At 35.2% G+C, this 69274-nt stretch overlaps 4 protein-coding genes across 6 annotated transcripts in view; 3 read left to right on the top strand and 1 right to left on the bottom strand.

Annotated features, from left to right (window-relative positions):
- LOC116021160 (amino acid permease 3-like) overlaps positions 1–1047 on the top strand; it is a 5954-nt gene extending 4907 nt beyond the window's left edge. Inside the window, exon 7 of the mRNA XM_031261770.1 lies at positions 172–1047. Coding sequence (XP_031117630.1) covers positions 172–828 — 657 coding nt within the window. The 3' untranslated portion in view covers positions 829–1047. The remainder of the gene's footprint in view (positions 1–171) is intronic.
- A 7587-nt stretch (positions 1048–8634) lies between these two features.
- Positions 8635–27492, top strand: LOC116019014. Of its 2 annotated transcripts, none has more exons than XM_031259079.1 (10): positions 8635–9043; positions 9902–10415; positions 19021–19106; positions 20012–20172; positions 20265–20476; positions 21947–22032; positions 25171–26091; positions 26464–26685; positions 26766–26890; positions 27028–27492. In XM_031259079.1, the coding sequence occupies exons 2-10, from the start codon at positions 9909–9911 to the stop codon at positions 27081–27083; spliced, it is 2376 nt and encodes a 791-aa protein (XP_031114939.1). In that variant the 5' UTR covers positions 8635–9043; positions 9902–9908; the 3' UTR covers positions 27084–27492. The 2 variants fall into 2 exon arrangements, with proteins under 2 accessions (XP_031114939.1, XP_031114938.1); XM_031259078.1 differs by having other exon boundaries at positions 8636–9071.
- A 4516-nt stretch (positions 27493–32008) lies between these two features.
- Positions 32009–42055, top strand: LOC116019325 (TOM1-like protein 3). Of its 2 annotated transcripts, none has more exons than XM_031259483.1 (10): positions 32009–32155; positions 32576–32745; positions 33549–33627; positions 35118–35216; positions 35317–35430; positions 38246–38394; positions 38970–39051; positions 39576–39661; positions 39751–39942; positions 41097–42055. In XM_031259483.1, exons 2-10 carry the CDS (start codon positions 32636–32638, stop codon positions 41785–41787), a joined length of 1602 nt encoding a protein of 533 aa, XP_031115343.1. In that variant the 5' UTR covers positions 32009–32155; positions 32576–32635; the 3' UTR covers positions 41788–42055. The 2 variants fall into 2 exon arrangements, with proteins under 2 accessions (XP_031115343.1, XP_031115342.1); XM_031259482.1 differs by lacking the exon at positions 32009–32155 and adding an exon at positions 32165–32399.
- Positions 42056–64051: 21996 nt separating this feature from the next.
- Positions 64052–67272, bottom strand: LOC116018990 (magnesium dechelatase SGRL, chloroplastic). Its single transcript, XM_031259046.1, has 5 exons — positions 66971–67272; positions 65859–66035; positions 65576–65734; positions 64557–64703; positions 64052–64421 (listed from the first exon to the last, which is right to left on the bottom strand). Exons 1-5 carry the CDS (start codon positions 67133–67135, stop codon positions 64302–64304), a joined length of 768 nt encoding a protein of 255 aa, XP_031114906.1. The 5' UTR covers positions 67136–67272; the 3' UTR covers positions 64052–64301.
- Between the last annotated feature and the right edge of the window lie 2002 nt (positions 67273–69274).

Genomic DNA, 69274 nt, shown 5'->3' with positions numbered 1-69274 from the left:
AAAAAAAAAAAAAAAAAAAAAACAGTTGAATCACCCACCCTAGGCATCCTACACTCCAATCTAATTAGTGGGGATAAATCATATTAACCAGGCTAGACTTTTGCTCGTTAAGCACGAAGAGCATCTCATTTTTTGGTAACTTACTTTGTGTATTTCAAACCATAAATGCAGGACACTGTAAAATCTCCACCTGCAGAATCCAAGACAATGAAGAAGGCAACTCTAATCAGCGTAGTGGTGACAACCATATTCTACATGATGTGCGGCTGCTTCGGCTACGCCGCCTTCGGAGACCAGTCGCCGGGGAACCTCCTAACCGGCTTCGGCTTCTACAACCCATTCTGGCTCCTCGACATCGCCAACGCCGCCATCGTCATCCACCTCGTCGGCGCCTACCAAGTCTACTGCCAACCCCTCTTCGCCTTCGTCGAAAAAACCGCAACCCAATACTACCCTCACAACAAACTCATCACCACCGAAATCCAAATCCCCATCCCCGGTTCCAACAACCCTTACAAACTCAACCTTTTCCGCTTAATTTGGCGAACCGTTTTCGTGGTCCTAACCACCGTTATCTCTATGCTCCTCCCCTTCTTCAATGACATCGTTGGGATCCTCGGGGCCTTTGGGTTCTGGCCCTTGACGGTTTATTTCCCAGTTGAAATGTATATAGTTCAAAAGAAGATCCCTAAGTGGAGCACCAAATGGATCTGCCTCCAAACGCTCAGCGCGGCGTGCCTCGTCATATCCATTGCCGCTGCCGTGGGGTCTTTTGCTGGAGTTGTTTCTGACCTTCAAGTCTACAAGCCATTCAAGACCAGTTACTGAAGATTTCGGAGTTTAGGTTTAAAGATTGGTTGTGATGTTCATAGTGAATTTATATTAGTTGATGATATATATGTGCCTAGATCGAGCCTAAAGGTGGCAATGCAAAGATGCCTATAGATGTAATGTTGGGTTAATTGTTAGTTCATGGGAGATAAGTCGGATATATCAATGTCTATATGTAATTCCAAATTCAGATATATGAATCTATAACTTCCAATCCGTGATGAGTGTACTTGATAGCAACATGGCATTAATACAAAGAGATACACTATAAGACCAAAATTCTTCACTAAAATTTTTCACTAGTGAATGAATTTTAAAAAAAAAAAAAATTCATTGATTACCATGTGAATCCCATATATTTTTTTTAATAAAATAGAATATACTTATATTTCCACATGCATAATTGCTAAAAACTTTTGAGAGAAATTTTTTGTCCGGTAGCATTATCCAATCCAAAAGCACAAAAGAGAGACTTTTAATTAATTAACAACCTATTTCACACTCCTTAAAATGTAGAAATATATTTATACTAGTCCAAAGTTTGGACTCCAAACCTAGCCATATACTTTTCCAATGTTAAACAACGGGCTTATTCAAAATCTTCAACTCTCCGTAACATTATATACACACACACTTTGAGAATCAATTTGTAATTCATGTATTCTCTGTCAGAGTGTATGAATTGAATATATGGAATTTTTTCCCTCAATTAGAAAAATTCAAATCCACTTTGACCAAACCCAACTTGGTAATGTATTTAATTTACTCAAAATAATATTTCAAAATGGTCACTTACGCACTAATTTTACAATAATTCCCTCGCATGAATGAAAAATTAATTTTCAAAACAAATAGGTTTAGGATCAAGCGCTAATTACCACTATGTTGTCATATTTCAATGGCAAGATATTAGACTAGGCTATCTAACCTATGACTTGCTCTGATATCAATTGTCATTATCAAATGCTTACCACTTCGCCAAAAGGTATAGATAGTATCAAACGTGTTAGAAATATGTGTATAAATAGATTTTGATGATGTAAGTGTTAAAATAGGATCGGAATAGAATTTAAACACCCAAACTTCTTTTGCAAACTTACTATTTTCTAAATGTTGGATAGCGTTACAAAAATTTTCAAAGTAGTCACATATAGGGAGACTTCAACATAATATAGGACTATTGATGATGTAAGGGTGACTTCATCATAACAACACGAGTTCTGTATAACAGTATGCGTTACTCAACATCAAGACTTTGAAGGTGGAGTAATTTGTGATGAAAACATGATTAAAAGTTGAGTTGTAGCAACTTGCACCAAGACCAAGTAACACAAGTTTGTAGAAAGAAAGACCATAAGAGCAGTAAGAGTTACATATAGTAGAAGTTTAAGACACAACAAGAGTTAAGAAGTGATGTAGGAAGATTATGCCATCAACAGTAAGACTACTAAGTAATAGGACTTTCAAGGAACAATAAAACCTTACTAGTAGTAAAGCTTTGTGGTAGTTAAAGTCCCCAAGCGATAAAGGTTTTTGTGATAGAATGAAGCTTCCAATAGTAAATGTTGAAAAGAAGTACAAGTCTACGATAAGTAGAAAGAGTTGGATGCAACAAGATTTATTAATATGTAGAAACGTTTATAAACAAAGAATCTTATAAGTAATAGGAGATTCGATTCACAAACATTCTCCATTCTAACAGGATACACGATATCCTTATTGCTATATATGAATGTAGGCACAAGTATAAAGGATGATATTGACCAAAACAAGCAAGTTGCATTGGAAGTAACAAAAGTTAAATTTCTAGAACAAGTTGTACACAATATATAGTTGGACAATAATTGAAAATAGCAACTTAACTAACTATTTTAGGTCTCAAAATACTTATTTGTTGAAAGATTAGTTCAACAAAGCATTTTCAAACCATGGTCAACTAACTAGTAAGCATAGTAATCTCGCATTATGCTTAGAACTACTTACCTAAAAAAAATAAGATATGATCAATATTTAAAATCTGCAAGAAAATAAATTAGGACACAACAAATTTGTTAGCCGAGTTTGGAGTAATCACTCCTACGTCTAGGGGGCATCACAAGGAATAGCCTGCCCAATTCCTCATTCAATTATAACCAATTCTGAGAATCGTTCATAGTGAACACGAAGTGTTTCATACTGAAATCACAGTTAACACTAGCTAGATTGGGGCAAATAACTTCTAAGAAGAATAGGCCAATTGATCTCTCGATCAATTCGTATTGAGGCTCTCCCTCAACAATAGTGTCACTTAACTCCCGTTAAGCTTCCTTAAGACTTAACTACATCCCAAAATCTATTAACAGATTCACAACTTAATCTCTAATGATGATTAAAATCTTCAATCTTCGCTCTAAAATTTCAAGTCTTCAGTTTAATGCATTCTGAATATCTCTTAAAGTAGTAGTCAGAGTTTTGCAAAAACTTTTTTTCTCTATCAACACCCTTCTTAGTGTCCAACTTTGTCTTTTATATTAGACCTTCGGGATTTTTGTAACAGCTTTAACTTCCATAAACTGACTTCTGAACAAGTTGATATATAGTTAAGCTTCCTGAGCAGTTTCGTGTTATTGATCTTGATCTTTCATAATGTAATGCAGCTCCAAAAAGGCTTTACATAGACTAAACTTGTCGTTGAACAACTTCTTTGTTCCATACAACTTAACAACCCAGATGAGAGATTCATGAATTATTTTCTTAAAGTATATTTTATTAACAATAGTCTACACTTGCCAGAATCAGGTATATTATTTTATTGGCAAGTTGATGATTCTGATTCATTTCCCTCTAACAAAATTTAGCTATAAATATGAAGAATGCTCAAGAGAAAACAATGAGATACACAAGAGACTGTTTCAAACATTACTTTCAAGCATTCTATATATTTTTCATGTTTACATCCAATCATCATAAAGACTTAGAAAAACTTCAAGAAGATCTAGATTTTCAAGTCTCATCATTTAGTTGGAGGATATTCAACCCTTTGTGTTGCAGTTTTTTTATCTTTATAGTTCTTGTAAATAAATGATCGGAAGAGTAACAAGCTTTGAGAAGCTTAGTGAAAACTTGAGTAAACAATGTTAACTTTGTGATCAAAGCACTTGTTTGGCTTTCACTTGTAAATTAATAGGTGAACAAGTTTACTAGTGAATTACCTCCTAGATGTTAGGAGAAGGGTGGAGTAGAGCAGATTACTTCACTCTTGAACCACTATAAAATTTTGTGTATAAGAACTTCACTCTTGAACAGTTTTGGTATGGGTGTGTGTTCTCTTGTTGAATATTGTATCATGGGTTCATTTTTTTTAAAAAAAATTTGTTGGTTTGTGTTGTATGTGGTCATTACAACTCGGCTAGTGGTTTACCTATTTGCATTGTTGGGTGTTAATGTTGTGGTTTTTCAGGTAAAAAGTCCAAGGTTTTGCGATGTGATCCAGGTGCCTCGTACAGTTGTATCAGCGACGACGACTTTGTGTCGCCCCCCTTTGGCCTTCCTTGCCAGGTTGCAAGAATACCCGTTGTGGAATACCCCCGATGTGGTTGCATGAAGGATCTCGCAGTTGTTGAATTCAATGCACATAAATCTAGGAATTTATGTCGGGCATACTAGTATATCGTTGGTCCTCTCGCTTCTTTGTAGAGATTCATTCTCGCTTGTTGTTGACTACAATTGCTACTGTATGTGCTCATTTTTTGTTGGGTTGGTCTTTTGTGCACACGCTATATATTTCTTTTTGCCACTTTATAATTCTGTTGTTGCTACTCGTATGGGTTTAGTCCTTGGTTTTTGTGCAGTCCTTTATATACTTGGGTTTAAGTTCATATAATACTTACTATTTTGAACCACCTAGACTATGGTTTTGGATAATACCATCCTATTCTTTTCGTAATTCCATTACATGTGTTTTCCCAAGTCGTTCAAAGGTCTTGTTTAATGCCATGTGGTCTATAGTATTGTCCACTTTGTAACTTGGTTTGTTCTCAGAATTCTGATTATTCGGTGACCAATTATTATGGTGTTTCGGTCCAATACTGGGTGCATGCACCAATTAGATCGTTACGGTGCACACTAGTGTGTTACTGAACAGACCGTGTGCACATATGCACTCCTGGTGTGTGCAATGCGATTCATTCTCCCCCAGACGCAACCTGCATCACAGTTTGATGACTCCATTTCTAAATACCTTTTTGCCCCCTCTTTCATCTATTTTTGTAGTTAAGTGTTGATACTTGAGTGGGATTTATTACTTGGTTGTGTGTTTTTGTGGTTATAGGTGAAATTCTTCACAACGAGTGGTAAAGGAAGCATTTTGGAAAGCTTTGGATCAATTTTGGTAGCTTAGGATCCCACTCAAGGAGGGAGAGGAGCAGCGGAACGCACAATGGAACAAGAAACAAAGAAAAAGCTGGAAAATGAAGGGAAACGGCCAGTGACACGGCCGTGTCTCTACCCGTTTTGGTCCGCCCTAAAACTGTTCACCGAAATGGGTGCTGACATGGCCGTGTCCCTACCCGTTTCGGTCTGCACTATTATGTTTTAAGCGTTTTTCTGCTGCAATTTTGATAATTATGAACCCTAGCTAGTGTAGAACTTCTCTCTATTATTTTCCATAGCAAATATTAGCTTAGAATAGCTTAGATCTACATTAGAGAACACATTGCAAGCTTTATTTTGTGGATTTGGAAGGGATTCCACCAACTTTCTTCAACATTTAATAGTAAAGTTCTCATTTCCTCTTCTTCATCTCTTCTTTACATTTATTGTGCTTTTATGATTTCTTTGCTTGATATTGCTATGTTTACCTTATATATGAGTGAGTAGTCCTTTTTATGGGTTAGATTTGGTGTTTATTGCTCTTATTGATGCTATTTATGTGATTATTGCATAAAGGGGGTGAACACCCATTTAGGGTTCTTGAGTTTGAGTTGGATTTTGATTTTATTTTTCAATAGTTATTGCGCAATGATTGTTGTTTATGTTTGGAAAGTCTTCCATCACAATGGGAATTGGATGGGAGACTTGAGCCAACCCAATCTCAAACCCATTTTCTCTTCTATGGAAATAGGGGTAGATTTGGGGCTTAAATAGCTTTTGTTCTTCAAGAACTTATGTTGATACAACATGGAAATGGGGCAACCTTTGTTCTAATCATTGTGGGAACCTAGGGTTAATGTTCATCCCCCAATTCTAAGTTTGAATGCATCAATAGAGTAATACACCTAGTCTAACCCTTCCTTTCCAATAGAATTTAATCCTAGTTAAATCTTGTTTTCCCTTATATCCAAAACTCCAAAAATACTTTAGCTTTAATCTTGATCCAAAAAAATGATTTGCTTGGATCCTTATGGGTTCCAAGACCTTAGTGCCTAGAAGTTTAGGTAACCGCTTTATACGTGCCATAAATCCCAATCTCCGTGGTTCGACTTTACACCCATTTTCACACCCCGCTCACACTACATCACAGTTCGTGCACACTTGCGTATAGATGTGTGCTTGACTAGGTGATCCACATTGTAGTTACCATACGTTACTACTTTGGGTACAGTATGCACAATTTGTGTTAAATTTTAGGAACTCTGTGCACAGACACACATCAATAAGCACCTGTAAACAATAAATTCTCGATCCACTGTATAGATTAAAAGTTCAAAGTAGCATATGTAGTTTCGTTCTAATTAAATTAACAAGTAGTTCAATCAACTAACACATTTCAATCTATTTATTACGCTTTCTAATAACTTTTCAAAAGTTTTCCTTAACTTTTCTTAAAACTATGGCATTCTAGTCTTCTGATAGTTCTATTTTGTCTGGAAATTCTAGGCTTTTAGCTGTCATGGCTAGGCCATCACAGGTATGGCATGTCCTCCACTTCTTTTTATTCTTCATTGCTGCTTTTGCTTTAATTTGTTGCTCTTGAGTCCCTTCCCACTTCCTTTGTTCTTTGCAAACGGAATAAAAACTAACTCTGCAATGTTCCCATTGTTGAATAATTAGTGGACACACCTATGCATTAAAATACCCAAAAATTTCATTCCAGACCATAGATTAAAGTCAGTTTGCGTATTTGTGTCTATAACTCCAATAAACTACTGTTATTGCACATACTATAATACTACACTGCACACAATTACGTTGTATTGCACCCCATTTATTTTAAATTAATTCCCAATATTATGTGCATAAATATTATGGGAAACGATTGTTTATGAATATGTATCATTTAACGTGTTTACCATGAAAGATATGTACATGTTTGCCCTGTATGTGGCGTTGAATGACATCATGTCCCCAAAACATGCAGAATTAACCCGGCGTTTGCCCAAAACAGTGCAAATTCATCATTGGTAGTAGGTAACCTGTGTTTGGTTCTGTCGGGTGATACCATCACACAGTCGGGTAGTCTATCATCATGTTGGTATTCGCTTGTTAATCACCAGAGCATTATTAAAATAAGATTAAATGCACTCGACATCACCTGCTTCATGATCATGATATTGCCCACATTTAAAGTTAAAATAAAAACCCGTGCACACATGGTATGCCTGGGTCAGACACAAGGAAACTTGCAAACACATATGTGCGCATGCGTGCTATGGTGTGTGCATGCAAAATATTACGCTTTACCACTTCCCTGCAAAGCGTCGTAATGCCCAAAACAATTTTCCGGCACTTACACAATTCATTTTCATACACCACAGCTCCTAGTATGCACAACATCAAATTCACTCGTATTTTCCCCCAACATTATAATTCCAAACCAAATGCAATAAACACCCTGTTTACAATATCTCTCATATTTCGTTGAAGAAGAGTGAAGAGCAATTCAACATAATTACCTGATTTTTCGCCTCCATGTCACCTGGATTCGCATCCATCTCTTTGCGCCTCATCGTTGTGTGCGAACTCCGTCTCTGCAAGGGCTTTGCGTTGGCAAGGACATAGACAACTCCTACCATACTTAGACTTCCTTATTACTAGCGTAATATCCATATCAAATGTATTCCATAATTACATTGTTAATGAATTGCCAAGATGACCCTTTTTCCACTAAATCAGATTCTTTAATTAATTTCTTACCCTACATCTAATCCGTTCATTTGAACACATCCTATGGCTAGATTTTGTCCTCACTTTTTATTTTAAGGGTGTTCGCATGTGAATGCAACCATGTCTCTCCCCCTCCCCCCTCTCTCTCTCTCTATATATATATATACATTTGTATTCCTTGTTCTGAGTGATTAATATATTTATTCTTTTGTTATTTTATATTTTCCCTTATTTATATTTTAACTTCTATATAATTCTCAATTTCGATTATTCACTTTCGCTTTATTTCGCTATATTCCTAACAAAAACATACTCAGAATATTTCGTGGTCTAACAAAAAAATGAACACTAACTTAGATGGTGTGGTTGAGTCGAAGGGAATCATTCACTCTTAACCAAACGTCAAAGAGTTTGATCATTGGCCTTGAGTATGAAGCAACCTGACCCTTAGAAGTGTCTACAGTTCAGGGAGGAAATTAGTTAGTATGTCCGACGATAAAAACTCTGAGCTATAAAAAAGAAAATTAAATATACTAAAAATGAACATTTATTTGTGATGCAGAATATAATTTGCCTTTCTCACCTCATTTTCTTTTTATGGAAGAATAACCAATCTTCATAATAAAATAACTTGATCCAAATTAGGCAATCTTGAGTTGAATTTCATACATCTCTCAATTCCTGAAACTCATACGGCTATTGGACCTAGTGAACTAACCAATAAACTCAAACTCACCAAGTCATTGTTTAAGTCAACAAGATGCTGTGTTAGTGTTAGCCACCGCCCACCGACTACAACGCCGAGCACTTCAAACCTAGTAACTCACAAACATACGAAAAGATTCAGCATCAATTTCATCCCAACTCGATAAAACGTTAGCATTTAGGAAATACGGAGTATAAATTATGCTAGATTTTATCGAGGTCGGCTGAGATGTCGTAAATGTCCAATCCTCTGCTTAAACGGGGAGATTTTTCAGAGACCGCTTTCTCCACTCGACCCTGCCCTTCACGCTACACCCAAGCACCGCTACAGAGCTTTGGTTGTCACGAAAAGCAAAATAGGGCCGGCGAAGGGCGGGAGTTTACTCTGATTCTGGAATTCTCCCGCTGAATTTTGAGAATTCGCGTATGTCGTCGTCTCATACTAATGAGAAGTGAGTTGAATTTTAATTCAACTCCTTTTGAGCTTTCATCTAGTTCTGAATCAAGTGTTGCTATGGTCTTATCGCCATACTTTTCTGTCTGTTGGGAGAAAGATTGAAATTGGATTAAATTTGTTGTTTTCTTATTTTGTTGCTGGGTTATTTAATTTATGCAAATTTTAAAATTTTTAAAATACTTTTTCTCATTCTCGGTACGGCAAACTTTCTTCTCTTACTTCTTGTTCTATTTGTTAATTTTCTGTGTTTAATTGTTTATAACAATTATTGGTTTTGTATACTTGGCTGTTTTAGTAAGAAACTGATATGAAATACTTTGTTGGACTCAGCTCGGAGTTTGGTTATTGAGCTTAGTAAGGACTAGAAATGTAGTTAATTTGTGATATTTTTGTTATTTATTTGTGGAAATGTGGGCAATATTTTGTATTTTTACTCTTTATGGCAGTATTCTGCCACCAACCTTGATGCTCATTTTGAGCTACTGTTAGTTTCTATGAAGAGTTAAATGTTACAGTTATACTTTTCAACTTAAACATTTGTTACCTCTGGATTTTAGTAATAGTTGAAAAAGTGGACTGCAGTGGGTTACACTAGTCAAATGCTAGGTAGCTTGGTGCTCTTTTTTTGGGGGTACTTTGGAGGGAAAGGGGGATTTGAACTTCTCAACTTGGCCAACTAAGCCAATGGACCAATGCTTGGGAGGTTTTAGTAGTTTTGTAGTTTCCCTTGTGGCTGAGATTTCCCTCTGTGTTCTTGACGGATTCAGGGATAAAAGAGTGCTTTATGCTGTTTTGATTTAGGTCATGTTATTTATCTTTTGACAGAAATGCAATGATGGACGCTTGTGATCAAGTATCTAATGGTGTATCTTCGGTGGTGGATTGTCCCGAAAAGAAAAGGTCAAAGAAGAAAGGGGATATATCAAAAAATGTTGCAGAGGTTCTTGCTAAGTGGAAAGAACACAATGCCAACCTTAACTCTATGGCAGATGGGCAAACAACTTCAAGAAAAATAGCTGCAAAAGGATCAAAGAAGGGATGTATGAAGGGTAAAGGTGGTCCAGAGAATCACCGTGTTAACTATAGAGGTGTGAGGCAAAGGACATGGGGTAAATGGGTTGCTGAAATCCGAGAGCCAAATCGAGGAAGTCGAATTTGGTTGGGGACCTTTACCAACGCACTTGAAGCTGCTCTTGCTTATGATGAAGCTGCAATAGCAATGTATGGCACAAGGGCCCGGCTCAACTTGCCTAATTACAGCTTGTCTAGGCAGTCTTTGAAAAATTCTTCTTCATCATTGACTGAGTTGGACTCTCGCTCTGCTTCAAGCCCCAGTGAGGTTTGTAATGCTGTCAATACTCAACTTGCCATAATCTCCCTGGCTGTATGGACTGTATTTATCTAGTCTCTTTTCAAACTAAGTGCTAAATATGCTGTATGCTCTTGAGGTTTGTTATGTGTTTTATTATGCTGAAAACACATATATGAATTGCTCTTTGACAAACTGTATAGATTTCTAATTTACTCCCCACATGGAATCCCATAGCACATCCAGCAAATACTTGCACATGTAAAAATGATTTACAAAATTGCATTGCACTATAGTAGTATTCCTAGGCAAATTAATGTGAAAAACAAAAACCACAAGCTTAGTAGCTTCAATGTAAACCCTATGGGATTGGCTCAATATTTGTATAAATATAGGATCTCTTTACAGTCCAATACACAGAAATACAATAAACCTTTATTGTTTTTCTTGAGAAATTGAAGAGCAGAAAACTTTTATTATTTTTTTTTATTTCACACTTTTACACACTGATACACATATATATTCAAATAGAAAAGGACATAATTCCCTAAATCCTGGCATTATCCCTGATAATGCTCCACTACCTGAAATCCCTGAACATGCTTCCTATTTTATATTATTATGTCTAACAAAAAGAAGAAATAAGATATTTCAACACTCCCCCTCAAGCTGGAGCATATAAATCAAATGCTCCTAGCTTGCTAGAAATGAAATCAATCCTAGGTCCACGAAGAGATTTAGTGAGGATATCAGCAAGTTGATCATTTGATCCAACAAATGTGGTGACAATGTCTCCTGATGCAACCTTCTCTCGTATAAAATGGCAATCAACCTCGATATGTTTGGTCCTTTCATGAAAGACAGGGTTGGATGCAATGTGTAGAGCTGCCTGATTATCACAAACTAACTTCATAGGACCGATCTTACAAAAATCGAGTTCTATGAGGAACTGCTTCACCCAAATTAATTCACAAGTCCCCAATGCCATTGCTCGGTATTCTGCTTCTGCACTTGACCGTGCAACCACATCTTGTTTCTTGCTTTTCCAAGAAATAAGATTACCTCCAAATAAAATGCAGTATCCTGATGTTGATCTCCTATCCCAAGGACACCCTGCCCAATCTGCGTCTGTGTAGCCAACAATTTCTGTATGTCCGTGATCTTTGTAGATTAAACCTGTACCTGGAGATCTTTTCACATATCTTAAAATTCTGATAGCTGCATCCCAATGACTTTGACTTGGTTCTTGCAAAAACTGACTAACGACACTTACAGCAAAGGAAATATCAGGACGAGTGATAGTCAAGTATAATAACTTGCCTACTAATCTCTGATACCTGCTTGGATCTGATAGAGGTTCACCCTGTCTTGGAAGAAGTTTGACATTCTGATCCATAGGCGTATCAACTGGTTTACTATTTGTCATGCTTGTTTCTTCAAGAATATCCAAAGCGTATTTCCGTTGTGATATGTAGATACCTTGATTGGATTGAGCAACTTCAATACCTAGGAAGTATTTTAACTTTCCAAGGTCCTTTGTCTCAAAATGTTGAAACAAATGTTTCTTTAGTTCATGTATTCCTCTCATATCATCACCTGTGACAACAATATCATCAACATAAACCACTAAATATATGCTTTTTCCAAATAGATGTCTATAAAAGACAGAATGGTCAGCTTTGCTTTGAATCATGCCAAATTGTTGAACCACATCACTAAATCTTCCAAACCATGCACGTGGAGATTGCTTCAATCCATAGAGAGAGCGTTTGAGGCGACAAACAAGATTCGTTCCAGTCTTAGCCACAAAACCAGGAGGCTGCTCCATATATACCTCTTCTTTCAAGTCTCCATGCAAGAAGGCATTTTTTATATCCAACTGATACAATGTCCAGTGACGATTTGCTGCCATTGAAAGGAAAAGACGAATGGATGCAATTTTAGCAACGGGTGAAAAAGTGTCGGTGTAGTCAATGCCAAAAACCTGCGTGTACCCTTTAGCCACTAGTCTGGCTTTAAGTCTCTCAATTTGTCCATCCGGACCAACCTTCACATTATACACCCATCTACAACCAACTACAGTTTTTCCAGGAGGCAAAGGAACTAACTCCTAGGTTCCAGATGAGTGTAGTGCTTCCATTTCATCAATCATTGCTTGCCTCCATTCCGAATGAGTTAATGCTTCTTTGATATTTTTTGGAATAGACACATTAGATAAACTGGTAATGAAAGCACAATACTCTGGAGACAACCGTTTTTGTGTAAGGAAGTTATTAATAGGATAAGGATTTCGAGTGGATCTTTTACCTATTCGACTGGCAATTGGGGAGCTTGTTGTGGTATTTTGGACCGTGTCAGTGGGCAACGCTGGTGTCGGACATGAATCAACCAAGCATTCATCCTCTTGAGAGCTTTGACGATTGCGCCGATGGTAGGTGTACAAGAAAGGTGAACTCTGTCTTTCTTGAATGGTTGACAATGGTGTAGTTCTTTCAGCAACATCAGGAGACACAGGTTCTGTGAAAGTAGTTCTTTCAGCAACATCAGGAGACACAGGTTATGTGAAAGTAGGAACAGGAAGAATTTCTGTGGCTTTTAGTGGTTCCCCCAAGAAGTCAGATTCATCAACTGAAGTGGAGGAGAAAAAAGGTGTAGTTTCAAAAAATGTGACATCAAAGGAAGTATAGAAACGATGTGTTTTGGGACAATAACACCTAAAACCTTTTTGGAGGCGAGAGTACCCAATGAACAAACACTTTATAGCCTTGGCATCAAGTTTGTCTCGTCCTGGGGTGGAGTCATGGACGAAGCAAGTACACCCGAAAACCCGTAATGGAAGCTTGTAGAGGGGTTCTTGTGGGAGTAAAAGATTAAGAGGAATTTTTCCTTGTAACACAGAAGATGGCATTCGATTTATGAGATGACAAGAATGAAGTATAGCATCTCCCCAAAATCTTTTAGGGACCTTGTGATGAATGAGCAAAGTGCGGGCTGTGTCAACAAGATGACGTATCTTCCGTTCAGCAGCTCCATTTTGCTGAGGGGTCCTAGCACATGAAGATTCATGAAGTATTCCTGTGCGGAAAAGAAAGAAGTAAAAGAGTCAGAGAAATATTCTCTGGCATTGTCACTGCGTAGAACTTTGAGAGAAACTCCAAATTGATTCATGACTTCATTGTAAAATGTTTTGAACACATCAAATAGTTCAAACCGATTTTTCATTAGAAAGACCCAACTGCATCGAGAAAAATCATCAATGAAGACAACAAAATACAAGAACCCTAAGGTGGTTGAAACACGACATGGTCCCCAAACATCAGAGTGAACTAGAGAAAAAGGTGTACTGACCCTTCTATTCACTCTACTAGGATATGAGGCTCTTGAGTGTTTCCCAAGTTGACAAGACTCACATTCTATGTTCTTTAAATATGACAAGCCAGGAACAAGTTGTTTTAATTATTAATATTGGGATGCCCAAGGCGACAATAGCTAAGGAGAGGTGAAACAGTAGCGGCGCAAGCTGTGTTGGTATTGGTAGAGCCTAAAAGGTGGTAGAGTCCTTGTGATTCATGTCCCGTACCAAGCATTTCCCTTGTCTGTCGGTCCTGAATAACCACAGAATCAGAAGAAAAGGTAACAAGGCAATTAAGGGAGTGAGTTAGTTGATGAATTGAAATCAAGTTGAAAGGACAACCGGGAATGTAAAGAACATGTTCTAAAGAAAAGGAATGGATAGTGACTTTTCCAATTCCCTTAGCTTTCCCTTTTGATCCATCACCAAAGGTAACAGATGGAAGAAAATCAGAGAAATCAATTTTGGAGAAAAAAGAGGGATTACCAGATATGTGATCGGTGGCCCCAGAGTCTAAAACCCAAACAGAGTTTGATTGTGAAGCAAGAGCAGTGTGGGAGCTGTCTGGAGAAATGGTTGTCTTGGCAGCCTTTAATTGCAAGAATTCTGCATACTCAGCTTTTGAGATAACTTGTGTATTTGAATCCTCAGTATCTGAATTCGCAGATTGAGCTATATTAACCATAGTTGGTTTCCCATGAAGTTTCCAGCAAACCTCACGAGTGTGTCCTTGTTTGTTACAAAAGTCACAAAAACGGGTAGAGTTTCGTCCTCCACCTCGACCACCTCGATTGCCTCCTCCACCTCTTCCTCTGTGGTGACTTTGAGTAGTAAGGGCAGAATGATCAACAATGGTTGATGATGTACTTCCTTTATAAATAGAGGAGACTTGAAGAAGTCTTTTGAACATTTCTTTGGTATTTGGGACAGCTCCATCACCAAGTATACTGTTTCGGACTTGTTCAAATTCTGGTTCAAGCTTGGCAAGTGTAAGAACAACAAAGAACTTGTCGCGTTGAGTAAGTTGTTCTTCGGGTGATCCTCCAATAGGCATGAGTTTGTTGAATTCAGCCATGAGTCCTTGGATTTTCCCCAAAAAATTTTCCATGGACATTTCTGACTTCTTGATATTTAATATTTCACTGACAATGAAATAAAAACGAGAGACATCGTTTGTGTAAAGAGATTGAGCCTGTTTCCATACAGAAAAACAGGTTCTGAATGGCCTAAACATGGGGATCAATTCAGGGACAAGAGATTGCCATAATAGACTGCATAGTTGGGCATCAACTCTCTTCCAAATATCCTTTTCATGCTGGATTTCTTCTGCTGTTGTAGTGAGGTGATCAACCACTCCTTGACCCATAAACCATAGTTCTACTGCTGATGCCCAATCTTGATAATTTTGGGAACCAATGAGTTTTTCACTGGTGATAGTTAAACTCCCAGAAAGATTTGGAACATAGACTTTAGGTTGATCGGGAAGAGAAGTTTGAGTTGGAAGAGAAGTTTGAATTGGAAGGGAAGTTTGAACGGGAGGAGAAGTGTTCTGGACACTTTCAATAATTTCTTCATCTGCCATATTGATAAAATAAAAGTGAGAAAATCAGGATAGGGTCGCAGCAGGGAGATAGGCTGATCTGGAAATTTTCGCCGGAAAACGTCGCCGGAAAAGTGCCTCACGTGCCGGCGCGTGGAGGCGCGTGGTGTCGGAATTGCATCGCCGGGGTGGCGCGTGAGGGCGCGTGAGGGGGTGACAAGTTGCCGGAAAAAGATGGGCAAGGTCGCCGGAGTTTTTATTGAAGGTTTGTTGCAGTAGTTTGTTGATAGAAGCTCTCAGGTTTGTTGTACTAGAAGTGAAGCAGATTGGCAGTGAAGCTGATGGACATTTCTGAGGAAGGGAAGAAATTTTCAGGCCTAAGAAGGAGCAGGCTCTAATACCATCTTGAGAAATTGAAGAGCAGAAAACTTTTATTATTTTTTTTTTATTTCACACTTTTACACACTGATACACATATATATTCAAATAGAAAAGGACATAATTCCCTAAATCCTGGCATTATCCCTGATAATGCTCCACTACCTGTTCCACTACCTGAAATCCCTGAACATGCTTCCTATTTTATTTTATTATGTCTAACAAAAAGAAGAAATAAGATATTTCAACAGTTTTTTATATGATATTAGAACTTATGTATCCTTGCTATCTTTTCCTCTTCGTTTTTTAAGCAAGATGTTATTTTTCTAGTGAAAAAGCGTGTCTGTCCTCTTAGTTCCAACCTTTCGTTGCCTTTGCAAACGAACACCACTGCGTTGTTTGGGACCTCATAGCCACCCACCGCCAAGAAACCCATCACCGGAGACGCATTGCCCAATCAGTAGAGCTCCGTTATGTTTTTCTTATCTCTCCTTCTTCGGTGATATTCTAGTCAAACCACATACACCAAAGTATTCTTTTTCCTTTGGCAATCACAATGATATATCTTTCTCCTATTGCCAAAAGCTTTGAACAAGGTAAAATCCCTTTATACTAATGATATTCAACATCTCTATTCCCTAATCTCCAATATGCTTAATTTTCAGTGTCTGATTGATATGGATATACTAGAATTCTTTGGATTAGTGGACACATTGCAACAGTAATATAATAACCTATTGGTTTCGAGATATACGATTCTAGTTCTACCTCGTCAGTGACGACCCTAGTCAAATATGAGGAGTATCTTTCGTTTAAGGCTTCAAGAGCTTCCATTTCTATAGCAAATAGTGTTACTTCTGCTTCATTTCTAGCTTGTGTCTCTCTGACTAGTCCCTTAAGTACTTGGATTCTTGACTCGGGTGCCTCATACCATATTTTTGGCAATTCATGTCTCATAGTCCAAGTCGTTGCCCATGGTTGCTTTAGCAAATGGTTATCAAACACTAGTTGCTGGTGTTGGGTGTTGGTCAGGCTTTACTTGTTTCTTCTATACCTTTATAGTTAATTTAATATGTTCCTAATAGTCCTTTCAACCTTGTCTCTATGAACAAAATTACTCGTTCACTTCATTGTTCCATAACCTTTTATGTTGACTCAGTTGTTGTGTAGGATCGCAACACGAGGAAGATGATTGGCACCGAGCATGATTCAGTTATTCACTGGGCCTTTATTACCTTTATGGTGATGATCTAGTTGCGTATTTGTTAGCTAATTTTCCCATGGTTTTTCATAGTCTATCCAAACTTTAATGGATGGCTCAAGGTCATTCTATTGAGTCTTTAGATTGAAAGTTGTGCCACCTTGGAAAGCAATCTCATAGGAGTCATAGGTCCCTTCCAAAGAGAGTTAATGATTGGGCAGCCCCCCGTTGTGATTTAGTTCAAATTAATATTTGGGGTCCGTTTTGAGTCACTTCTACTTAGGTGAGTCAAGTGTGGTATGTAAACTTTGTCACTCTTTATATGGCCTAAAGCAATCTTGTGAGTCTAATTTGGACAGTTTAGCTCCGTGGTTTGTGAGTTTGGTATGATTTGAAGTGAAGTTGATCACTTTGTGTTCTATCAGCACCTTGATGATGGATTGATGATGGATGCATCTATTTTGTAGTGTATGTGAATGGCATTGTTATTACAGATAGATATCAAGAAGGCATCTCATGAGCCTGGTTTGGACAATTTAGCTTTGTGGACTGTGAGTTTGGTATGACTTTAAGTGAGGTTGATCACTTTATTTGGCGGATGCATCTATCTTGTAGTGTATGTGGTCATGTGGATGACATTGTTATTGCAGGAAGAGATCAAGAAGGCATATATGTCTTTCAATCAATTCTAGACTAAAGATTTAGGCAAGCTAAAGTACTTTCTTGGATTGAAGTGGCCCAATCTAGCAATGGTAGTCATTTCTCAAATAAAATATGCCCTGTATAGAAGAAACTGACATTCTAGATTGTAGACTTGTGCATAATTTGATGGATCCAAACTCTAAACCTCTACCAAGACAAGGGGAGCCATTGCTTGCAAGAGCAATACAAGAGATTAATTGGGAAGTTGAGCTACCTTACAATCACATGACCATATGTCTCTTTTGTAGTTCGTGTATTAAGTTAGTTTCTTGAGAACCCATGTGATCATTGTTGGGATGTTGCTGTTCGAGTTATAAGGTGCATCAAGAAGGCACTAGGGCAAGGTTTACTATATGAAGACAGAAGACGAACACATGCTCATATTGTTTTGTACTTTGATGCAAATTGGGCAAGTTGTCCATTTGATAGATGCTCTACTTCAGGTTATTGTGTGCATATTGGTGGTAACCTTGTATCTTGGAAGATGTTAAAATTGAGGGATTGAAAAACTTGGTGGCTGTTAAATAGTCACTACCTACCAGTTAGGCAGGAGCAAAATTTGTGAGAAACCAAACCTACTCCTACTAGGAGGATTAAAATTCCCTATTATTCAATAGAAGAAGAGTAAGAAGCAAGATGTTGTTGTCGAGTCTAGTGCTGAAGCGGAAGCTATGTATTGTGATATAGCCCTTGCTATATGTGAACTTATGTGGTAGAAGCACTTGCTCCCAAAGTTATAGTGTTGTGATATTGCTCAAAGTTACTGTGTTGTGATGTTGCTCAAATGACATTGATATGTGATAATTAGACAACAATATACATTGCCTCAAATCCAGTCTATGATGAGAGGACCAAACATAAATGTCGATTACCACTTTATCAAGGAGAAGATCGTGTTAAGATGTATCACAGCCGGTTTTGTTAATTTTGCTGATTAGTTGGCACTGGCAGATATCTTGACTAATTTTGTTAAAGCTCCTACAATTGGGTATATTTGTAAATTGTAACGAACTTGGAGCATATGATCTATATGCTCTAGCTTGAGGGGTAGTGTTGAACACTAGAAAGTATAGACCCACTCCTAGTAGGAATGGGATTGGGTCAATATTCTTAGGACCTCTGTACAGTTACACAGAAATAAAGTAAACCTTTATTGTTTTTACTGATTTAAAGTATAATCCTGAATCTAGATCACTCCATCAATACACATCAATATATTCATTAATTTTAATTTTAATATTGCTTATGCATCATTTGATGTTTTTAAATTTTAATGCATAGTTGCAGAGTACTAATATCTCTGATTAGTCCTTCAAAATGTCAAATAAATGGTTTATTTTATGGTTTATTTTCCTTCTTGAAATAAGCTGAAGCTTTAATCTCTTAACATTTCTCTAATTGTGTAATACTGTAATGCGAATATAATGTTGTATTGCAATTACCATCTTGTAAACTTTTGTAGGCGACAACAGTAGTGCAGTGCAGTGATAAAGGATCATCTAGCAACTTGGGTTATTGTGATGAGAGTCAAGATGTTACTGCAACTGGGTGAGTTGTAAGAATGATTTTTGGCTTTTTAAAATTTATATGGAAACAATGTCCCTTAGGTTGGATCTAAATGGTTGAAAATTACTCAACTGTTTTTAAATTTATTTTTTAATCTTTTCGCCGAAAGGTTAGGGGAGGAGTTATTGGAATAGTAGGCCACATGACTGGATCAAGATTCCAGAAAATTAAACATAATTTGCATCTGTCAAGATAATATGAAACAGATCTTGGCAGTTTAAAGACTTAAATGAGATCTGCAGGTGATTTATTTGCTTATTCGCTCGTTACTTTGTTTGTTTCTCTTCATCTTTGCATGTGAACTATTTGTTCTATTAAAAAACTAATATGCAGTTCATAGTTTCTTGTTTTTGTGTGCACAAAATCTGTCTGACTTGGCACTAATTATCAATTGTATAGCATTTTCATCCAAATGTGTGCATACAAATTTAGATCCATGTGCAAAATTCAATTTTGTATGGATTACGTTCCTTTTAAAGGCATAAACTTGCAGAATTTTAATACAAGGCAAACTCTTAAAGCATCCTATTTGAATAATGAAGAGAAGGGAATGGAACAAATTGTGTCAGCACAGCCATTTTTAAGCATTTGGTTATAATGATTGTATGGGCTTGGAATTTTCACATACAAAAATACAGTGCAAGTTCTGACACTATTTACTTAGAACAGTTTCACTAATCTTTTTTAGCTCACAATTTAGTTTCATGTCATGGGCGACTGTCAAATGGCCTGTGGTGTGTTTTCATTGTTGTTAGGTCAAGTATTTCATAGTATCTTATATGCTTGAGATGGACAAACATATGAACTTCTGGCTAATCTGTTTTGGCTCATAGGTGACTTCCATGTTGTGGGTCATGGCTGACTTTTCTGTTGTTGGATTCTTCCAGGGAGGATACAAATAATGAAGGGCATGTCTCTGAAGATTTAAGAATGACTGCTGAAGATCAAGTAGAGTACAATGATAAGCTTGATATCGTGATTAGTGAGGACAAGCTAACGAATGATGTCCCTTCAAATGAATCGAGAGGACTATTGATGGAAGATAAAGGTAGTATGGAGATTCCTCGTTGTCATTATAGAGGTGTTAAGCAGAGAAGATATTTGATTAATGTGTTTCTGAAACTTTGAACCTTAATACAGGCATCAATCAGCAGTTAGATATATTTAGTGGTGCATACAAAGCTGCTATTGCCCAAGACAAAGCTGCAAAAAGATTGCATGGTCCTTGTGTACAGCTCCTTCCTACCTGCAAGTTAGGAATGAAATCTTGGACACGTTCTTCTTTGGGGTCGTCAGGATCTGACTTGACAACATCAAACCATGCTGAAGTTAGTACAGCTGGTAATACAAAGGTGAAGTTGTATTAATAACATTTTTTCATTAATTCAAATTTTGAGGCAAAATGAATATAGTTCATGAAAAGGAGGAAAACTTTTCCCTCTTGTGGCAAAATGAATATAGGCAAAAATAATAATGAAAAAAGAAGTTACGGTTCTGACATTTTATGGACTTGAGCTGACAGCTTCTTTATTATGTCCTAGATTGTTAGTATATGCATATTAGTCCTTTCCAACCTTTTTGTTTTCCCTGTTGAATGCTGATGGAAGCACCACTGGCAAAACTTTCCTTTCCCGAGCATTCAATCCTAGCTTGCCTTTTAATGAGTTAAGCACTTAATCCTACTGTGTGTGTATGCATACACTACTACTAACATAAATGAAGTACTTAAAAATAAATCATGTTAATAATGAATTAATGTGGATGTGGATTTGCTACTACTGCAGCTTCATTCAAGAAAATCATCTCTAACAAAGACGAAATGCCTGTAGCCTTCTTCATAGAGAGTACTAGTAGGAGCTGAAACATCTGATGTTTAACACTTTAACATAAGGACCTTCAAACATGATCATTGACTTCGGAGACAAAAGGGGCATGCTCACTGACAAAAGTTAAACCTTTTTGACTAGCTAAACCAAAAAGCCTTAGGATTAACTTCTTCAATTTGACCAAAGGATGACCTAGGCAAAAATGGATCTGATCGATGGGGAGCAGAGACAGTATTTGCAAAATGCAGATGAAGATACTGATAGAAATATAGGACGCCTTCAGACTGATGACCTTTGCCAATTGTCCTCTTCATCTTGAAATCCTCAGTGAGACAGTGACACCAGAATTAGGAATAGAATTATGATGGAATTCAATTGTTTAGTTAGTTTACTTGCAGCCATAAGATTACATGGTAATTTGAGTAGCCATAAGCATGATATGAGTGGGATTAAGAGCTGTAAGAGAACTAAACAATTAGGGATTACCCAATATATGAACAAAAGCCCGAGTCAATGACCCTACCCCAGGAATAGTATGGGACACAAAATTTGGGCCAAATTTTGTTCTGTATAGTTTTACATTGTCTAATTTTCATTCAAAATAATTTAGTTTTCTAGATTGTTCTGTGTTACATACACAAATGCAAAACTCTGTTTCCAACTTGTACTGCTTTAATTTTAAAAAAGAGACGAATTTATCAGAGAAATGCCTCACCATTGTTCATCTCATTCCAAAAGCAGACTAGCTGGAATGATGCAGTAAGTTTGTCGCCTACTTCTACTTGCAAAATGTAGTTCAGTGAAGTTGGTTTTCATAGTTAAGGTGCATCCTTTCATATGCCATTGTATTTACTAGACTGATACAGTGGATATTTTAAAGTTTTAATCTAGGAAAGTAGGAAACTAATAAAACTTCCATGTGGAGTTAGGCTTTCCTTTGACTAGCTATGTGGACTGAAAATGTACTTTACATTAGTGATCCCTACATTGCTGCAGGTGACAGTATGTCTGCAGTGTGGTGATGAAGGATTCAGCAATTCCTTAATTCATTGTGTTCAGTGTCAGCATGTTGCCATACATCGGTAAGTTTATCTCTGCATATTCTTATCATGAAAACATGGAAGTGATCCACTTGAAAAGTAGTAATATATACCTTGAAAATTTTATAAATACTGGACGGGTATGTCTTCTAGTTAGCTTCATTTTTTTTTTTCTTTTGGCCACAACAATGATATATATATATATAACTGACCTAACATCCTAACCAATATATAAGAATAGTATGATTTAGTTACTCTTTATTTTTTTTGGCTGCAATGATATATATATATATATAGGAAGGATCATATGAGAACATGTGCCCCATGTAAAAAGTGTGGATTAATGATTAATCTCAGCCATCTGGGTTCATCAAGGACTGAAAATTAAGGGGAAACACATTGGCATTTCCGTAATTACAGTGTTGCGTTTGGAAACTCTTGATAGTGCATCCGTGGATTACTAACAGTGCACTGATCTATAATTGTGCACTGACATGTGTGCAGTATTAGTTATCCACGAATGCACTATCAAGCGTTTTCAAATGCACCATCATAATTATGGAAATGCCACCACATTTTTTTTTCTATTTTTTCCTTAATTTTTAGCCTGTGACGACCTGATCAACCCAGATGGATGAATGAGACTAGTCCGCACTTTTTACATGGGGCACTTGTTCTCACTTGAACATGTTATCAAACAAAGACAAAAGGATAGTGTAGGCAAACAAATATACAAGGAGACAAACCACAAATTGACATTAAAGAGCGCAAAAAAATTGCCTATACAATTACTCTGCAAGAGCCTGGCCCTAAAACAGTGAAAGAAAAAGCAAACAGAGAAAGCTACACAACAAAAAAAGTATACAACAGGCTAAAATAACCAGGATCCACTTCAAAGCTTCACTGATCTGTAAGGAGCATCAGATTCAGCCCTTGCTGTATTGCTACAAAAGATTCATGTGGATGAGTAATCTTATTTTCAATTCCCATAGCTGCTGCTTTGATCACTGCCCTAGATGGTCTCTAATTACAACCTCGATCCTTGTTTGGTTCCTACTTCCTGCACATTATGGGGCTTCATTAAGTCTGATTGTGTTTCCTTGAGGTGGCTGCAAACAAGATACTTCCACTCATGTCCTATGTTCACGACCCAACATTGTTTGCTATTATGAAATCATTAATCCATTTCCTAGAGCTTAAAACACCTTTGACCTTCCAAAGGAGATCTGATAGAATTTTCAAAGAGGTGTTTATTTCTATTTCTCAACAATTTACAGCGGGTCATTGCAAAAAGCCAAGCATTCTCTTTTATTCCCCACTGATTTTTAATCCAAAAATCAGGTATCAAGGCATTGAGTAAATTTTCTCCTACTCCAATGTTCGACAGTGCCCAGACATGTCTTGCAAAGTGAGATTCCTGCAATATGTGGATTGAGGTCTCTCCTTTACAATGATCACAAATATTCTCAACCTCCATTTTTCTGGTTCTTTTTATTATTATTATTATTTTATTTTGTTTCCTCTTGAGGTAGAGCATTCTTGCAGGTTCTCCAAAGGAAAATCTTGATTATGGATGGAACCTTCAAGCTTGTTTAGCTAACAAATCCATGTTGAATGCTCTCAAGTCTTCAAATCTTGTGCCTTCCTTTTTCAGAATTTTCATCCTGTCCCATGCTACGCATTTAATTTTTGCCAACTCTTGATTGCTTCCCCACCAGAACTGTGCTTTCATAGCTTCAAGTTCCCATCTGGTAATTGAAAATGCTCATAGAATATGCTAGAACTGCTTGAGCCCCTGTCTGGGTAAGGATTTCTTTACCTGAACAAGACATAAAACCTTCCTTCCAGCTGATGTCTTTGGTCGACATTCTATATCTAATGCTCTGAAAATTTTCAGTTTTGGATCTCCTCATCACAGTTGGCAACCGTAAATATTTACCATGGGCTTGGACCACCAGAATGGCAAGCACATTTCAGATCTGTCATTTCACTTTTTTTTTTCTTTTTTTTTTTTGCAAAAAAAACAATTGCAGATTTTCCTGTTTGATCTCTTGCTTTGTTGCTTCAGTGTATAAATCCAGTAACCTTCTTTGCTTCCTCCACAGTTGCCTTTACAAATATTAGTGTCATCCACAAAAAATTAATGGGAAATGCTTGGAATGCTCCTTGTCGCCTTGATCCCTAAAATACCTCCCTCCATTTCCACTCTCTTCATCATACACAAATGTGCCTCTTTACTAAACAATATAATATATATATATATATATATGTGTGTGTGTGTGTGTGTGTGTGTGTGTGTGAGGTGAGAAAAATCTAGTTTGAGAGCTGTTAAAGATTATGGAGTAAAAAACTGAGAAGACACAGGTCATGATTCAGTATCATTAAAACCTATTTGACAAGCCTATAAATTGTTTTAGAGGCTTTGTAAGGAAAAAATAATGAAAAAGACTGACAAAGTAAGAAACTGAGTAACTGACACCAATTCAGTACTAACCACCCTCCCCCCCCCCCCCCCCCCCTCCCCTGTGCGGCACAAGACAATGCTTGGAAAGACTGAAGGACTTCTGCTCTCAGAACTGGCTGAAACCATAGAAAAGGGGTAACACTCGGGACAAAAGGCTTATTCAATGCCCATTTTCTTAGTCACTATTCTTGACTTTCTCATATCTCTCTTCATCCAGCTCTGATACTTGCCCATCTGCACAGTTATAGATTGCACATGAATGAGCTATCAATTTATTTATCCATACTTGACTTGAAAATATTTGAATCATCAAAAAAGATTTAAATGGTATGAATATTATATTTTCCTGTTTTAAGACTGGAAATTACATTGCAATGAAACTGCATTTTGGATTTGAGCATTGAGTTTTTCCCAAATATAATTTGGGCTTTACACCAATATCTATCAAGATAACTTTTGACAAAAATTTTATACTGCTAACTGAAAGGGATTGATAGAAAAGATCCTTATTAGCATTCAGAGTCAGGTATATCTGATTTCAAAAATAAAATTGAATGGGCTAGTCACCAAAATTGACGGAACCTTATCAAAGGGCATTAAATTTGGGGAAAAGTTCTTTACCTTTTGAACTTCTAATATTCATAGCAAATAATTTCCTTGTGTACAGAAGTTTTCAGTTCATATTGCTTTCTTGTCATTTCCTTCTTTTTCTACAGTTATTGCCTTGACAATTTGCCGAACTCTCTGGAGAAGTTTGTCCATTGGCTGTGTGAAGACTGTAAAGCTCATGTTCCATGCCAATTCACTAGCCAAAAATCAGGCCCATCCATGATGGGGAAACATTATGCTATTGCAGAACATTCTAATTCAACTCCTGCAGCAGCACTGAACCGAAAGCACCTTTACAATCTCATTGCTGAGTCCGAAAAGTGCATCTGTAAGGATAATCTTCTGCGATCTGATAAAACTTGTACAAAAGTCAACTTGGGACAGGCTGAGGCAATGGAAAGTGCATCTTCTCCTCTTGGAATGAAATTGAAGAATGTTGAGCAAGCTATTTCAACTCAGTCTGAGGAACGGAGAACACAGAATAGTTCTTCACATCAACAAGAAACACATGAGAGTGAGTTGATTGAGAGTGTGCGTTCGGTGGATAATGGCTCTGTCCTAACTCCTAATGAGGAGACCCTACCTAAGCAATCTCAACTGTGTTTAGCTAGAGTAGAGGACTGCAAACGTGCAAATTATTCCCCATGTCAAACTTATTTGGAAATGGACCCTGGCCAACGAGAGGATACTAAGTTAACGTGTGGATTTTGGCCATCAGAGAAATCAAATAATATTGGAGATGTTAATTGTTCAGTAACTAATTTAATGGTGAAAGAGCATGGTAATTTCCGTCAGCCTGCAGTGGCACATGAAGAAACTGATTCAGTGGAGCTTGCGCTTTCAATTGGTGATTGCTCTTTTATGAACAAGGAAATGAAGAAAACATCATTTTGTAAGGACAAGCCTGACCAAGAAAAAAATCCTGAAGAAATATTACTTCTCAGCTGTGAGAGCAATCTCAAAACAAAAACTTTTACAATACCAGAATGGCATGGTCAGTCACAACCTGTTACTGTTCCAATTTGGAGGTGAGAGTAGCATATTCTTTTTCCCTAACAAATATATTAGGCATACAGCTAAAAAGGAAAATGGCATGCAAAATTGTTGTGGATTGATACTTCCCCATTTTTCTTTTCTCTACCATTTTTGTGAGTGCATTCACTGATAATCAATATGTTTTCTTTCCATGTTTTGTTTAAATAAACACCATGCTGTTGTAAAAATATGGAGTCAGATGAAATTTAGCGACAACTAATACCCCCATGAGAAACAAAGGTGTTTATGGGATGTGGGAATGAGTCCATTTGAAATGTAGTACTTGTAACTGTACAGTAGCGCAACATTTAAAGCATACTAGATATGTTTAATAGAAATATTAATAGTCTGAATTCTATTAACAGGGGCAGCTTTAATATACTGCATAACAAGTGTGATAAATTTGATGGATTTGTTGCTCGCTTGTCAAGTAAAGCATGCAAAAAGGTGCATGATGAGGCCCATTTGTTTCCACAAATTATCGACTTCAAAATGTTTCTGAAATCTGATCTGCTGCCAAAGACTTTTGCAATCGAGGAGCCCAGTGATGATAATATTGGGATATACTTTTTCCCAGAAAGCACAAGGTTATTGAGTGTTACCAACTTCCTGTCTTGTTGCATAAGATTTTTGAGGTCTTTCTAATTTTGGGTGCCTTGCTGTACAGATATGAAAGAGTTTTTGACCATCTGGTTGACGAGATGATGCGCCGAGGACTTGCCTTGAGTGCCTTCATGAAAAATGCTGAGCTTTTGGTCTTTACTTCAATGGAACTGCAGCCACATTATCGCAGTGAGTCCTACTTGATCCGCATTGCTAGATTTCCTATTTGTAAACCTTATCTGTTTTCCATTAGGGGCACTATTTTCCCAAAATTTTCTGCTGTCTGCTGGGGCAATGCCAAACTACTAGATATAAATTTTGTGCAGGGTTCCATGGAAAGCATTATCTGTGGGGTGTGTTTAGAGAAAAGCAGGATTCTTAGCTGAAGCCTTTGTATTCAGATTCTTCATATCAGGTGGGCACCAAAAGGGCAACAGTGCTGTCTGTATACCCCTTCTAAAAGTTTGTAGTAACTTTCATACCTGGGGAAGTTTTAGCATTTTTATCTTTTTGGGTTTTGCATTTTTTAGTGTACCTTATCAATTGTCATAAACAATCTCATATATACATTATGTATCCCATTCCCAAATCCCAACTTGTCTTTGCTTGAATTCTTCTTAAAGATGATCTTTAGACTTGAAGTCACAAAATATCAGTGCCCGAGTCTAGTTATATTTTGTAACCCAACTTAGTGTTAGCCAGTGATGTATTATAACTAAAGTTGATTCTTGTTTTTCTTCTTACACGTTTTACTACGGAGTATTATTTTTAAAAATTTACTTTGATGATTATAGAGACTTCATTGAAGATCCTGCGCCAATTAATGTATTTTTAAAAATTAAAATTAGGTGGCATTTGTTGGGACTTTTGCATTCTATTATCAGATTTTATACTTATTATTATATTTGTTTGCTTATTTTTGCTGTTCTATTATTATTACTCAAATTCTTTTGTGATTATAAAACTTATTACCTTTCTTTCGTTTTCTAATTTTGAACAATAGAATAAAAAATAAAAAAGAGAAAAAGTCATTGTCATTTTTTTGGTTATACCAAGAGGTGTCCTAAGCAGACTCTAATTGTAGATCTTTAAGTTCGTACCATACTCAGTCCAATCCTTATTTGTATGATTGACCCAATTAAAGGGCAAAGTGTTGATCATATTAGTTTTTTCATACAAGAGGTGGTTCGAATTCTTGACATCTCTTAAAAAGGAGAGTATACAACTACTCACGCTAATCAAGTTTGTTAAAAAGTCATTGTCATTCATTCAATTTTAATTAATTATTTTTGTATATTTAATTATATTTAGTCCTTTAGTTGGATGAGCTAGATTAGTTGGATAGAATCCCTTTTTTTTTTTTTTTTTTTGTTGTATTCTTGTTAATTACTATTCCTACACTAGATGGGAATACATGGCTCTTGCTTTAAATTGTCACTCTCACACCAATTTGAATACCCTACTTTGAATAATAAATCTAAATTTTGTTCGTTTAAATCAGCAGAAATTACATGCATAACAGCATAAGGGTGTCTGCTGCACATCAAATTGTTCTCTAGTTCTTTAGTTCCCTTTAGTGCTACGAGAAAATTAATATTCCTTAAACTGATGTCTTTTTGAAAATTCAAAATATAACTTGCAGAAGTCATTTTTCATATATTCTCATGTTTGGGTGTTCAAAGATAATGAAGTCAAATAAAAACATTTATTCTAGTCAACGAAAAAAAGGTCTAATTTGACAGAAAATGTTTTCTTAAATTTTTAGTTGAAGACATTTTTCAGATTCTTTATTTTTTTGTCTCTCTTATCTTTCATCTCTCTTCAAGCTAATTTTTTTGATAATTATTACCACCACCACCTCTCCTCCACCACACCAACACTATGACTACAACCACCACACCACAATTGCCGCCACGACGCCACCACCACCACTACCTCCGATCCACCACTCTCTTCATCACCACCACACCAACACTACCATCACCACTACTACTACTGCCGCCGCCGCCACCACCACCATCACACCACCACTACTACAACTACTTCCACCACTGCCACCTCCACCACCACACCACTTATTATTATTATTATTATTATTATTATTATATAACAAATAACAAATAATATGTTCATTTTCAACAAAATGAATTAACCAAAAAAGTGATTCTTAACTTTTAGCCAAACAGAACAAAAATAATTTTTTGACCAAACATCATAAAATTAAAATATTTTCAAAAACTTCTAAAAGTCATATTTTGAAAAACAGTTTTCAAGTTTTCAAACAAACCCTTAGGGGCGTTTGGTTCAAGTTATACAAGATAACTAAGGTTATATTTGCTTGGTAATATAAGATTCTCATGTTTGGTTCAAGTTATGTAAGATTCCCAGGGAATGTAACATAACCTCCCGATGAAGTTTTTAGTTATTGGAAGGGAATGTGAGATACACCCCGATTTCTTAGGTAATCTCACATNTTTTTTTTTTTTTTTTTTTGTTGTATTCTTGTTAATTACTATTCCTACACTAGATGGGAATACATGGCTCTTGCTTTAAATTGTCACTCTCACACCAATTTGAATACCCTACTTTGAATAATAAATCTAAATTTTGTTCGTTTAAATCAGCAGAAATTACATGCATAACAGCATAAGGGTGTCTGCTGCACATCAAATTGTTCTCTAGTTCTTTAGTTCCCTTTAGTGCTACGAGAAAATTAATATTCCTTAAACTGATGTCTTTTTGAAAATTCAAAATATAACTTGCAGAAGTCATTTTTCATATATTCTCATGTTTGGGTGTTCAAAGATAATGAAGTCAAATAAAAACATTTATTCTAGTCAACGAAAAAAAGGTCTAATTTGACAGAAAATGTTTTCTTAAATTTTTAGTTGAAGACATTTTTCAGATTCTTTATTTTTTTGTCTCTCTTATCTTTCATCTCTCTTCAAGCTAATTTTTTTGATAATTATTACCACCACCACCTCTCCTCCACCACACCAACACTATGACTACAACCACCACACCACAATTGCCGCCACGACGCCACCACCACCACTACCTCCGATCCACCACTCTCTTCATCACCACCACACCAACACTACCATCACCACTACTACTACTGCCGCCGCCGCCACCACCACCATCACACCACCACTACTACAACTACTTCCACCACTGCCACCTCCACCACCACACCACTTATTATTATTATTATTATTATTATTATTATATAACAAATAACAAATAATATGTTCATTTTCAACAAAATGAATTAACCAAAAAAGTGATTCTTAACTTTTAGCCAAACAGAACAAAAATAATTTTTTGACCAAACATCATAAAATTAAAATATTTTCAAAAACTTCTAAAAGTCATATTTTGAAAAACAGTTTTCAAGTTTTCAAACAAACCCTTAGGGGCGTTTGGTTCAAGTTATACAAGATAACTAAGGTTATATTTGCTTGGTAATATAAGATTCTCATGTTTGGTTCAAGTTATGTAAGATTCCCAGGGAATGTAACATAACCTCCCGATGAAGTTTTTAGTTATTGGAAGGGAATGTGAGATACACCCCGATTTCTTAGGTAATATTGGAAGGGAATGTGAGATACACCCCGATTTCTTAGGTAATCTCACATTCCAATGTGAGATACACCCCGATTTCTTAGGTAATCTCACATTCCCTTATCTTATTCCTAATATTGAGTTAGGTAATCTCACATTCCCTTATCTTATTCCTAATATTGAGCTTTTAGCATTTTAATCACCTTATCTTATTCCTAATATTGAGCTTTTAGCATTTTAATCAATTTATCTTATTTCCGTTGTCTTATTTACCTACTTCAATTTTAAACCAAACACAGAAATCTAACATTTCCAGTTACCTAATATTCCCAGCAATCTAACATTCCCTAAGGTAATCTAACATTCCGTGAACCAAACACCCCCATAAAATGATTTTGATATTAGAATGATTAGTCAATATTAATTCTATCATGTACCAATACCACGATATGAGGACCTTTACAATGTTGACGTAGGACTAGAAAATGAAATTTGTAAAAGAGCTTTCTATGACTAAGGAAATGGGGACCTTTACAATATCGACGTAGGACTAGAAACTGGAATTTGTAATGGAAAATACTACTTTTACTTTCAGATTATATTCTCAACTTTTACTTCCTTACTCAAAATTTTGATGTTAACATTTTCTTTGGAACTCACAGGATGAAGATAACTCATCACTCTTTACCATTTCAGTGGTACAAATGAATGACTAGAGATAGTGAGTCCATGTAGTAAAATTATTAAAAGAAAATACTACAACTAGAGATAGAGAGTCCATTGCAGTAAAATTAGTATAAAAAAAAAAAAGTACTACTAACTAGGGATAGAGAATACATATAGTATAACTTGTAAAGCCTTCTACGACTAATAAGGAACTGTAATGTGAGCATTACTCTATCGAAATCTATACCTCAGTGTACTTACTAGTACTATGACTCTAATGATTAAAGCAAAATTTCTTTTAAAACGTATTTTGGAAGGTAAGGCTATAGGAAGAGGCAAATTATGCTATGGACACGGGTTCACCTAGCAAGGTGAGCCCGAGTCCATATTTATAATTTTAGAACTCTATATTCACAATTTTAGATCTCAATATTTACAAATTTTGAATTCTATATTCACGATTTTGTTATATAAATTCAAAAATTGTATTATACTGATGAATATAGAGTTATGAAATTGTGAATATAGAGTTTTGTAATTGTGAATATAGATTTTGTAATTGTGAATATAGAGTTCTAAAATCGTGAACATAAAATTCTAAAATTGTGAATATAAAATTTTAAAATATAAGTTATAATAGAAATTGAATAAACAAAAATATCACAATAATCAACAAATATTAATAATAAGTTAAGATTTTATAAAGAAAATGTAGGCAACAACAAAAGACTACTCACGTAACTTTTTCATTTTTAGTTTATTAACATCAAAATTTACTTATTTATTGACTCGATATATTGAGACTATGTTCCTCCTGACTATATTTTAGCTCTTTTGTATAATTTACTTATTTATTGGCTTTAAAAAAAAACATCAACATTCACTTTAGTTGTTTGATTTTTTAAATTAAAATTGATGAGCAAACAAGTTACCAAACATCTCAATTTTTTTTTGTTGTTAAACTATAGTGAAGTGAAAACATTTTCTTATTTTTAAACTATTGGGGAGTTGAACACAATTTCTTATTTATTTGTGCGAACTTGAGAATACGCGCAAAGACGTGGAAAACCCATTTCTCTGACTCTCTAGACGTTAGAAAAGTAGAACACGCGCAAAGACGTACAGACAACAGACCCCATCTCTCTATCTCTCTCTACACGTTAAGAGAAGTACACCATTTTTCTCTCTCTAAAGTAGATAGTGCCATTATTCATTCTCGCTCAGGTAATAAATGTCAAAGATCCTGCCCTTCTCCTTTTGGGGGTTTTCTCTGATGATTCCAATTTCGATCGTCTCTGTACTGGATTTTTCATCTCTTTATTTTTGTGCGGGAAGAGCATGATTTTGAGGATTTTATCGATTGGGGTTCTTTCTATATTTTCTTGGTGGATTTTGGACTTTGAAGCTCTAGTTATACTCGGTTCTTGCTTTGCATTCTTCAACTAGTGGATTTTTATTTTTGTGTTTGGTTAGTCTGAATCCATTGGCTTTCTTGATTTAATCCGATTTGTTTAATTTGCTTCTTGAATTGTTGGTTATCTTACTTGTTTATGATCTTGAGATCATTTCTGTTTGTATTTTTGTATGTATTATAACTGATCTTATGTTTTTAGAGACTTAAAATGCCTTTAATTGAATGGATAGGTGTCTTACTAAGGAGATCAAAGCAGTGTTAATTTAACGGACTTCGGAGATTGTACAAATATGGCGAACGATGCGGCAGCTTGTGCTGAGAGGGCCACAAGTGACATGTTGATTGGTCCTGACTGGGCAGTTAATATTGAGCTTTGTGATATTATTAACATCAACCCTGGGTACTGTTCAATTTAACTTCTCTTTGGATTGATTTCAATTCTAAAACTAATGTTGACTGCAAACAGTTTGAAATTGAAGTGATTGATTAACTTAACATGGTAACACTATAGATGCTTTTGAAATTGCTTTAATGCACATTCATTGTAATTATGAATTTCTGATGTATTTTACTTTCAACAACACTATGTGCTGTTTTGGCTTGACACTTTCTAGTCTTGTTCCTGGTACAAATTGAGTAGCTTAAATTGCAGAAGATTTCACATAATCTAATTAGCATGATATTCTTCATGTTTTTCAAGTTGGTGTGGGACCCTGTTGTTTTGAGTTTCCTTGAACTTATCCATTACTGTTCCAAACTTCCAATTTTCTTCTTCCTTAGTCTATTATGTGTGTGTGTGTGTGTGTGGAACTAGTTTCTTGGACAATTGCAAGAAACCATAGCAAGATACTGGGAAATTTCAAAACTCACTAAGCTGAATCCATTAATAGGTGAATCCTGTTAAAGCTGGATAGCAAATATGTAGTTGCCACAACAGCTTGTAGCATCATTCTTCTTCTAGTTGAATTCTTTTCATTATTGATTGTGTTTTGATTGCATGGATTTTCAAGTAGTTTGCTATTTGTTTTAAAATGTTGGCCAACTTAGATGATTAGCAGTTTTGTGGCTTTTATTTCATTCTGATGTTATATAGTTTTTGCCTCTATTTGAAAATTTAATTGGGCTTTCTGAATTTAAATCTGGCTTCATTTGATATAAATTTCACCTTTTGAACAATTTTTTCCCTACCCTATTGAAATACAGGCAAGCAAAGGATGCACTCAAGATTCTAAAGAAACGTCTTGGGAGTAAAAACCCTAAAATACAGCTTCTTGCATTATTTGTAAGTAATTGTTGATATGGTAAATTTTTTTATGTTTTCCCTTTTAATACTACCTTGTGGAAATTGGTGTGCTGAATAATTTTATTGATGTGTTTTTCTCTGATTGAAAATACATGAAATTCTAACATGCACATTTGCTAAATGTCACTCTCTATAAAATTTTGATGTCCTGTATGCCATAAGCACCAAGTACTCCTATAAGGAAAATGTTCATGGAATGGGAATTAGATTTAGTTATGGTATTCTGGTTTAGTGTTATTTTCATATCTGGTCTTGACAGAACTATATCCTTAGTAAATTATTTGAATGATTTCATGATAATTAAATTAATCAATGATGCCAATAACTTTTTGGGTGCTTTTCTAATTGTTGAAGGAATTATGTGGTGGTGTACATTGTTTTTGGGTTTGCTGTTGATACTGGTTCACCTGAGTCAAAGACCTGGCCTGCTTTGACTAAACTCCAGTGGATCTGTTAGTTCTATGAATTTGAGATTTGTCAACCCTATATTGTGGCTAGAACCTTTGTTTTTGTTTTGTTTTTTGTTTTTTGTTTTTTGTTTTTTTGCCAAATTCTGTAGGATGGCACTGGTAGTATGGCATTAAAATAATCTTAGGTGCGGTAAAATGTTTTATAGAAGATGATGGTGGCTATGTAGTTGAAACTGTTAGTGCTGCAACCAGTGAGGTGAGCTAAAGATTAAGGTGCCTTGGTCTGGTTAAAGTAGATTCAATATATTTTGAATTTAAAATCATTGTTTTTACTGCTGTAATTTCTGGGCTGAGCAATAGCCTAACCAAATATAATGAGCTTGAATCCAAAGTCATAATCTTGATTCTGAATTAATTTTTCTGAATATAAAAGGAGGCAAAATACTGAGTTGGTGACGGTAAATGATATGAACCCAGTGAAACCAAGAGGCCAAAGGAAGAAAACAATTTTGATGAAATCTTAACAGATGGTTCTCAGATTCAATCTTATCATTTTGGTATTTTGGAGAACATATTGATCTTCTGAGCTGCCTTTGTACTAAGGATGGCATCCCCTTGGGACAGTGTTACAATTTTCTCCTGCATTTTTGTAGTAACAAAAATAAACTGCTACCTCCTATTTGTGTATGCACATAACATTAGTATCCTCTTCAATTTTCCCAGCTATTAAATTTGAGTAAGCTCTCAACATTTTTACAAGTGGCTTTAGGCTTTTATAATTGTGGTTGTAGATACTGCCTTTAGTATTGGGTTGAATGGCATACTCTTCTATAGATCCTATTTCAGTTTATTCTTTGAGTTGACTATGATGCAAAGACATTAGAAAAGAAGAAATGAAGAGCCACTTATTCCAATACAATGACTGCATATTATACTTTATATATACAATGCATGTGCCACATATTAGGGGTATTTGTAAGGCAGAATGCAATTTCCTACTCGATGGAGAAAATGATATTTATCTTTGAAATAACTCCCATTTTTGCAACCTCTAATTAGGTACTCGAGACTCTTAGCAAAAACTGTGGAGAGAATATGTTTCAGCAGATTGTTGAGCGGGACATTTTGCATGACATGGTGAAAATTGTAAAGAAAAAGGTACAATATAATTAGTTGTTTCAATCCCACTTGCAATCTTTTCTTTTTCTTTTTATGCGATATCATTGATTTTGCTCTCTTTTCTTTTTTGTTTTTACAGCCTGATTTGAATGTGAGGGAAAAGATTTTGATTCTGATAGATACATGGCAAGAAGCTTTAGGGGGACCCAGAGGAAGGTTTCCACAATACCATGCTGCCTATAATGAGCTGAAGGTCTTTTTTTTTTTTTTTTTAAATAATTATTTACTCCCTCCATCCAACTTAATTTGTCCTACTTTCCTTTTTAGTCAATAATGTTCACATATTATTTGAGAAGGTTTCCACAATACCATACCCAAATAATGTTCACTTTCCTAATTTAAACACCACTAACTATTTTTCTCAATTTATCCTTTATTCCTTTTAACTTTTTTAGATGGGCCCCAATTAACCTCTTTTAAGAAGGGGAAATTTGGAAAGAATATCACATATTATTTGTTTTCTTAAAAATCATGCCAAACACAATTACTCCCCACAAAATGGGATGGAGTATAATTTTAAGTTTATAATTAGTGATATTTGAAATACATTCTATGGTGATATTTTTGGGGCATATTGCACGTATGGTTGGGAATTTAATATTATTATTTATTTTTATATTATTTTATTTTGATATAACCTTTTATTTTATAAGTCCACATACAGAGTTATGTTTCAATTTCCATCAGTTGGGGGTTGATCAACAATTACATCATACTGGGCTATCTAGCATTCTGCTTTATCTAGAAAAATAAAGATAAGAATTATTATCTAGCATGATAACGTAGTTAACAATTTAGCATTAAATGAAGCGACATTGTAGCTGCACTATAAGAGATGTGTATTTCCTGTGCCAATAATGAACAATGCTTGGTTCAAGGGGAGGTCCCCTGTACTTGAAAAGTAGTTAATTCTCCTTCCCTCTTTAATGTAGCCAAAAACCAAAAGATGTTTGTTAATAGTGGACTCTAAAATGGGCAGTCACACAGAGATACAATTTAGCACACGATTAGATTGGTGTTCTTTATGTGTATTTTCTTCTGCCCTAATCTCCCTCTCTAGCAACTACTGTGACCAAGTCCCACCGAAGTGTAATTAGGCTATTCTTGGGTTATTAGGAATTGTTATGGAATATATATTTAATATATGGAATCTCTATAGATCAGACAGTCTTAGGGATTTAGGTAGGTAGGCATATGGAAACTTGTTTCCTATTCGTAGTCTTCTAGCACCTATTTATAGGGCTTTGTGTTCTCTTTTCTATATGACAATATAAGACAACTTATTCAGAAACTCTATCTTTACTTTCATAACATGGTATCTGAGCCTTTACTATAATTTTTTTTTGCTCCTTTGTCGTCACCTACGTGAGCCTCACGCGCTGCCATCCTCTGCTGCCACTCTCCTACACGCCGGCGCGTGAGGCTCCTCTAACGACTAGAAATTTTTTGGTCGGTAGTTCATGGGTCGCATGAGTCCCTTCTGTTCGGTTCTGGGCTTAGTTTGGACCATTGATTTTTGTTCTACTGTCAGATTGTTTCGTACCCCTTCAGGCTCTCTCTTTTTTGTGTGTTTTGTGATCTGTGTTGGTGGGCATGATTGAGTATAAATGTGTTGTTGCTGTCTTGGGATCTTATGACGAAGAGGGTGATGGGTGAGGGGCTTGCGTCTAGGGGTCTCTACGTTCTTGACCTCTAGAAGGATGGAGTCTTGTTTTGTGTTTTGGTGTTGTTTCTCATTTTTTATGCTCATTGTCGTTTGAAGCATGCTTCCCTTTCGTTGGTAAAGAATTTGTGTCCTCCGGTTTGGAGTTTGTCTTCTTTACCTTGTGTGTCCAAGCTTGTATGGTCCACGTTGTGTTCACCCGGAGTTGCGGTATTGGTGGCGTCCAAGCTTCTGTTGCAGGGGGAGTGTCCAATACCAAGCTTGTTCAGTCCACGTTGAGTTCACCCAACTATCCGTAGGTATTGGTGGCGTGCAAAGCTTTCGTTCAAGGGAGTCTCCTAAATGAGATATGGGTTTGTTATGTTTGAGTTAGTTCATTATTGAGTTAGTTTGTTATTTCGTTATTTAGTTATTTTGGGTTATCAGTTATTTGTGTAACAAGTTGGGCATGATTAATATCTATGCTCCAACTTGAGGGGGAGTGTTATGGAATATATATTTAATATATGGAATCTCTATAGATCAGGCAGTCTTAGGGATTTAGGTAGGTAGGCATATGGAAACTTGTTTCCTATTCGTAGTCTTCTAGCACCTATTTATAGGGCTTTGTATTCTCTTTTCTATATGACAATATAAGACAACTTATTCATAAACTCTATCTTTACTCTCATAACAGGAATAACCTTTTCTTGATAATATGTAAATTAGTGTGTGCGTGTGTGTGTGTTTTCTTATTTATTTATACATTTGCTATATAATAATCAAGGTAAGGGTATTTTTGCCTTTTGAATAGCTATTTCATTTCTATTCTTAAACCGACCAAACACTGTAATATTATTTTTGAAGTTTATTCATTTAGTGAACTAAACAATGAAATAGGATTTATATTCCCCCCAATTTCATCCCGCAAAGCAAATGTGCTGTAAGTGTCCATGAAGAAGCTTCATGGTTCTTCGTTCAGGCGTTGAGTCCTCTAGAACATGTATGAAACTTGGTGTGCATTATTACTAATTCCACTAGTGTGTTGGAATAGTCAAAAACATGTAAAGGACGAACACACTAACTTTGCATTTCTGGCAATCTTCTTGGCTTCATTTGATTTTCTTCTTGTGATAATTCCAGTGTTATTTAGCATTGGGCTTTTGAAAAAATCTTTTTTGGGTAAAATCTCCTGAAGCCTGGTCACTACTAGAGCATTACTGCGATTACAATGAACAGTGATATTATATTCTAGTTTCTGCTTTCTCTATCATTTCTGTGAAGTGGGCTGCCCTGCTAAAACATTGTTCTTTGGTTGATTTTTCACCAAAGCTCATGCAAAATGCTTTTATAATGAAATTGGCAGGCTTATGGTGTGGAATTTCCTCCCCGTGAAGAAAACAGCGTTCCTTTATTTACTCCACCGCAGACCCATCCAATTGTTCATCCTGCGGCTTCAACATTTGAAGACACTGCAGTCGAGCTCTCTCTTGAGTCTGATCAATCTGGACTTAGGTATTGCGTTAATTTATGGGTGGGGGAATTATTACATTGGATAGAATGGCATGCATCAAATTTTGAAATTCACATTTGTCTTCGGAATCACCTAAAGATATTGCTAATCATTTGAAAAATTACCTTGGCGCACCATAGCTATTTGGGTTGAAAGGATACATATTACAGCCTAGGTATTATAATTTAAAGCATATCCTACAGGCAACCTAGTTACTATGTACCCTTGACTCTAGAAAGTTATGTATGACATATTGACATTATATTGTTTAATACTACTTGTTAGGAATGTTTATCTCATATGTATAACATGACGTGATCTTGTGTCTTGCGTTCTATGTGCTTAGGTGAAAATGTTTTTTTTTTTTCCCATTTTTGAATCATTCCCCTTTTCTTTGTAGAGCTTACATTTCATTGTAATAGTTGCCCATTTTTCTAAAATTAAATGACTAGTGAAACCTACTTTTCACCGTTTAATAGCTGCATATTTTTCCTTGTACATTTTACTATCCTTCAAGTTGCTGTTGTCCCTCATTTGCACTGCTTATTGAGATATTTTTTGCTTTCGTAAAATCTAGTCTGCCAGAGCTCCAAAATGCTCAGGGTTTAGCAGATGTTTTGATGGAGATGCTTGGTGCCTTGGATCCTAAGAACCCTCAGGTTAGATTGTTAGAACTTCATTCCATTTTTCTTTTTCAGAAACATGTCTTATACAATCACATCCAATACAGCTTCACTGGTTTACATGTTTTTTCATGAGTGCTGCTATCTGTATGATTCTTTATTTTTGGCGAACTATAGTCTCGTATGGGTAACAAGATTCTATACAGAGGTGCATTGAGAAAATCTACAGAATGCTCACATATTCCTTTAGATAGAAGCTGTCATATCTAAAGGCAAATTATATTTCCAGCACTGTTTGGATGTGAAAGGCACACACCTGATAATGCCATGTTTGAGCCTAGAAGTATTTTGAATTTAGTGCCTCCTATTATAATATTGTGCTCCCTTTTAGTGGTGTCTATATTTGACTAGTATTAGAATTTGTTGCTTTCTTCTGAGGATTGGTGTATATTCTAAACTATTGGACTGTAAAGTGATTTAGGAATTAGATGCTTGATCAAAATCATCTTGTTTCAAGCTTTGTATATATCTCAATTTACCATATAAACATTTTGAAACAGGGTGTAAAAGAAGAGATCATTGTTGACCTTGTGGAGCAGTGTCGGTCTTACCAAAAGCGTGTCATGGTTCTTGTGAACAACACTGGGTAAGGATATGATCAGCTTTAATTTGTTCTATACTTTTGAATTTGATGTTTCTGATTTCCTTCTAATGTGGTTACCCATTTCAATTTAGAGATGAGGAGCTTCTATGTAAAGGGTTGGCACTTAATGACAATTTACAGCGGGTTCTTTGTCGTCATGATGATATTGCCAAGGGAACCTCCTCTGCTTCAGTAGTGACAAATGACACTCCTGTTGCTCCCTTGATGAATGTGAATCACGAGGATGAAGAGTCAGAAGATGATTTTGTTCAATTATCCCGCAGGTATCCTGAGTTTTGTTTTATGCTTCATTTGTTTCTATCATGATCTTGTATAAATAAACTGAGCTCTAAAACATGTTTAATTACAAGTTATGTTGATATGAGCTAAATGTTTCACCCCAAAACAATGAAAATTCCTAATATTTAAGATTGGATATTGGCTTCCTGGGCAAAATTTTGTCACATGATTACCAGTGGTCTATTGAGATTATACTACAATGCTATCCCCTAGCAATTTCATGAAGTTCTGACCCAATAAGCCTCTATAAATTTGGGGTGGCATTGGTAATATATCTGCTGATAACTACTGCATTTGTACATATTGGGGCAAATCATGTTAGTTTTATACATTTTCAGTTTTGGCATGATATCAGAGTTCAATTCTAGACTGATTATTGACTAAGTAAATGATAGTGCTAAACCTCCTGTTTAAGTCAAAGTAAACACAGTAACCAGCAATTGATGATAGAAATCTCAACTACGGATTGAATAATTATTAGTTATAACTAGTAAAGAAAAGATTTTAAAGCTGCAGAAAACAGGTTTGAGAGCGATGCATGATTTTGAAGTTTAGGCTTGTTGAAAACAGGTTTGAGAGTGATGAAGAGTGTTGTCAGTTGTCACCTCACCCCTCATTCCATTATGAACTTTCCTTCTTTTTTTAAAAATTTTTTTTGCATGTTTTTGTGAATAGGATCTTTGTTTTATATTGTATCTGGAATATTTCCTTATAGTACTAATAGGACTACTTGACTACTTCCCATTGCTATGATGTGTCAATTGGGTGGTATATTTGGAAAATTTCTTTACACCGCATCCTACCTGTTCATTTGCAGAATTGCCTTGGGCAAACTAGAAATGCTTAAGTTAAAAGCTAATGGATCTTTCTTTTGTATTTAGTAAATCAGGTAGCCAGCTTTTGTATTTTAGATTTGTCCCCATTCGGTTACTTTTTATTTTTTGTTTTTCTCTTTTTGAACCTCTGTGGTATTATGGGGTGAAAGGAGTGCAAACTAGGATTTGTGCAGGTAGATATTTAGAAGGTCCAAAAAGATTATATCATTGTGATGCTCTTAAAGTTAGTAAAGGCTTTAATGCTTTATAATCTATTGCTTTGCCACTTGATTTCCTTATGCTCATAAGTCATATCATCACAGATCTACAAGAGATACATCCCAAGGACAGGGACGTAAGCCCCTTGGCTTGAAAAGTGAGCCTGTGCGGATCAATCCAATTCTTCCTCCACCACCCTCATCGAGGAATCCAGTTTCTACTGATGCTGGAATGATTGACTATTTAAGTGGTGACACATATCAGTCCGAAAGATCGTCTGGACCTTCAGGATCTGCGCCAACTGCTGTTTCTACACATTCAAATGATTCAATCCCTATCAAATCAAGTCCTCAAAAGCTCTCTTCTCCTCCTCCAGATGATCTCATAAATCCAACGGCAGCCGATGATGATTTCCTTAACCCCACGGCATCTATGTTTGCCTCAAAGCCTGCTCAAAGTGATTCGCCTTCAAAGCCCAAATCTGCTGATCATTTGCCTCAAGCTCCTTGGGATGCTACCCCTGCGGGCAACCTCCCACCACCACCTGCCAAATATAACCAGAGACAACAATTTTTTGAGCAACAGCATCAATTTCCTGGCAGCCCCTCAAATTCCAGTGCAGGGTCTTACAACAGCTTAGTGGGGCAGACAAAGAATCTGTCGATTAATCCACCAACCCCAACCAAACAAGAAAAAAACGCAGAGGATGCGCTCTTCAAAGATCTGGTTGATTTTGCAAAAGCTAAGTCTTCATCATCATCTTCGTCTAAGCCTCCTAGTAATAGATCTTTTTGAGAAACTATATTAATCATTGGTGTGGTACAGTTTCCAGTGTTGTTAGTTCTGATCAATATTTCAGACTAATAATTACGGATTGGAACTCAGAGCATTGTTACTATATGTTTTCTTGAAACCGCTTTGCTGCCTTCATTTTACGGACATGAGTTTGTGAATATCAGTGTTTAGTGTATATGTGTGTGTGTACTTCGAGGTGCAAGAATTTCACAAAGTTCTTTCACTTGTTTTCCATATCAGCATGGATTGTGAACTTGTTTTGTGCTTTTGGATTTTGAATAATTTTTATTTATTTCATGCTAGAACGGATAGTGCTAAATGGATACAGTTCTTTCACAATTTTGACATATACCACTTTTTGTTAATTCTGGGGTGGATTTTATTTATCCATCTAAGAAAATTTCAATATTTTTGCCCAAAACAAAAGAAATACGAGCAATTTCATCAATGGCTTTTGTGGTGGTTTTCTCAGAAGTAAAATGAATTTTGTGGTGGGTTTTCCAGAAATAAAAATTAGAGTGATGGTTTCTTTTAGGAAAAATAGTCCTTGAATTTTATTCAAAAATGTAATTAGGTTCTCGAATTTTAAAAAAGTGCAATTAAACACTTGAACTTGTCAAAATGAGTGAATCAAGTCTAATTTAACCGGTAAATTATTGACATTGATCGCCGCTATTTACTATTCACCACTGCAAAAAAAAAATCATCGGAAATAGTCGTCTTCTCCGGTTGGTATATCGTATATCGGAACTCGAACCGAATTATGTGGAATTATGTGAATATTAACGCGGATTCGGGTACACTTATTCGGGCTAAATTCGGGTTTGAATATGATTAGAACTTACTTTTTTGGAATTTTTTTTTTAATTGCACAAAATTTCATTTAATCTCAACTAACATTCTAAATCAAGTTGATAAAATGAAAAGTAATACAATAATACTTAACAGTTCCAATTAATATTACAGCTTAAAAAATATTACAAATTTACAAAATACTAATATCTTGTTGTAATTGTTGGTTGTGCCGTTGGCCCATTAGCTCCTAACCGGTGAATTACAAGCATTTTCAAAGTATAAGTTAAATAAATAGCCAAGGACTTTGTGGTCCAGTGACACCAAGTTACTCCCTCATGTGGGAGATTGTAGGCGATATTGACTCTTTGTGCTTCATTGATTCATAAAGTAGTTACAAATGTGCACAATTTTTTTTTTAAAAAGCAAACGAACAAGACTTGTATTAAAAAGCTTAATAAATCAACAATACAAACTGGAGGGGAAGAGACCCACGAACCCTGAACAGATACATGAGACACATGATTTGCTGATCGCTTGACATGGCAAACGGAAACGTTCTCAATGCCCCTAGCAATAGAGAGACATTGCTTAACAATCAACCCAACATACGAAAAGTCAAATGATGAATTAAAAGCAAGACAAAAATTTAAACAATCCGACTCTAAAATAACATTATTCATGCCAGAATCCTTCAATGAAGTAAGAGCTCTTCAGCAAGAAAGGGATCACGTGTGCACCCGAGCCAGTCACTCTTAGCAGCCACAAAGGAACCTGCACCATTATCAAATATCGCGGCATCAATAATATTGCACTATGAAGAGGAAGGGTCCAATTAGAATATTGGTTGCAGTAAGAATTGGAGCATGGTAAGCAGCTTTCCAAGTTTCTTGTAAAATTTGAACTTGCATGCGCAAGCCATCCACTATCCAAACAGCATCTCTCCATTTCTGACAGTCCACAAAACCCAAAAAATAGCGGCCAGCTGCACTGCATGATCGACGTTAGGCAACCAAAAAATTGAATCCATAAATTCAGGCAATCATCTCCCTTGCAAAACATTAACATCCAATCCATACGCTCTTCGCCTTTAATGCTTCCTTAACCGGTATTATATTATTACTGAGTACAAGCCTCTCAAATCACCCTTCCAGCGCCCCAAGTATCTTTTAAATGAGGTGAGATAGGCGTTGCCGGAATCCTACACACATCTGCTTCAACAAACAGGTCATCAAGTACCAAACTACTAATAAAAGAAAAAAAAAAAAAACTAGTTAGAATTAAATTAATTAATTATTATCTAATCTAAATTCATGAGAATAATCATAAAAATTTACCTTTGTATCTTTAAAAAAACTAGTAGAAATTATACCAGACTATTGAAATGCACAAGAGCTGCCGCAAACTGCAAACTGAAAATAGTGCAAAATGCCAATACATAGTTCAATAATATGCAATTATCAAGTTTTCCATAAATAAATAGAAGTCTACATTTTGAAAACAACCAAGGTAAGTCAAGAGCTCAAGTACCTCATCCAATTTATCCAAAAGACCAAAACCAACAATTAACAATAAAAGGGAAAAAAAATTAACATGAGAAAATTCAAAATGGTTTACTAGACTAAAGTTGAAAAATCAATTAACATATGAAAATGTTTACAAAAAAAAAAAAAAAAAGTCATTATCATGAATTCATGGCGGTTGACAGTTTCAGATTTTAACGTTTCAGGGTCAAAAACATTCTTAAACCAATAGAGTATAACTAATCATAATTAAATTAATTAATCATTATGTAAACTCATGAGAATAATTATAAAAATTTACCTTTATATCTTTAAAAATAAGTAGGAATTATACAGACTACTGAACTGCAAACTACAAATTGCCTAAGACAAAATTGTTAACAATTAAATATTGCATTTCAAAATGTTTTTTTTTTTAAAAAAAAAAACTGTTAAGACTTAAAAATGATATTAGAAAAAGGTTTTGTCACTTTACCAGTTCACCACCTGCAAATAGCTTTGATAACATGCATCTAGCAATTTGATAGTTCACAGTTTCATTGCTAAGCTTCCCAACAACATTCTTACAAAAAATAATAATATGTTAATTTATTGAATAATAATTGAAGTATTGAATGAATATGAAGTATTGCTCAACATACCACTATAACATTCTTACAAAAAATAATTCCTAAGTTCCAACTTTCCAAGTAACACTGCTGGAAATCTCGCGTTTTCCGTCCAACGAATGTTGGACGAAAAATGCGATATATAGGTCGGAAACGAAGTTTCCGTCCAACATACCGACCAAATTGAAGGTTCGGAAAAACCGTTGTCGGAAATTCCGTCCAACTTCAATATTTGGTCGGAAATAGTGTCCAACGAATAAAAATTGGACGGAAATTCCAGAGAGAACCCCACCATTCTTAAAATGTGGGATTTCTGTCCAACTATGTCCGTTGGTCGGATTTTCTGACCAACATTGGACGGAAATTCCGGAGAGAACCCCGCCATTTTTAACCGTGGGAATTCCCGTCCAACTACATCCGTTGATCGAAATTTCCGACCAACGTTGGACGGAAAATTCACATATTATATTTTTTGATTTTCCTTCCAAATGTTGGACAGAAATTTCGATCAACAGACGTAGTTGGACAGAAATATTAAGTACTAAATGTTTTGCGTTTCCTTCCAATTGTTGGTAGGAAAATCGTAATTCATATGAAATGTTTTTATTATTTTAATATTACCATAATTTTATTTCTACCTGTTTTTAATAAATTATATCATCAACAAATGAATGAACACACTAAATTTCAAATTGAAAATATATTTAAATATCAAAAATATTTACAACAAAAATATAGTCATGTTCATAGTACTTCGAACAACAAAGTATTACCAAACACCAAAAACATGTTAGGAACCAAAATAATTCATGTGCTAGCTAGCTTGATGACCTCAAAGCCAAAGCTACAAAACCAAATCATGTGCTAGCACTGTCCAAAAAAACTAAAACATATCTTTACTAGGGTGTGCTTAACCATTAAAAGCTACATAGCAGTCACCCTATTAGCATACACCAACAAAAAGTAATGAAAATATATACCACTTAATCTTCATCATTAGGTGCTTGTGTTTCATCATTTGTCGAAGTAGAGTTATTTATATTCAAGGAAGCTAACCATTCAGAATTTGGACTGAGATGTGTCAATATAGCACCCATCTTACCAACCTCCTCTCGGAACATCTTGTTCTCTTCCCTAAACATCTTGTTCTCTTCCCGCATTTGTTGAATTTCTGCTAACAAAGCTGCATTGGAAGATGACTCTGCTGATTTAGAATTTGATCCCCTTGAAGCCTCCGGGAAATAATGCTAGGTATCTGAGCCAAACCCATATACATAGCCTCCTCTCTTAACACCACCGATGGCCTCCAACCACAACTGTGCATTTGATGCATCAGGTTGACTTTGTCGCAAGTCATTCGCTACATCCTACAGAATAAGTCAAAGCATGTTCATCTACTAAAATAATTTCATGCGATAATTAAAATAGAAGTAATAAGAAGAATATTTCTTACAACTTTCTGTGCTTTTCTACAAACATATGCTCCATTTCCATTTTTGCGCTTATGAGTGTGTTCATACAAAGCTGCATGACTTGGATCTTCTCCCAACTTTTCTTTCTATTCAAGAACAATATACAAAATACACAACATACTTAGTATAATATTATAAGATAAACTATATTAATTTTTTTCAAACTTAGCTTACCAATCTTCTACGATGCTCCGTCATTGGAATAGAACCACAGCTGTGGAGTGATGCACCTAATCCATCGCAGTCTGAATTTTTGTTCCTCTTGTTTTTTTCAGAGAGCTTTTTGAACTCATCACTCCCCCAAATGCGAACTAAGCCAGCCATCACGTCATCCGAAATCCAGTCTGGTTTCGCTCTATTTTTTGCAAAGCCCTCGCGAGCTTCTCGAAGATGGTCTGAAAGCAACTTTGCACCTTTTTTCTGAAAAATGCGGCGAACAGTATCCTCCTCCGATGGATCCCAACGATGTTTTTTATATTAACAATGAAAATGAATCATTTAAAGTATGAAATGTTTTGTAAATTATATCATTAAGTCACAAAAAGAGATGATTTTGCATTCAATAACTTACCTTAAACTCATTAAACCACACATCTTTCAAATGTTGAGGAGCATACTTGAATGATCTTATTGGCTGTGTGAACATCCGTTGTATACAAAGTATGATATGACGGTGTGCTGTATGAGGCTCAAATCTGAATTAAAAAAAAAAAAAAAAAGGATGGCAAAGAATAATTACAGTTATTGGATTGCATAATCACTTTCCTAATGCATGTAAACCAATAATTAAAATCCATCATACTAAATAGCTAAACTAATTGCAGCGAAAATAAAAAAACCAAATGGTTAAACAATACTCCAAAACTAAAAAAAAGACTTAGCATTTAGCACTATTTCACTTGCCAGCACCACTTCAAATCCAAACTTTCACATAGTTTACTTACACATAGATACATTTACATACATATATGAGCATGACATATTGGTTCATTGTATTCACAGTACACAGGAACACAATTATCTTATTTTACAGCATTCAGTATGAGACTGTATCAGTACTTGCTTCTTCATTAAATTTATGCTTAGTGTCTGAAATTCCATTGAATGCAAAATCTAATATATATACTTCATATGAAATAGTATTGATCAATCTGATATATATATATATATATATATATATATATATATATAACAGAATATAATTACTTAATGGACTGCATGATCACTTTCCTAATGCATGTAAACCAATAATTAAAATTCATCATACTAAATAGCTAAACTAATTGCAGCAAAAATCAGAAATTAAATTAAATGAAGTCTTACGTTGTTCCGCCAACTGTGCGATAAAAGTGGTAAATCGGTCTGCTGGAATCGTGCTTGGTGGTGATTCTGTTGTCATACCTTCCCCTCCTCCACCTAAAGTAGCTTCATCAATACTCTCGGAAGCTGCATAAGAAGTATGCTCGCTAGGTCCTTCGGTAGTATGCTCTGTGGGCCTTAAGCTTGAGGGAGTACGCTTAGAGTCGGTGTCCTCCAACCGTCTATGGACTTCATTACGTGGTGTTTCCATTACATGTGTACTTCCTTCTTCTGGATCATCAATTAATGCATGCAGCTATGGCGGTTGTGAGATGTCAGCTTGTGAATGACTACCCGTGTACTTCCTTACGTGGTGTTTCCATTACAGGTGTACTTCCTTCTTCTGGATCATCAATTAATGCATGCAGCTATGGCGGTTGTGAGATGTCAGCTTGTGAATGACTACCCGTAACTGTTTTACCTTTACCTCTATTTCTTTTACGTTGTGACATCTAAACAATATAAAAGTGATCAGCAAAGAAAATATGAGTTATGAATTAATGGAACTTCAAACATAAATTATACCCAATTTACAAACCTTGACAACCACTTCTTGATGATCTCTCAATACAACATGGTGTACTTGAGCAATAGAGGGAGCTGCAAAGGGTAACATTACTTGATTTACTTTTATTTGTTGAATCTATCTTTAATAATTTAATATTCATTATTTTTTTTTAATAATTTCATGGTTAATTTATTTTGGACAATCAATGTATATAAAACATTGTGGTGTTTATGATAAATCACATTATTTATAATGAAATTCAACAAAGACTGCTTTAACAAACAACTGACAAAGAAAAATATTCAAAATCATCAAAGCTTAACATGTAAGACGATGGATTTAAGTAGAAATAATTCAAACTATTTTACCTCCTAATTGCATTTAAGTAGAAATAATTCAAACTATTTTACCTCCTAATTGCCCGGCCACAAAGCAGCTTGTAATGAAGAGACTTAGCTTGAGGAATGGCACAAGTGATGTCAACTCCCTAATCTTTCTTCCTTTCTCACCTTCTCTACATGTCAACTCCCTAATCTTTCTTCCTTTCTCACCTTCTCTACATACATTTTCATGGCATTCTCTTTAAACTTGAACCTCTTTTGCACAATGATGTCAACATCCCTAATCCTTATTCCTTTCCCACCTTCAATGACCAATACAAAATATTAGTTAGGTTATCTTTCCAATATGGTAAATCCCATAATATACTTCTTTTCTTCCAATTATGTGAACATCCAAATCCTTCAAGTCGAACGATTGGCCCATCAGTAATTTTTGGCAACATCTCAATAGTAGACAACAACTCTTCCCCTGTCAAAATCCTTGGCGGTCTTGATTTCTCTACCCGCTAGTTTTAAGAACGAATCACAATTTTTTCTAAAAGGGTGATCCATTGGAAGAAATTGCCGATGGCAATCAAACCAGCATGTTTTACGTCCATTCTTTAAATAGAAAGATTTAGTATAATGAGTGCAATAAGGACATGCTAGTTTTCCTGTTGTTTGCCATCCAGATAACATACCATAGGCAGGAAAGTCATTGATCGTCCACATCAACATAGCTCGCATCATAAAGTTTTGCTTTAACGAGACATCATAAGTTAAAACCCCTGTATCCCATAGCAACTGAAGCTCATCGATTAAAGGCTGCAGATACACATCAATATTTGCCTTTGGATTGTGTTCCCCAGGAATAATACAAGTTAAAAATATATATGGGGTAGTCATACACATTGAGGAAGATTATATGGAACAACCATAACCGGCCAACAAGAATATGATTTAGCATTTAAACCAAAAGGAGAAAACTCGTCAGCACACAAACCTAGTCTAACATTCTGAGGATCTGCTGCAAAGTCAGGATATTGAGTATCAAAGTGTTTCCACGCTTCACCATCAGAGGGATGACACATAATACCTGATTGACGGCGATTTTCATAATGCCACCTCATGTGCTCAGCAGAACTTGGTGATGCATACAATCGCTGCAATCTAGGGATGAGAGGCAAGTAATGCATTCTTTTCTTAGGAACTTCTTTCCCACGAGCACAAGTAGGCGCTCGTGGTTTAAACCGAGACTCGCCACAAAACTTACAATATCTCTCATTGATATGAGACTTATAGTACAACATACAACTATTAACACAACAATCAATCTTTTCATGATCAAGACCAAGCTTTGAAATCAATTTCTCTGAATCATAATAACTAAATGGTACTCGATTATTTTGACCCATTATATGCTTATTGTACTCAAATATTTGATCCATTGCTAACTGTGGAATATTATCTTTAATAATTTAATATTCATTATTTTTTTTAATAATTTCATGGTTAATTTATTTTGGACAATCAATGTATATAAAACATTGTGGTGTTTATGATAAATCACATTATTTATAATGAAATTCAACAAAGACTGCTTTAACAAACAACTGACAAAGAAAAATATTCAAAATCATCAAAGCTTAACATGTAAGACGATGGATTTAAGTAGAAATAATTCAAACTATTTTACCTCCTAATTGCCCGGCCACAAAGCAGCTTGTAATGAAGAGACTTAGCTTGAGGAATGGCACAAGTGATGTCAACTCCCTAATCTTTCTTCCTTTCTCACCTTCTCTACATACATTTTCATGGCATTCTCTTTAAACTTGAACCTCTTTTGCACAATGATGTCAACATCCCTAATCCTTATTCCTTTCCCACCTTCAATGACCAATACAAAATATTAGTTAGGTTATCTTTCCAATATGGTAAATCCCATAATATACTTCTTTTCTTCCAATTATGTGAACATCCAATCCTTCAAGTCGAACGATTGGCCCATCAGTAATTTTTGGCAACATCTCAATAGTAGACAACAACTCTTCCCCTGTCAAAATCCTTGGCGGTCTTGATTTCTCTACCCGCTAGTTTTAAGAACGAATCACAATTTTTTCTAAAAGGGTGATCCATTGGAAGAAATTGCCGATGGCAATCAAACCAGCATGTTTTACGTCCATTCTTTAAATAGAAAGATTTAGTATAATGAGTGCAATAAGGACATGCTAGTTTTCCTGTTGTTTGCCATCCAGATAACATACCATAGGCAGGAAAGTCATTGATCGTCCACATCAACATAGCTCGCATCATAAAGTTTTGCTTTAACGAGACATCATAAGTTAAAACCCCTGTATCCCATAGCAACTGAAGCTCATCGATTAAAGGCTGCAGATACACATCAATATTTGCCTTTGGATTGTGTTCCCCAGGAATAATACAAGTTAAAAATATATATGGGGTAGTCATACACATTGAGGAAGATTATATGGAACAACCATAACCGGCCAACAAGAATATGATTTAGCATTTAAACCAAAAGGAGAAAACTCGTCAGCACACAAACCTAGTCTAACATTCTGAGGATCTGCTGCAAAGTCAGGATATTGAGTATCAAAGTGTTTCCACGCTTCACCATCAGAGGGATGACACATAATACCTGATTGACGGCGATTTTCATAATGCCACCTCATGTGCTCAGCAGAACTTGGTGATGCATACAATCGCTGCAATCTAGGGATGAGAGGCAAGTAATGCATTCTTTTCTTAGGAACTTCTTTCCCACGAGCACAAGTAGGCGCTCGTGGTTTAAACCGAGACTCGCCACAAAACTTACAATATCTCTCATTGATATGAGACTTATAGTACAACATACAACTATTAACACAACAATCAATCTTTTCATGATCAAGACCAAGCTTTGAAATCAATTTCTCTGAATCATAATAACTAAATGGTACTCGATTATTTTGACCCATTATATGCTTATTGTACTCAAATATTTGATCCATTGCTAACTGTGGAATGTTAAAAGTTGCCTTTATATTCATCATCTTCAATGCATATGACAACTCTGTTTCATTAACACAACTAGGTGACAAAGGTTGTCTAGCAGTGTTTAATAAATCATAAAAAGTTTTGTGCACTTGTATGTGGCTCTTCTTCTTGGTTATTTTCCACATGAAATGGAATAAATGATGAACCACCTACATCAAACACCATTGCTTATATTGATTATTTTCGTTACGTGTTTCCAAAAACTTGTTCGTTTACCGTGGGAATAGTTCACCATGACACGTCCATCATCCAATAATACAGTTCAAATCCTTTCTTATATAAGTGAACACGAACATCATCAGCATATAAGTGTACTCTATTCTTGCATTTACTACATGGACACCTAATTGTATTTGTCAACTTGTATACAGGTTAAAAGTTGCCTTTATATTCATCATCTTCAATGCATATGACAACTCTGTTTCATTAACACAACTAGGTGACAAAGGTTGTCTAGCAGTGTTTAATAAATCATAAAAAGTTTTGTGCACTTGTATGTGGCTCTTCTTCTTGGTTATTTTCACATGGATGGTGATGTCAACTCCCTAATCTTTCTTCCTTTCTCACCTTCTCTACATACATTTTCATGGCATTCTCTTTAAACTTGAACCTCTTTTGCACAATGATGTCAACATCCCTAATCCTTATTCCTTTCCCACCTTCAATGACCAATACAAAATATTAGTTAGGTTATCTTTCCAATATGGTAAATCCCATAATATACTTCTTTTCTTCCAATTATGTGAACATCCAAATCCTTCAAGTCGAACGATTGGCCCATCAGTAATTTTTGGCAACATCTCAATAGTAGACAACAACTCTTCCCCTGTCAAAATCCTTGGCGGTCTTGATTTCTCTACCCGCTAGTTTTAAGAACGAATCACAATTTTTTCTAAAAGGGTGATCCATTGGAAGAAATTGCCGATGGCAATCAAACCAGCATGTTTTACGTCCATTCTTTAAATAGAAAGATTTAGTATAATGAGTGCAATAAGGACATGCTAGTTTTCCTGTTGTTTGCCATCCAGATAACATACCATAGGCAGGAAAGTCATTGATCGTCCACATCAACATAGCTCGCATCATAAAGTTTTGCTTTAACGAGACATCATAAGTTAAAACCCCTGTATCCCATAGCAACTGAAGCTCATCGATTAAAGGCTGCAGATACACATCAATATTTGCCTTTGGATTGTGTTCCCCAGGAATAATACAAGTTAAAAATATATATGGGGTAGTCATACACATTGAGGAAGATTATATGGAACAACCATAACCGGCCAACAAGAATATGATTTAGCATTTAAACCAAAAGGAGAAAACTCGTCAGCACACAAACCTAGTCTAACATTCTGAGGATCTGCTGCAAAGTCAGGATATTGAGTATCAAAGTGTTTCCACGCTTCACCATCAGAGGGATGACACATAATACCTGATTGACGGCGATTTTCATAATGCCACCTCATGTGCTCAGCAGAACTTGGTGATGCATACAATCGCTGCAATCTAGGGATGAGAGGCAAGTAATGCATTCTTTTCTTAGGAACTTCTTTCCCACGAGCACAAGTAGGCGCTCGTGGTTTAAACCGAGACTCGCCACAAAACTTACAATATCTCTCATTGATATGAGACTTATAGTACAACATACAACTATTAACACAACAATCAATCTTTTCATGATCAAGACCAAGCTTTGAAATCAATTTCTCTGAATCATAATAACTAAATGGTACTCGATTATTTTGACCCATTATATGCTTATTGTACTCAAATATTTGATCCATTGGACCCATTATATGCTTATTGTACTCAAATATTTGATCCATTGCTAACTGTATATGCTTATTGTACTCAAATATTTGATCCATTGCTAACTGTGGAATGTTAAAAGTTGCCTTTATATTCATCATCTTCAATGCATATGACAACAAAGTTGCCTTTATATTCATCATCTTCAATGCATATGACAACTCTGTTTCATTAACACAACTAGGTGACAAAGGTTGTCTAGCAGTGTTTAATAAATCATAAAAAGTTTTGTGCACTTGTATGTGGCTCTTCTTCTTGGTTATTTTCCACATGAAATGGAATAAATGATGAACCACCTACATCAAACACCATTGCTTTATATTGATTATTTTCGTTACGTGTTTCCAAAACTTGTTCGTTTACCGTGGGAATAGGTTCACCATGACACGTCCATATCCAATAATACAGTTCAAATCCTTTCTTATATAAGTGAACACGAACATCATCAGCATATAAGTGTACTCTATTCTTGCATTTACTACATGGACACCTAATTGTATTTGTCAACTTGTATACAGGAAGTGTACATGCATAATTAACAAATTGCTCAACACCAGCTAAAAACTCATCACCGATTCCCCTCTTTCCAGGTAACAATCGATTATACATCCACTTTCGATGTTCTGATATCCTTTCCATATACACCTAGTATTAAAGAACAAATATCTCAAAATCACAAAAATTATTATTATTATTATTAATTATTATTATTATTATTATTATTATTATTTTACTCACACACACATATAACTCAATTAAAATATATACAACCATGATACATGATATATATAATAGCATTGCAAGAGTATATATATACACACATATATAACTTGATTAAAATATATACAACCATGATACAAGATATATAATAGCATTGCAAGAGTAAATATATCCATTTAAAAAAAACACATACCTGAATGAAGAAGCAAATTTGAGACAAAAGAATAGTTTAATGAAGAAGAAAGTGGAAAAAGTGAGCTGAAATACGCAGGGTAGATCTGAAATATTGTCATTTCTACCATCATTTACTTTTCACCTACCAGTAAGTTCAAATTTACCGACCAACACTACATGTTAGACGGAATTTCCGTCCAACATATGGTTGGACGGAAATTCCGTCCAACTTTCCGTCCACATAACTTTGGCGACATAGAGTTGAGATTTTTATTAAAATACCGACCAAATTTATGTTGGACGGAAATGTTGGACGGAAAACACGAGATTTCCAGCAGTGTAACTAGCAATCCAACAAAAACCATAACCTCAAAAATAATACGGAATATTAGATATATTATCTATAGATTAAACAAAAAGAATATTCTTGCGATCATTTTACTTATCAAGAGTATTTGGGCCGGGTTGAGTGATCCACATACAACCACATCTATGACATAAATATAAAATAGTTAGACAAATCACAAGATACAAATAATAAAACATATTACTCTATGTCATATCATGAGTCATTTTCATTTTTGGTCCTACTGTTATTGGGGCATTGCCAATTTTAGTCCACTTCATTAATTTTTGCCACATTGCGGCCAGTCTTATTTAGTCATTGCCACTTTTAGTCCACCGTTAAAATTTTCGTTAAATAACCGTCCAAAACAGGGGTATTTTAATCTTTTCATGCTTTGATCATCTCATTTACCCTTTGTAGTGGTTTTTCTTACAAATTTTCATCCAATGAAGAGGTCCGGCGAAAGCCATGGCTTTGTAATGTGGCTCACATGGCTTTCACCGGACCTCTTCAATCGATGAAAATGTGTAAGGAAAACCACTGCAAAGGGTCAAGGAGATGACCAAAGCATGAAAAGACTAAAAATACCCCTATTTTGGACAGCAATTTGACAAAAATTTTTACAGTGAACTAAAAGTGGCAAGGACTAAATAAGACTGGTCACAATGTGGCAAAAATTAATGAAGTGGACTAAAATTGGCAATGCTTTAATAACAGTAGGACCAAAAATGGAAATGACTCTCATATCATTATATAAAATAAGTTATTACCTTTTTCTATTTTCTCAAGAAGATTGCAATCCTCCTCAATACTGACTGATTTTGTGCAAAGTCGAGTCCAGTCTTGGGAACAGATTAATGCTTCCACAATTTTTGGTGTCAAGCTACTTCGAAAGTCATCTAGTAACCTGCCACCTTCCACCCGCACAAGATATCAAAGGATTGTTGATCTTCTACATCTTCACCCAAATATTTGTCTAGTTCTATCTTTTCAATTGCAGAACCAGATTGATTTTTGAAATTTTTTTAAATCTATTCATTACACCAACAATGCCTTGACATTTAGAATAAAAAACTATAACATTTGAAGTTGACGAAATTGACCTCATATTTTCAAAATCATATTTTGGAACATGAGATGGCTCATTATAGTTTCTGTATGCATTAAACGATCGGTGAGTTTCATCTTTAATCATATTTTCAAAACTTTTTCTCTTTTTCTAAACCATGCATTTTTGTTAAGATAAATGTGAGGAATTCCAGTTTCTTAGTTGGATCAAGAATTACATCAATGAAAATAACTTTATTTATTTCCTCAGGCTACCCCCAATACTTGTCATATTTTTTTATCATCCTATTTGCCATCAAACTGAGTTTAATATCATTGCAACATTTCCAGCCTTGCAAGAATGCAAGATATGATCAATTGCACTAATTTCAGGCAGAAATGAATTGGCAGTGACATATAAACTCCCTAAAACCCTAACTGTCGTGTTATAGAAGAATTTTAAAAACGTAACCATTCTTCAAACAACTTCCCAATCAATGTCATTTGAGACTCTAACTGATGCAACATTCAATTCCTTTTCAAACTGAGGATCTTGTCTCTCATATCTCTCAAAAGCCTTTTGAAATTTTTCTACAACGTCTAGCATCATATAGGTGTTATTCCACCTAGTTGGCACATCTAAACAAAGAGCTTTATTGCATTCAATTTAATTTCTCCCTCTCAGCACAATCTTTAAACTTTTTCAGCCTAGCTGGGGATTACCTAACATATCTAACAACTCTAACAACATTCATAGACTCAGATATGTCTTTAAATCTTCATGAACTACTAAATTCAAAATGTGGGCAACACACCTCATATGTAAGTGTCTACAATCACAAATGCTAGTACGCCAATTATTTAATACATATTTTAAGGACCTAATTGTATATCATTTGCACTTGTATTGTCCACAGTAACACAAAACAGTTTGTCAATCTCCCATTCAATCGAGCACTACTCAATTGCTTCAGCAATATCAGCACCTTTATGAGATTCAGTGGGGTTGGAGTAAAATGTAAGACACCTTTTTGCAATTCCCATTCTGCATTTATCTAGTGGGTTGTGATACAGACACTCTTTGATTAAATGTCCACGTGTCAGTTGTGAGAGAAACTCGTTGTTCACAATCTTTTTAACTATGCACTTCAAATTTCATTTTGTTTGAGCATAAATTTCCAAGCAATCTCTTGTTATTGTTCTTCTAGATGACAGCGCAAACGTTGGTGGTAAGGAAATACTAACGAAGTGCTTGAAATCAGATTTTTCTACCACACTAAATGGCCGCTAACATTTTTGCACTTGTTTTTCCGGATCCGCCCCAAATACGGTCAAACGAGTCGAACTTGTGAGATTTTTTAATTGAACTCGATTTATGCCCACCAATAATATTGAGGTTGCTCTGAGACGAGACACTTGTTTCATATAGTACCACTTTCTTTTTCTTTTATTATTTTTTCATTCTAATTGATATAATCAAAATACACATGTTTGACTTTTACAATTTTTTTTTTTTGGTAGGGAGAGGAGTTGGAGAATTCCATGATTATTATTATATATAATATATAATAAAATAAAACATGCAAATATGGTGGGTGTGTCTAAGTATGGTTGCGTTTCTTCATAATCGTAAGAAGATAAATACCTTCATAAAAAAATAAATAAAGGTAGGCTGCGTCCGAAGTTTCTACTTCGGACGCACGAAGGTGACACGCTACAGACCAGCTGCATCCGAAGTGGGCTGGTCCATTTAAAAAATAAAATAAAATAAAAATAATTAAATAGTGGACATTTTAATTACAAAAATGCCACCGCGTCACTTTTCAACTCCGGACGTAAATTGTCTTATATTTTTGAACAATTCTATACTAGTGTGAATAACTACTATTAGTTATTTAATACAACCAAACTACTCAGGTTTATATAGGCACAGAGTCTATCAATACAAGTTTATATAGGCACAGAGTTTGGTTGAATAACTACTACTAGTTATTTAGTCAACTTGCACCACTTAATTAAGACTCTAATATATAATATATAATATATATTTTTTAAAAAAAAAAAGTAGGAATTATACAGACGTTAGTAGAATGCTCAATCTGTTTAACTATGCACTTCAAATTTCCTTTTGTTTAAGCATAAATTTCCAAGCAATCTCTTGTTATTGTTCTTCTAGATGGCAGCGCAAATGTTGGTGGCCTGGTAAAGAAATACTGACGAAGTGCATAGGAATTATACAGACTACTAAAATGCTCGATCTGTTTAACTATGCACTTCAAATTTCCTTTTGTTTGAGCATAAATTTCCAAGCAATCTCTTGTTATTGTTCTTCTAGATGGCAGTGCAAATGTTGGTGGTAAAGAAATACTGACGAAGTGCTTGAAACCAGATTTTTCTACCACACTAAATGACTGCTAATATTTTTGCACTTGTTTTTCCGGGTCTGCCCCAAATACTGTCAAACGAGTCGAACCTATGAAATTTTTGAATTGAACTCGATTTATGCCCACCAATAATATTAAGGTTGCTCTCAGACGAGACACCTCTATCATATAGTACCACTTTCTTTTTCTTTTATTATTTTTTTTCATTCTAATTGATATAATCAAAATACACATGTTTGACTTTTACAACTTTTTTTTTTTTGTAGGGAGAGGAGTTGGAGAATTCCATGATTATTTATTATATATAATATATAATAAAATAAAACACGCAAATATGGTGGGTGTGTCTAAGTATGGTTGCGTTTATTTCTTCGAATTCGTAAGAAGATAAATAGCAATTCGTTTACTGGAAATGTTGAAAACGCGAAAGACATCGGCGAAAATCTGACGCTTGATGCTTCCTCTCACGGGTGGAAATGGCGGAAACCGCTTGTTTATCATCTGCGCTTTGCTGCTTCCTCTTTGCCGCACCTCTTCTTTGCTTGCTATCATAGCTTACAACTCTAACTTTAATTTGTGTGTTGAGAACGAACACAAGGAAATATATATATGTATATATAGTGCATCATATCCAAGCTTGCACAAGAATCAACTGGATGAACATGGTTATTATGAGCTTGTGTACTTGCAATAAAGTTAATAATCTCTTCTCAACATTGCCGCACAGTTGAAAATCTTTTTTTTTTAAATAATAATAACAATAATAATAATAATAATAATAATAATAAACCTATAGTTGAAAAGCGGTAATTGGAGTGATCACCAACAACCAATCTAATTATCTTTCGTGTAAGACGGGTTGGGTCAAGATGAAAATGTAACACTTATACTGAAAAATGCAATACTAATACTGAAAAATGCAATACTAATAAGGAATAAAGTATTTGTTACTTATAAGAGAAAATGTAATACTTTTGAAGAGAAATATAATACTTTTAGATTTTTTTGATTCAAAAGTATTACTTTTTTTCTTGAGACATTTTATTCCTAATTAGTATTACAATTTTTAGTATAAGTATTACATTTCCATCTTGACCTAACTCGTCTCACGGATAAAGATCCTTGTGACGATCTCCCAAGATCATAGAGTCACTCATTATCTTTAATTTTATTTCTTTGTTGGAGATTGGAGCTAACTTCTCTATCTAAAAAATTTACAATCGAGAATATAATTTGATCTGTTTCTTAAAATTAAATTAATTCATCACTCCTTTATAATTTGTAAAGTAAATTAATTAATGTAGATTATGTTAACTTTTAGAAAATATATATAATGAATGAGAATTTTTGGATAGCATATTCTTCCCAAAAAAAAGGGGAGGTTGGTTGTCGCTGATCAGACTTGATTTCTAGTCTTTTTTTTCAAATTTTACCTTTGTGACCAACTAAACTGCCTATGCAGGTGCCAAAGACCTTGTGGTCTAGTGCACTCGGTGTCCCGGTTTACACTCTCACATGGATGATGGTAGTGGGTTCGAGCCTCAGTGGAGGCAACTGTTAACTAACAGATACTACATTGTAACAGGTCAGTAGGTAAAATTTTAGATATCATGAATTAGGGGTTAGGGTGTTAAATGAAGGAGGGCGGATGGGAGGAAACTTCCTTAGCTTGGTGCCACAATATAATTGAGCAAATTGAAGTTGGGAGGAAAGAAGCAAAAAAACGTAGAGATGGATGGAGCAATTTCGCACCCGTTTTCTTCTTGCTGTACTCTTTGTTGCGTTACGTGAGGAAGTCGTCATATCGTATAGTATATTGCAATTTGCCAGTACAAATCTAATTTTGGAAATCGGATCGTTATGATATATTTTTGGATTATTATATATACTGTATACATTGTCATTTATGACTATTGTACTCTTTATATAATCAATAAACAATTATAGTAATTAATTTAGAGCAACCCCAGGTAAGTTGGTCTGGTTATTGGCTTGGTAACCACAAGTTCAAGTTCATTAGATTGACAGTGAGAGAATTTGAGCCGATCATATATGGGTGAGCAACTTATGTTGTGTTGGTTTACCTCTTGTGATTGGGTCACAATGCGAGGTTTACTCAGTACACACTCTCAAGTAGTGACTGTGATTTTTCCTCATCACTGAAAAATAATTAATTAATTTATAGCAAAACCTCAATTTGGCCCTTATGGATGTGTACGTTATATTATTATGATGTTCATTTTATTCTATGCTTTTTTTAATCTAACATTTTAATAATGTGGTCCAATTTTAATTAATTTGGCCCTTATTTACCCTGAGCTCAAGCGGAATTCCCAACTTTAACGCTCCGACCGGTTGTCCCGAATGCAAAACTTTCTATATTTAGTGGATAAATACAACTAACATCGCTCTGGCCGATCACATCATAATCAAATACATCAGGAATCTCTTTGCACGTGGACATATAAGCAACGCATTCGACCTTCTCAATGCATGCGAGACACGTGGATAACATACCCAGCTCCCAGCATGTTTCCCCTCCTGCCCTCTATATAAAGCGCATTTAATGCCTAATGATGGACTTTTGGATTTTCACTCATACTCTATCTAAGCTCGGAAACATCTGATTACACATACAACTATCCGAGACCAAATACAATCTAGCACAATACCTCAGTTTATTTACCACATCAATATCCATCATCAGACATCCCATCCTTTGTCTTCTTAAAAACTAAAGATAATACAGAAAGTTTTTGTAACTTCCATAATCATTATTCTTGTAATTATTATTGATAGGGAATATCTCCCGAGTTTAACCTCCCCTTGCGATCCTTACCCTCGCTTTGTAGTCAGGTCGGAGTCAAACGGTTCGGATCAAATGTCCTGTAGTCAGTCAATATTTTAGGCCTATATAAAGACCATTAGACTATGAAATAAGGGGTCTTTGGTCCTCTCTTGGTCTCTCTCTAGATTATGAGTAATAAAGGCTCTCAAGCCAATTTCTCTCCATCTTCTCTCTACTTTAGATACATTATCATACACATATGAATATGCATGAAGACATGGAACAATTTATTCTATCAATTACAATAATTTAAATTTAATATTTAAATTATTCATAGATTAAACAACTGTAAAATTGATCAAGAATTTATTTTATTAATAAATATAATATGTTTTATCATATCTTCACCGGGAGGAGATCCTTCATCATAAGAAGATCTTATGACTTCTGAAAAAATATTATAATGCCTTATTTTTTTTTCGAAAAACATCGTTTTGTTTTGAGAACTTTTCCAAGTTTTTCCCGAAAGCATTACATTATTTCTTTCCATGATTTTTTTTTTTACGTTCTTCCAAAAGACATAGCTTCCTTCCAATTCCTAAAACCAAAGTTTATCAAAATGAGTTAACAACAATATAATCTTGAACAATCAAATCATAAAATTTCTACCAAGCATAAAATAATATATTCAACTCCACAACACCAAAATATTATTTAATTTATACTTCCGATAAACATGTTTACACTAATATATTCAACTATTTACTATATAAATATCTAACATCATATCCATGGATAAAACCACTACTTACATGTAATGTTCATGACAACATTGATCCTCGATAACTGGAATACAACACTTCCAAAACAATGCAACTTTGAAAGTTGGCAACCAAATGCTTCAAAGTAGAAACATGTCTTCTTGAATTAAGAAACTTTTAGATTGGTAAGAACAATGATTAAAATGATTATAAAAAAAAAATGGGTAATAAATTTCAGGCATGAAAATAGGTTCACTTTTCTAAAAGTTAATGCATTTACCAAAGTAACTAGCTAGATAGATAGAAATTTTCGAAGTACAAGAAAGGTGTAACAATTGAATTTGGTTACTTCACAAATTCAATAACCAAATTGAATGAGGAGGTTAAATAGGAAAGGATATTTCTCAACGTATTTTCTACAAAGAAATACATAGACTTTGATTACAACAAGCTCAACAAAAGTTAGAAAATAGAAAATAATTCCCTTTAAATAGAAAATAGAAAATAATTCACTTTCTCTTCATTTCCTCACATCCTGCCCGTGTCCTAAATTCATTCATGAAGAACCTATTTATACGCAAATTTTACTATGAACCGCGATCCACAATGCATGGTGGTCCATGCATCAACGACTTCGTTTTAATTAATAAAAAGAAATGGCAGAAAAGGCTATGTTACGCTCCATTAACTTTGTGTGTATAACATATTCAGTTTCGTTTTATATACACTGCAGTTCCTTTTCAACACGTACAACTACAGTTTCTTTTCGATATAACTATAGTTTCATTCGACATTATACACTCAAATATGTGAAATGGTTATTCAGTTTCATTTCAACACAACTACAGTTTCTTTTATAATACACTGCAGTTTCCTTTAAACACACCTACAATATCATTTCAATATAACTACAATTTCATTGGACAATATACACTCAAATATGTGAAACTATTATTCAGTTTCATTTTATATACACTGCAGTTTTTTTCAACACAAGTACAATTTCATTTTGATATAACTACAATTTCATTAGATAATATAAAAAAAATGTAAGACAGTATCATTTGAGATGAACTATAATTTCATTTACGGAGCTCCGTTAAGACTTGACGGCAGCCGTTTCTTTACTTAAAAGAAACGGAGTTGTTTTTAGACTATAGTATGCAAAATTTTATGGACCATGGTCCACGATATAACAAATTTATAGGCTTAGAAATTGGCAGTTAAAGGAGTGTGTTTTTTTTTTTTTTTTGACACAGCAGTTAAAGGAGTTAATCACCCAACTTCCTTTTGGATAAAGCATTTACAATTTGAAGATCAAATTTAAGGGGGAAAATGACACTTTTTCCCCCTATGTTATATGCTTATAGTACTTTTTTCTCCTGTGTTATTAAAGTGACAGTTTTTCCCTTTCAGTTATTTTAAAAGTGGTAGTTTTCTCTCTTGTAATGTTAAATTGACATTTTTTCCCTTAAAAATAGCTATTTCATTTATTTTTATTCTCCAATCAATTGTTACTAATATGTATGGAAGATCACGGTTCGATACGAACCTAATCGAACACTGTAGCAAATGAACTTAAATAGTATAGACGTTTACGGTTACGATTCAGAACCGAAAAATAAAATAAAATAATTGTTAAATTTATACTATTTTTAAATAAGAAATAAATTTATAAAAATAAATACGTAGTAAATAAATACATAAGTTTTGATTGACGGTTTAAAATCGAAATTGGAACCGAACCGTATCGATTTATCAAAATAAGTGTTTGATTATTTTCACTATATATGATTGTGGTTAAGTTCCGATTCACGGTTCAACAATTATTTAATTTTAAATTTTTCGGTTCTAAATCGTAACCAGAACCGTCCATACTATTTCGATGTGATTGCTACAGTGTTTGGTTAGGTTCGAACCGAATCGTAATCATCCATACATATAAATAATAATTTGTTGGAGAAGAAAAAAAAATGAAATAATTATTTTTAAGAGTAACAATGTCAATTTAACATTTCAGGGGAGAAAATTGCCACTTTAATAACACAGGGAGAAAAAGTGCTATATGCACATAACATAGGGGGAAAAAGTGTCATTTTCCCAATTTAAGGATAAAAACTTATCCTTAAAAAAATTTAAAAAAAAAAAAAAAAACTGCTGCATGAGTAATTAAAATTAAGACAATAATTTGTCCAAATTCGGACAACTTAATAAAAACGCCACCTAAAAATGCATAGCGATAACAATGACAATAACAATTTTTTTAAAAATTGAAAATAATCAAAACAAAAATGACGGATACAAAAAACATAAACCAAAACCTAAATCTATAGCAACCACAGTCCATAGACAACCAAACAAGAAGCTGAAATTTCAATTTAGAACACAAAACTGACAAATCTCCAGCAATTACATACAAAGGCACGAAGTTGGCTAAGCACTTTGTGCTCAGATCGTACATCTGTAACTCTCCGTGAGGAAAGGTCACAGAATCGAACCTCGGCAATAGTATTAACTCGTTGGACTGCAATAAATAGAGAAAGTATAGAACAGACACTACCTATTCCAAAAAAAAAATGCTCAACACTCTGAATGATTTGTTATGAAGTCCAGAATTCCATTATATCATACCCAGACAAACGAATCAATTGATTTTATGATTTATAAATCCAATGGCATTGAATTCCACAAGATTTGTCAGTCAAATGATCATCTGTATGAATGCAATACATACAAAAGATCTTGAAAGAAATTCATGTCTCTATGGAACCAGTAGGCTTCAGAATCCCCAATCTGGACTAGCATGATGCATTCTGCACTTTGTCAAACGCTGTTTTGTACACATGTTATAGAAGAAAGGTTGCAAGTGCTTGGAAGATAGACTTGGCGCTTCCCCAAATGTTATGAGGTCGAGAATCTTGCCTTGCAGCAGATGACAGTCCATTGATATGATCTCCCGGTCTTCCCTGAACATAACATTTTATATCGGTTCAGCATAGTATAGTGAATGATCTGAATCTGGTATATTGATAGCAAATAATCGCAAATCAAAGACAAGCATTTTCCAGTTAAGCATAGATTTCATAATGCCACTTGACTACCTTTACTGCATCCTTGAGGGGGCCCCAGCATTCGACATGGTTGTATTTCTTTGAGCTAGAATGGAAGAAGACTCGAACTAAAGCATTTGTTAGCTCTGGATTCTCTTTGAAGAGAACTGAATCGCCATATAAGACAGCCTCGAGTACCTGATAGAGAGAGTATAAGAATTGAAAGCAATCATTCGAGCAGAGACTAGCTTGCTAATATGGCGGAACAGAAAGTTTTTCGACGCACAATACCAAAAAGGTAACTTATATTTGTGTATCAAAGAGGGCTTTACAATGGTATGCTCTCTTGGCGTCGTTTGGCTACAAGGTTTGACAATTGAAAGAACAAATAATGTCTGGTCCAAGAAATGACTCTAGTCAATGCTAAAGTCGTGATCTATTTCAGTTTTGACGACAAGTTGATGAGTATTGTTCGCTCAGCCCCTTAGCCCTTAGGAATGTCTTTTGAAAGCAAAACTTCTAATGCAGTCACTACAGAGAAGACAAATGTCATAGCTCGCCTCTATTGAAATCCATATGAATAAGCAGATAGGTGCATAGTATTGAATCATAGTGCAAATATTAGGATAGGTTGAACAGCACAAAAAGTAAGGCCAGTTTGCAATTGCAGGCAACATGGATATAGGTTTCACATTCCTCAGAAGATTGAATAGTAGTCGTTAAATGAGATTTGTACGTGTTTCTATTGTCATGATCATAATTGATGAGTAATATACAGATATCCTTGCCAACAAAGGCAAAATCCCTTGCTCCAAGGGCCCGACAAGATTGTGGGGACCACTAGAGGGGTAAATCACGATGGCTCAGTGGTCTATTAGGTGGGAGGACCAGTTTCTGGTGCTCACAAGAGGGTGAAACTCCCACACTGTGCGGCTGCCAAGACTCAATCTTGCGTCCTTGCCCATAATCTGCCGCCACCCAGGAACCAACTGAGCTACCCGTAGTCCCATACATGTGGGCAATATACAGATATCCTAAGAGGACAGATTGTAGCTGTTTGACAAACTTACCAATGGCAATTCCTTGGAGAAAATTAGGTATCTAAACTCTGCAGCCAACTCCTGCAAGAGATTCGGTCCACTCACATAGCAATGGACATCGAGGCACATGTTTCCATTCACTTGTGTCCATTCAGCCACCACATCGTCCTTGTTATACCACCCTTTCAACTGCCATGGAAACACATCTCAGAATTCGAATATGAAGTCAGTTTTGCTCATCAGCAGCTGTTTCAAACATTATGTCATCCTCATGCTGGACACAGCTGACAGAATATGAGTATAGAATGATTACCTGATCGAGGTTGATGATATTCGAGATGGTTAATGTCAAATTCGCGGTAAAATCACAATGTGAAAGTGTATATGTTCTTGGCACAACTCTGCTATATGTATCCGTCTCTTCTCCAGTAAATGCAACTTTCAACTTAGAAGCTTCAAATCTTGCTGGAGGACCTAACAGTCTAACAGCCTGGCAGCAGTGGCACAAAATGATTCACCAATTTGGCACTAAATTTTCAACACATTATATACCAATTTTCTAAATTCCTTTTCTTCATACATCTATATATAAAAAGGAAAATTGCACTTTTCACTCATAAGTGGTAATTATAAGGTTCGTCCCTACTTATTGGTCGTGTTTACTTCTCGTCTAAATTTCATCATTTTTTCTAACAAATCGTGCTCACTTCTCTATATAACATTGAAAACAAGTATTTTATTAAAAAGTACAAGCAAGTCTCATTTGCACTCGTGTGCGCAAGTTAAAATTTTTATGCTATACAATTCAAATTCTTTATTTCAATAATAGAATTATATATATACTAATGCAAACCCACGTCTAACGTGAAAGTCTTCCCAACTCCATTTTTCACTATTTGAGAGAATCAAATTTTCATTCGCACATTATCCATTTCTTTTTTAGTGTAGCCAGGTTTCTACTGTTGAATAAAGTGACTAATCTGTGGCTGAATTGGAGACACCTCTATTGGGTGGGACAACTGACCTACTTAGAAATTTAAAGATGCTTCGTACCCAAAGACAATGATTGAACCCTTTACCTTTTGTATTATCCATTTTGTGCATATAATATTTCAAATTAAACTTTTCTTGAATCCATTTAACTCCATCCAAATAAAATATAAAATAAAAAAATGAACCCACTGAAAATTACCCATTTAAATGCCATTTTTAGTCAAAATTTTCAACATAAATAAATATGATATGTGACAAAAATATTTGTTGTTAGCTGCGCAATACAGAAATGGAATTAAACCCAGATTTAAACAAAATGTTTATACTTGTTAACAATGGCATTTACTCAAACTTTGAAATTTGAGTCATTATATCCCACTATTCATATATGTGTATGCAAAGAGAGAGAGAGAGAGAGAGAGAGAGAGATACCTGGAAGACAAGGGCATTGTAGGTGGGTTTTCTGGAGGCGGAAAGAAGAGCAGGAGTCATGGAAGGCTTGACGTGGCAACTATAACAAGGGGAACTTGAAGAAGAAGAAGAAAATGTAGCAGCATTTTGATGGATGAAGAAGTGGGTGTTGGCCATGGAATGCATGACAAATTCATCCTCTCTCTCTCTTCTCCTCCTTATTGTCTTCTCTCTCTAAGCATCTCCATCTATCGCTGTGTGTGTATGTTTGTGGCACAGAGGCTAGTGATCGAAACTAAAGCAAAAGAGAGAGAATGGGTTTTGTGGATAGAGGCCGACACACATTATATTATTTATTTCATTTTTTTTCTTTGATTTCTGAAATTATTTTACGTTGTTAGAGGGTCCACAAAATCCTTTAGGAAATTTGAAATCCAATCACGTACTCACACCTGTCCCAGAGTCTTACCTTGTGGTAGGGATACGAACTTGGTCTTCGGCTCTTGGCATACCTAATAGGCAAATAACCTAATAAATATTAAATAATATGACTCTAATTCTCAACCTACTGAATAATGACCTCCCATTTGAAAGAGGTAAAGTCATGTCGCTTAACTTAGAACAAAAAATATGCTTACAAGTTGGATTCTCGCATTATATTGGCTACACTACAAGAAAAATGCTCATAGACAACGGTTAAAAATCGTTGTCTTTGAGGTAAAAATTTATGTTGTTGAAGCCGGTGTTGTTGTAAGTCTCGCGCAAAGACAACGGTTGTCTTTTCTAAAAAGGACAACAATTTTTTAACTATTGTTTATTGAGTGTTGTTGAGGTCGGTGTTGTTGAAAGTCACGCACGTAGACAACGGTTTTTAACCGTTGTCTTTTCTAGAAAAGAAAACGATTTTTTAACCGTTGTATATTAAGTGTTGTTGAAACCGGTGTTGTTGTAAGTCTTGGGCAAAGACAACGGTAAAAAACCGTTGTCTTTTCTAAAAACCGTTGTCTTTTCTAGAAAAGACAACAGGTTTTAACCGTTGTCTATTGAGTGTTGTTGAAAACGGTGTTGTTGAAAGTCACAGGCATAGACAACGGTTTTTAGCCGTTGTCTTTTCTACATAAAACAGTGATTTTTAACTGTTGTTTATTCTGTGTTGTTAAAAGAAGTGTTGTTGAAAGTCAAGCTGATAGACAACGGATTTTAAGCGTTGTCTTTTATATATAAAACAACGGTTTTTACCGTTTAAAATTATTGTTCTCACATTCATAGACAACGGTTTTAAACGATTGTTTTTAACCTGTTTTAACCTGTAAGCATAATAACATAATAATTTTCAAAATACACAATGTTCACAATAATGTTTAAAATACACAATGTTCACAATACAAAACAACCAAATACCAAGTCTAAATACTTCAATGAACAATTCCAATCACACCATCACCAAGTCTAGACAAGAAACAAGATTTGTGGATTCCACCCACCATCTAATATTGACATATTGTAGACGATACCTGGTAAGGTCCCAGACCATGACTCTGCGACTAAGACAAAAAGAAGCTAAGACAGTCTCATTCTTAGGATTCCACCCAACCTAAAAAACCTCCTCCTTGTCACGATGTTCATAAAGTCATTAATACATTAATTTCATGTATACATAAAAACTTGACCAAGAAAACATTCAATGGAACCATTACAGTTGGAAGGGGGAAACATACACCAGCATGATAGATAAGTGTTCATGAACGTGTTCACGAACGTTAACGAATACTAATGAACACTTAACAAGCGAACACGAAGAGAATTTTCAAAAACCTTAACAAACGAATACGAACACTCTAAAAATCTTAACAAACAAACGCGAACAACCTTCGTTTCTTTTATGTTCGATTCATTAATAGCCCTGGTTATTATGAGGTGGGATTTATTCCATGCCCACCTTTGATAATAGTTGTGGATTTCCTTTGTCACTCCAAAATATGGCCAAAATTAACTTTTACATACAAATTATGCATTGTTGAAGTAATTTTATAAATTTTTATTTTCTTTAGTCATCAATTAAATAATTTTATCACAAATTTTAATTAAACAACATTAAAAGTATAATTTTTTGTAAAAATAGTTAGGAATGAAACTCTCTCATGGATAACTCCAATCCAACAAGAAAGTATATGATATGATTCCTTTCAAATCTTCATCTTGTCCCACTCAGTTTTGCGTTCAAACTATGCCCGGAAGCACTACAAGAAAAATCACGATTCGCGACGGAATATTTTCGTCTCAAAAACGCAAAATTCCGTCACAAATCATGTTTTGCAACGAAAT

The sequence above is a fragment of the Ipomoea triloba genome, chromosome 5 (genome assembly GCF_003576645.1).
Source record: "Ipomoea triloba cultivar NCNSP0323 chromosome 5, ASM357664v1".
Lineage (NCBI taxonomy): Eukaryota > Viridiplantae > Streptophyta > Magnoliopsida > Solanales > Convolvulaceae > Ipomoea > Ipomoea triloba.
Note: the sequence above shows the minus strand (reverse complement) of the source record. Positions and strands in the feature narration are given on the sequence as shown.

What these genes read in the sequence shown, in the direction of transcription:
- LOC116019014 (XM_031259078.1), top strand. Translation starts at nt 9,046, where the DNA reads ATGTCGTCGTCTCATACTAATGAGAA. An exon ending in TCGTCTCATACTAATGAGAA is followed by an intron (nt 9,072 to 9,901) that starts GTGAGTTGAATT and finishes ATCTTTTGACAG; the next exon opens with AAATGCAATGATGGACGCTT. An exon ending in CTGCTTCAAGCCCCAGTGAG is followed by an intron (nt 10,416 to 19,020) that starts GTTTGTAATGCT and finishes AAACTTTTGTAG; the next exon opens with GCGACAACAGTAGTGCAGTG.
- LOC116019325 (XM_031259483.1), top strand. Translation starts at nt 32,636, where the DNA reads ATGGCGAACGATGCGGCAGCTTGTGCTGAGAGGGCCACAAGTGACATG. An exon ending in TGGATCCTAAGAACCCTCAG is followed by an intron (nt 39,052 to 39,575) that starts GTTAGATTGTTA and finishes ATTTTGAAACAG; the next exon opens with GGTGTAAAAGAAGAGATCAT. An exon ending in TTTGTTCAATTATCCCGCAG is followed by an intron (nt 39,943 to 41,096) that starts GTATCCTGAGTT and finishes ATATCATCACAG; the next exon opens with ATCTACAAGAGATACATCCC.
- LOC116018990 (XM_031259046.1), bottom strand. Translation starts at nt 67,135, where the DNA reads ATGCATTCCATGGCCAACACCCACTTCTTCATCCATCAAAATGCTGCT. An exon ending in ATATCATCAACCTCGATCAG is followed by an intron (nt 65,735 to 65,858) that starts GTAATCATTCTA and finishes TTTCCATGGCAG; the next exon opens with TTGAAAGGGTGGTATAACAA. An exon ending in CCCTCAAGGATGCAGTAAAG is followed by an intron (nt 64,422 to 64,556) that starts GTAGTCAAGTGG and finishes TGTTATGTTCAG; the next exon opens with GGAAGACCGGGAGATCATAT.